At 35.0% G+C, this 67,133-nt stretch overlaps 6 protein-coding genes across 7 annotated transcripts; 2 read left to right on the forward strand and 4 right to left on the reverse strand.

Annotated features, from left to right (window-relative positions):
* Positions 1 to 784: 784 nt before the first annotated feature.
* Positions 785 to 7,418, forward strand: LOC129896060 (protein ENHANCER OF LHP1 1). Its single transcript, XM_055971877.1, has 12 exons — positions 785 to 1,187; positions 2,966 to 4,074; positions 4,393 to 4,569; positions 4,678 to 4,791; positions 5,198 to 5,302; positions 5,514 to 5,648; positions 5,731 to 5,786; positions 5,863 to 5,965; positions 6,040 to 6,156; positions 6,243 to 6,369; positions 6,480 to 6,610; positions 6,699 to 7,418. The coding sequence occupies exons 1-12, from the start codon at positions 911 to 913 to the stop codon at positions 7,215 to 7,217; spliced, it is 2,970 nt and encodes a 989-aa protein (XP_055827852.1). The 5' UTR covers positions 785 to 910; the 3' UTR covers positions 7,218 to 7,418.
* A 593-nt stretch (positions 7,419 to 8,011) lies between these two features.
* Positions 8,012 to 13,656, forward strand: LOC129895435 (uncharacterized). The gene is made up of 2 exons (XM_055971156.1): positions 8,012 to 9,488; positions 13,156 to 13,656. The coding sequence occupies exon 1, from the start codon at positions 8,068 to 8,070 to the stop codon at positions 9,484 to 9,486; it is 1,419 nt and encodes a 472-aa protein (XP_055827131.1). The 5' UTR covers positions 8,012 to 8,067; the 3' UTR covers positions 9,487 to 9,488; positions 13,156 to 13,656.
* Positions 13,657 to 14,101: 445 nt separating this feature from the next.
* Positions 14,102 to 18,093, reverse strand: LOC129895027 (uncharacterized). Of its 2 annotated transcripts, none has more exons than XM_055970657.1 (5): positions 17,903 to 18,093; positions 17,753 to 17,814; positions 15,787 to 15,887; positions 14,652 to 14,706; positions 14,102 to 14,553 (listed from the first exon to the last, which is right to left on the reverse strand). In XM_055970657.1, exons 1-5 carry the CDS (start codon positions 17,981 to 17,983, stop codon positions 14,412 to 14,414), a joined length of 441 nt encoding a protein of 146 aa, XP_055826632.1. In that variant the 5' UTR covers positions 17,984 to 18,093; the 3' UTR covers positions 14,102 to 14,411. The 2 variants fall into 2 exon arrangements, with proteins under 2 accessions (XP_055826632.1, XP_055826631.1); XM_055970656.1 differs by having other exon boundaries at positions 17,753 to 17,817; positions 17,903 to 18,089.
* Positions 18,094 to 18,829: 736 nt separating this feature from the next.
* LOC129895545 (pentatricopeptide repeat-containing protein At1g18485) lies at positions 18,830 to 22,897 on the reverse strand. The gene has a single exon (XM_055971270.1). The coding sequence runs from the start codon at positions 22,684 to 22,686 to the stop codon at positions 20,017 to 20,019; it is 2,670 nt and encodes an 889-aa protein (XP_055827245.1). The 5' UTR covers positions 22,687 to 22,897; the 3' UTR covers positions 18,830 to 20,016.
* Positions 22,898 to 26,861: 3,964 nt separating this feature from the next.
* On the reverse strand, positions 26,862 to 38,339 carry LOC129894186 (serine protease SPPA, chloroplastic). Its single transcript, XM_055969746.1, has 13 exons — positions 37,751 to 38,339; positions 36,677 to 36,860; positions 35,356 to 35,493; positions 34,806 to 34,976; positions 34,626 to 34,729; positions 33,233 to 33,300; positions 32,610 to 32,776; positions 31,740 to 31,809; positions 31,165 to 31,319; positions 28,953 to 29,058; positions 28,505 to 28,592; positions 28,272 to 28,415; positions 26,862 to 27,171 (listed from the first exon to the last, which is right to left on the reverse strand). The coding sequence occupies exons 1-13, from the start codon at positions 38,228 to 38,230 to the stop codon at positions 26,941 to 26,943; spliced, it is 2,106 nt and encodes a 701-aa protein (XP_055825721.1). The 5' UTR covers positions 38,231 to 38,339; the 3' UTR covers positions 26,862 to 26,940.
* A 17,575-nt stretch (positions 38,340 to 55,914) lies between these two features.
* LOC129896241 (protein SOB FIVE-LIKE 3-like) lies at positions 55,915 to 56,816 on the reverse strand. The gene has a single exon (XM_055972098.1). It carries the CDS (start codon positions 56,401 to 56,403, stop codon positions 55,954 to 55,956), a length of 450 nt encoding a protein of 149 aa, XP_055828073.1. The 5' UTR covers positions 56,404 to 56,816; the 3' UTR covers positions 55,915 to 55,953.
* Between the last annotated feature and the right edge of the window lie 10,317 nt (positions 56,817 to 67,133).

The raw sequence follows: 67,133 nt of genomic DNA on the forward strand, positions 1-67,133 counted from the left end.
TAGGTCGTGTTATAACACCTTCGACTTTCTCCTCTGCTTTTTGAGGTGATTGTTGAACTATAAATTTTGACTTTGCAATTTGAGATTTCGATTTTGCATGTAAAGTATCCATAATTAATGGATCGTTGAGATGCTTGGATCTAATCTCTTTATACCCTTCACCAGAAGAATCAGACTCTGATGAAACAAGAATTTTTTTATTTTGATTTAATTATGTGAGACCAACACTAAATGATAGATATGATTCCATATGTATCAGTGAATAGAAGATTAAAATCAACAAAAACATACAGTTGAAATCAATGGAAAATCGAAGGAGATGGAATTGAAGTGAGATTCTAGAGAAGGAAGAAATTGAATTACCTTATTTGGAAATTTGAATTTCAGAAAAATATGAATTGAAATTCAAAAAGAAACCGCTGTATATGGGGCTTCAAATTAGGCGTGAATTTAGGATAGTTGGGCAGAAGGAATGGGATGTATCAGTGAGTTGGAGAGAGAATTAAAAAAAGAGGGATTTTTGAGATTTTTATAAATGGTAGGGAATAATAGTAAATATAGTAATATAAGGTGTATAGTTAGGTAATTTTCGAATATGCGTGCACTTCAGCCCAGAAAATAACTGGCCCGGCAATTTATATAGCCCAATCTTGGTAGGCCCAGTTTTCGCTAAACCGGGTTATTGACTTATGAGAGGGCTTGGCCTAGTAACTTCTTGTCGGGTCGGTATCAGGTCAATAAAATGGCGCAAAAATCAAATAGATTTCCAAATTTGTCCTGCTTTCCCGCTCTCTCTAACGCAATTCACAAATCCATTTCCCGCCAGATCCAAAGCTTTTTACATTTATCCAAAACCCTAACACTCGAGATCAGAAGTAAAGTGAAAGAGAGCAACAAACTTTAATCGACAATGAAGATCCGATCCATTAAGCTCAGAGAAGCTCACAAGAGCAGCAGTGGTGTTGGGTCATTCTGCTCGGTTTTATGGGATCAGCAGGGCGAGCACATTGTCACTGCTTCTTCTTCTGATTCTTCAATTTGCATTCACGATTCTATTTTGCCAGCAAATCCCCCTAAAGTTGTTCGACAGCACAGAGATGGCGTCACCGTTTTGGCTCTCAGCCCTAATTTCACATGTCTGGCTTCCGGATCTATTGACCATTCCGTCAAACTCTACAAATTTCCTGGTATTTTCTCACTTTTTCCTCTCATCTCAAGTAGGTTATGAGTTATTTCATTTTAGAAACAAGGAGTTCGTTTTATTTCATTTAAGTTTTTGCTTGTCGTGTTCCTGTCGGAGGCAAAATGATTAGTGAATCTTTAAATTGACTGATTAAAGCATTGTAGCACATTAGCTGAAGACCGAAAAAGGCTATTTATCTGAATTATTTGTTAACTTAGAGTTAACTATTGAACGATGTGCATAATATTTCTGTTAATTGTTGTATTCTGTTACTTTTTTCATATCATATATAAAACTGAATTTTCTGTTGTTTTTTATGCTTCTATTTCCAAAACAAGTTGTTTTGGACAAATGATAAACTATAGTAATAGCCTAAGTTGTTTTGTTTGAACATCCAGTTTTTTTTTGGGATCTGCCACTATCCAAACTTTTCAGAATATTGATTTACTACCACTGAAATATTAGTACTAGTAATTGTCCTAAAGTCATTCTGACAGTACTATTGTCCCATAGTCATTCTTACTAAAACATTGTCAATCTTTCTGTGAATAAGTTGGTCCCTTCATCCAAATCTTCTGTGATCACTGGTTCATGAAACCACTAACCATGCAATAGTGTATGTGACACTTGTGTTCCTGTAGTATGGATATAATATAGTTAAGACACCCTTTCATGAGCTACATGTGAGTTGGGACTTGGGATCACATTATTTGTTAGTTGGTCAACATCAGGCTGGTCAACAGGGTTAGTTTGAGGAGCTGACTGTTATTTTGCTTGCTCTGTTGTTTTATTTTCCAACATTTGCAGCTGCTTAGTATGAAAGTATTTTTAACATAGTATGACTTGAGCCGAGTGTCTTTTAGAAATGGCCTCTCTACCTCCTGGGAAGGTCTTCATACACTCTACCAGACCCCACTTAGGGGGATTTTACTGGGTATGTTGTTGTATAATATGAAGAGAAATTAAAGGTGCATTTGGTCTTAATTCATTAGGCACATACAAAGATTGTCCTTTTAAACTTTTTTTTTCTTGACCTCAATTTTAAGAGCTGAATACTCAAATGAACTCTGCTAATTCCTGAATTAAGTTCTGTGAGATTATTAGGCTCCTAGCAACCTTACATGTACTGCTTGAGGTAAAGAGATTGTCCCCATATCCTGCTCCACATTGCCCCTTCTTAAAAGAAGAAAGATGAAGAGAAAGAAAGGAAAATAGTAGAAATATAGCTCAACCTTTTAATATCTTCATGATCATCTTGATCTCGTTTTGCTTTCTGAAGTCTTTTCCTTGATTTGGTTCTTTACTGCCTCTGTGTATCTAACTTCTCGAAACATCATTGCTAGTTAATTAAAAGAACATGATCTGGAGATATAGTTCTTTCTATGCCTTAACAATTATTAACACCATGTTATTTTATATTGTAAACTTAAAATTGGCATGGAGTTTAAGATGTAGATTTGACTTATTTATCATACTAGTGTCAGTGCAAGAAAAACAAAAAAGTAATGGTTGAAAACTTAGTTTGATTGGGAACACATCACATCAAGGTTTAAAAGTTAAATGAATTTGAGTTCTTGGAAGTTTTGAAATTAGAAAAAATATGAAATGATATCAAATAGTCAATATGTCTCGAAACGGGAACACTCATACAGATTGAAATGGAGGCATATACATGATTAGTTATGCCAAATTTGGAATATTTGATTTTCTATTCCAGCTGCTCATCAGTTTGCTGATTGTGATCGTCATTTGGTTTGTTTGTTGTCCTGATTCTTGCATCAGCTGGGGAGTTCGAGACAAACATTACTAGATTTACATTGCCTATACGGGCACTTGCTTTCAATAGATCTGGAACTATGCTGGCAGCTGCTGGTGATGATGAAGGCATCAAACTTATAAATACCATTGATGGCTCGATTGCAAGAGTTCTTAAAGGACATAGAGGATCCATCACTGGCATAGCTTTTGATCCCAAAAGTGAATACCTGGCTTCAGTTGATTCAATAGGGACTGTTATGATCTGGGAACTCCAGTCTGGGAGCACAATTCACGTCTTAAAAGGAATAGCTCCTGTCATTGGTTCTGATTTTTCTTCTACGAATATAGTTAGCTGGAGTCCTGATGGGGAGCTATTAGCTGTTCCTGGCTTGAAAAATGATGTGGTGATGTACGACAGAGACACTGCAGAAAAACTGTTTTCTCTTAGAGGTGATCATGTACAACCCATTTGCTTTTTGTCTTGGTCACCAAATGGAAAGTACATGGCTACTTCTGAACTAGATAGACAGGTTTTGATATGGGATGTTGATAAGAAACAAGATATTGATCGGCAGAAATTTGATAACAGGATAACTTGTATGGCGTGGAAACCAATTGGCAATGCATTGGCAGTAATTGACATCATGGGAAAGTATGGTGTTTGGGAATCAGCTGTACCTTCTTCAATGAGATCTCCCACAGAAGATATTCCTGGTTTAAGTTCTAAAAATGGTCATGGTCTTATTTTCTATGACGAAGAGGAAGAAAACCCAAGTGTGTCTGGTAGTTTAAGTGATCTTGGAGAAGATAGTCACGATGAATCTGAACCATTCAGCAGAAAAAGACTATGCAAACAGCATAGTTATACTGATGATTGGGAAGAAGACACTAATGAAGAGTTGGAGTTACTTCCAAAAGTTGAACCTCGTAAAAAGGCTCCTCATGGTAACAGGGATGGTTTAGATAATAAAAGAAATAAGCTCAAGGATGTGCCAATTTCTGCAGGGCCAAAAATGCAAGAAGCTATTCAGCCAAGCGCAACTCCACAGCTGCCTGGCAAAAGGCGTTTTCTATGTTACAGCATGCTTGGCAGTATAACCACGATTGAGCTTGAAGGATACTCTCACATAGAGGTATTGTGGCTTGTTTTTGTTTTGTGTGTCTGTCTGTATTTCTATTCTAAAACTCTACCCTCATTAGTTATTTTTGTTCTTATTATACAAAAAAATTGAACTTTGTGCTTTTTTCCACTATCATCTTCAACCCCAAGTGATTGTCTTTTGACTTGTTCATGGCTAGAATCTGTGATTATCAATTTGTCAACAAAACTATCAAGGGGAAAACAGCTAGTAGTATTTGGTGCATGCAATGTTGAGAGGACAATTTATCCAATGTTTTACCATAGATCTATATATGAATTAACTTCAGCTTTCATGATAACTTCAATGCAGATTGATTTTCATGACACAAGCAGTGGTCCCCGAGTCCCTGCAATGACTGATTATTTTGGTTTCACAATGGCTTCATTAAATGAAAATGGAAGTGTATTTGCAAATCCATGCAAGGGTGAAAAGAATATGAGTACACTCATGTATCGACCTTTTGGTACCTGGGCAAATAACAGTGAGGTTAGTGATTTACTGTCATTCCATGTGTATGCCAAAATGTTTTAGAAATCTAGTGTTATGAAACTTATTACTTCGGTGGCTAACTCTGATTTCCTTATGCAACATCAGTGGTCAATGCGATTCGAAGAGGAAGAAGTAAGAGCAGTTGCACTAGGAACTGGCTGGGTAGCTGCCATTACTAGTTGCAATTTTCTTCGCATCTTCACAGAGGGTGGCCTGCAGGTATATATTCAGATATTGTTTCCTTATGTTTTTTAAGTTGGTTCCATTTGTGTCAATAATAATCTCCCATTGATTCAAATTAACTGTTTTGTTTGATTTCATGCAATTTTAAGAAAATAACACTTGTTTGTAATAGTTAATGGAGGTGCAGCTTGAATTTGTATAACTTCTTGACAATTGTTTCCAGTTTGTATAATGGATTGGTTTTTGATTTATTTATACTTTTTGATTATTGATTATTTATATAAGTTGTGAAAATGGTCATTGTTTTAGAATTACCTGAAATAGACTTATGACAATCATCTTGATATAGATGGAGTATTTCAAATTTCATAACCAATCTTTTGATTATTCTGGAAATGATAACTGAGACAGTTCTTTTTCTTTATTTGGATTGAAATACAAGAGGCATATTCTTTCCCTTGATGGACCAGTGGTCACCGCAGCAGGCTTTAAGGATGAACTTGCTGTTGTCACACATGCATCTCCCCCTCTTCCCTCGAACGAACAGGTATAGTTCATTATCATGTTATGTCAATATCTTTTGTTTCACGTTATATCAACAAGGCTATACAGTAGCTGTTTCTCTTCACTTTCACCAAACTTGGATTTTCTAGTTGAACTTAATATATGCAAGTATTATTTGGACTGATCTATTGATGACGATTGGAGAAGAGATGGTCTGGTCTATTGATAATAGAACTATTTGAAATCCCATACAGATTCTTGAATTTAGAATCTTCAATATTCGTACTGGAACACAACCTCGCCGAGGAAGACTTCCATTGACTCCTGGTTCCTGTTTGTCATGGTTTGGTTTTAGTGAAGAAGGACATCTCAGTTCTTTTGACTCAAAGGTGAGAAAAGCATTTAATTCTGAGACCATTGTTTTTTCTTAAGATTGCTTAATCGAAGTATGTTGCTTAACTGCAAGCGTAGGGTGTGCTAAGGGTCTTTTCTAATCAATATGGTGGCAGTTGGCTTCCCCTTTTCAGGTATAATAACCTCTCTATTTGTCCACTAACTGCATTGATGTACAGATCTTGTTCATTTACAAATTAGAAATTTCAGTGCCAGCAAATTAAAGAAGTCAGAAGAAAACTATTGGGTGGTTGGGTTAAACACAAGAAAGTTGTTCTGTGTCATTTGCAAATCTCCTGATTCCTTTCCAGAGGTATGATGCTTTGTTGCTGTGTTTTCTTGCATATATACAACAACACCTTTCTAATCCTCTGGTTTTATTTTCAGGCCACTCCTAAACCTATTCTCTCACTGTTGGATCTTTCATTCCCTCTTGCTTCATCTGACCTTGGAGCAGAAATTCTGGAGAATGAATTTATAATGAATAACATGCATCTCCACCGGGTATGTGTATATTAAGATTTCCTTACAGCTTCCAGAAAAATCAGGGGAAATTCATGTTGATATGCTGTTTGCTGGATTACATTCAGATTCAGAGCACAATTGAAGAAATGGAAGCTGCTGGTGAGGACACCAGTTTGCTTGATGACGAGGCTTTTAATACTGAAGCTGCTCTTGATCGATGCATCCTGAGGCTCATTGCGTCCTGCTGCAATGGTCAGTTTTCTGCAAAGTTGGATGCGGCAAGTTTAGAATACTTCAGTTTCCTACTTTTCCATTCTGTTTTCTTAAATTCTGATATCGGCTTCGTTCCCCTCTCTAATCAGGAGATAAGCTAGTGAGAGCTACTGAACTCGTAAAACTCCTGGCTTTGGAAAAATCAGTCAAAGGTGCTATAAAGCTTGTTACAGCACTGAAACTGCCAAATTTGGCAGAGCGCTTTAATGCCATATTGGAGGTAGGGATCATGACCTCCATGGAAGCATGTGAGTGTCATATATTTGTTACTTCACATTTCTTATTCATGTTGCATTGTATTTCTACAGGAAAGAATGAATAAAGAAATAACTGGCGGCACAATTCCTGCATCTACTGAGTTAAAAGGTGATACCACCTTTAATGCCCATGCTGCATTAACCAAGTCCCATGTTATGGTTGAAAGCAGCAAAAGATTGGAATCACATGATTCTCCGTCCCTAAATATGTTAGCTCCTTCTCATACGAAAAAACGGTCTCTGGAGGAGCCAATCAAGGATGTAAACGTACAGTCAGAAACTGCTAAAGCCAGAAAATTGGAAATGGCAAGGGAGTTCAAAAGTGCATTTGATATGAAGAATGCTAAGAAAGTGAAGGATGAAAAGGATAAGGCTGATGAAGTGAAAAATGCAAGAAAGGCGGATGAAGTGAAAAATGCAAATGAACTAGAAGATGTACAAGATAAGAAGGGGGAAGCCAATAAGGTAACAGCACAACGCCCCTCTAATCCATTTGCTAAGTCATCGAACAACAAGCAAAATACATCCTTGTTTGATTCCCTAAAGAAAAAGGTGAAAGTTGACAGATGATGCCTTTGTGACTGAAATGACTGATCTAATTGCTTGTTATAGAGAAAATATTTTGTATAATATTAGGTTTGTGGTAGTTCTTGTATCTATTTAAGCAAATAATGTGGAAACAATTGACAAGACTTGAGAGCTGAATCTGATAATCCTCAATTGTGCGGAAATGAGTATTCACTTCTTTGTTTTATTCATGCGTTGAAGTCAGATGTATTGCACCTTAAAAAGATCAAATGGTGTGGATATTATTTCTCGGATATTTGGTGATACTATGTCCTTCATAGTTCTTACTAATTAAAAAAAAACGGGGCCTTAAAAATATGTAGGCCTAAGGCCATTTCATCATTGAGCTGGCACTAATTTAATAAATGGATTGTCTTTTGAGAGGGCATTTTTTTTATTTTTTATGATTTAACAATTCTCGCATATGTATTTTTTTTTGGATTTTTGATAAAATAATTATATAATTTTTTACATGAATTAATGCAAATATCAATTTATACTGCTAAGTGCTAACTGAAATGATATGTTAATTACTCCCTATATTCCAAAATAATTATTATATTTTATTTTTGAAGATTTAAATTATATTTCTTCCGTCCATTTTTACTTGTCAACTATATTATTTTAGGATGTTCAACAATATTTGTCGAATTTGAAAAATTAAGAAATAATTTACCATTTTGTGTTTATTTTATTCTTGCTATTTAATGCTATTCATTTTTTAATATTTAAATGGCTAATAATTAATAGAGTGACTATAAGCATTTTTCCTACACCATTTAACCAAACACTCCAATTTTCAAACAGAGTGGAAATGGACGGAGATTTTGAGGTTTTAATAGAGTAATTTCACATGCCAAGAAAATCAACTTCTTACGACACACCTACCAGAAAACCATCAATACAAAAAAACCAAAAGCCAAAAAACGCACTTCTTCACGCATACACAAAAAAACGCATTTCCTCCGCTTCAGCAATGGCTCAGGTCTCCATCTCGCTGCTTAATTTCCTCAACGACGGCGAAGATGACGTTATCGAACATCAAAACGTCGTCGTAGAGGACCTCGACTCTTCTCCTTACTGGCCTCTCAGTTTCGGTGACTTCGATTTGTACGCTCCTCCAGATCTCTCCGATTTCCCTCGCCGTCCCCAAATCTCTTCGTCTTCTCGTCGGAGGGCCGGTTTTGGCTTAAGAGACGACGTTTCAGAAACTGATTCGATTGTCACCGTCATGGACCGCGAGAACCAAGTAAACTTTGTTATGGACATGTTTCAGCAACGGGTTGAGCAATCTCAATCTTCGACCCGTGTGGTTTCGGGCCCTGATTTGCTCCATGCGGAGCCCGAATTGGAGGCCGATTTCGGTGTGATTGAAGGGAATGACTTTATGGGCTTGAGTAGCTTAGATATAGATTTTGGGCTAGGGTTAGGTTTTCGTGGGGACACTGATAATTCTGGATTCCATGTTGAAGATTGTGATGGCCCTGAGCAGTTTGTTAATGGGTTGAGGGTTGTGGATATTGAATCTGACTCGGATTCTGATGAGAACTGCGTTTTAGGCAGATTATTCAATGTGGATGAAGCTGATGGGGACGATGAAGACGAGAATATTCGTGACAATGAGAGTGATGACCCAAGTCTTCGCCTGTGTTGGGGTTCCTTCCAGTTGGAGGATCATAGGGATGTGAATGAGGACTTTGAGTGGGAAGAAATTGATGGAAGAGTTGATGAGAGAGAGATTCTGAGCATGTTCTTAGATGATGATGAGATATCTGAATCTGCTGGCCCAGAGGATAGAGCAAGAGAATTGGAAAATTTGGACTGGGAGTTTCTGTTAAATGTTCAGAATTTGGAACCTGACCCAGAAATTAGAAATGGCGAGTTCGATATGGGTCGTCATATGGATCAAGACGATTACAATTACACTACTGAGTATGAGCTATTGTTCGGACAGTTTGCCGAGAGCGAGATTGGTTTTGTTGGAAGACCACCAGCTTCCAAGACTGTTGTTAGAGACCTTCCAACTGTGGCTGTGAGTAAAGATGATTTGGAAAAGAACAATGCTACTTGTGCTATCTGCAAGGATGAGATGAATTTGGGAGAAAAGGCTAGACATTTACCATGCGCTCATAGGTATCATGATGACTGTATTCTGCCTTGGCTTGGGATTAGGAATACCTGTCCAGTTTGTCGATATGAGTTGCCCACTGATGATCCTGGCTATGAGAGAAGGAGAAGGGTCCAGACTCAAAGAGTTGGTCAACTTGATTAAAGGTATATTTTTTGTATTTATGTAGATGGCTTGACAACAATCTACCCCTTGAGCACTGCGTCTGCTCTTTGTTGATCTGCTGTTGGAAGTACTTGTTGGTTTCTTTGAATTAGGATTGTTAATATACTAGATGATTTTGATGTCAGTACTATGTGGATGTCTAATTGCCTCGACTGTATGTTTAGAACTTTATATATGAAGCAAGTTCAGAGAATGAATGAATTGTCTATTTAATTTGATTTTTCGTTGTATGTTTACTTTTACACCTTATAGATTGTAATACGCTCATACATAATAAGTCTCATTGATATTCATCAATCAGTCTCTGTAGCCCTTATGTTTTAACCATGTAAAAGTAATTTCACTAGTGACCAGATAATCACCCCATTTTGACAGAAGTGTGTTAGATGAGCACTTCACGTTGACATAGCAAATTGTGTTTATACTTACATTGAGCTCATGAAAAGCTTTATTTATGATTTCTCTTTTAAAAAATTCACTATTCCTTCTCTAAAATTTCTGGTGAGACGCGAAAAGAAAAATAAAACAAAACACTGGAAAGAGATAGGCTAGCGCTATCAGATGAATCCCGGCTGGTTTTCCCGGTTAGACTCTTTTCTGGTGATGCTGAAGGTGATAGTTCACTGTCATGGAATAAAAGGGGAAAGGAGATAAAGTGCAAAGGGAGGGTATTTTTTGCTTCCCGGAGAATTTTTGGTCCATATCTGTCAGGGTAACAGCCCTCACATACAAATTAGCCATCGAAATGACCCCAATGGATCGAATTCAATACTTTCTATTTCACCGCCTATTTGACGTGTACATAATGATGCAATCTGGAAATGGAAACAAAATCCTAAATCTAAGAACAACAATAAAAGATAGATATTTGACATAATAATGGAACTAATTGAAAACTAAAGGCTCTTTGATAGCCAAAACCCTCAATTAAGGAATCCAAAACAAGCACCTAATCTATTGGATACCTTCAAGAAGAAGAATTCCTCAAGCAAGCAATCTCTCTAGATGACCTCAAGAGAAATAATTCCCAGGCAAGTGATTTCATCAACATTGTTTACCAACAAAATCCATAGCCCCATTCTCTCAAGAGTCTCACTCATAAAATCAAAATCATCTTCCCAAAATAATCCAAGTATAAATGAATTATACTTACCTATTTATAACCTAAGCTAGTTAATACATCAATGCCCAAAAGTTGCATTCCAGAAATGCAAAAGTAGCCCAAGATTGCACTGCTAGTTGACTTATGGTGGACTTACGGACCGTATGTGTCATTCACTGTCCGTAGGTGGCTCCATTGCATCAAGACAGAAGCTGGCAATGTCCAATCTCTCAATATACGGTTCAAAGTACAGGCCTTATGTTGGTTATGCTCTAGCCATATGTGATTTATGGTCAACATACGGTTCATAAGTTGCAATTACAGACCATATGTGGAGTCTGCTCCATTCTTCTCCGTGCTCCAAGCATTCTTTTTAAGTGGAGCCTTGTACTTCCATTTTAGCTTCTTCTTGGGTTTCAAGCCTTTATCCCAAGCTGCCTCCAAGCCTTTTTTTAGAAAGCAAATTTTGGGCCGCTTTTATTAATTTATAACAAAATAACACAAACAAAAAACCATGTCCGACCCAGGCCAAAAGTGGCCAGTCCAATACAAATGTATAGCAAAACTTAAAAGAATGTAGACAAAACAAACAAATATCTGGAATCCTCCAAGCCTCTGAAGTAGTGACTTGATGAAAAGTCCTTGAACTCCTTATTTCGGCTTTGTGTGCAAGGTCTTGATGAAGCTCGGCTTGCATCAATAAATAAGCAAAAACCAATGAAAAGACGAAACCTTTCTATATCTGCGTGGATCTACTCTTGTATTCTTGAAATTAGCTCTTCTATCCTTGAAGTTCGCTCTTTCACTATCTTTTCACATCCAAAAGCTTAGATTCTGCTTGAGCTTTTTCTGACTGCAATTTTTCTGCTCACTGAGTCGCCCCATGTTCCTTCTTGCTATATGAAGTTGGCTCGTTCTTGGATATGGCTTTTGATATAGTATTTTAGTTAAGCATGCAAGATTAAGGTTAGTTTACCGAGAAAGGCTCAAATGATGCAAATTTATTCTTCATAATTTTGACATGATTTGGGGGATCATTTTAAGGCTTCTGTGCTGGTGAAGAAAGGAGTGGGCTGCTGAAGAGTTGGGGGGGGGGGGGGGGAGTGACGAAGAAGAAGAAGAAAGGGGGTTTGGTGGTGGTGGTGTTGGGGGGGGGGTAATTGTTTTGTTTGTATGTTTTTTCCTTCTTGATGATTTCATTATGAGCATCAAGTAGATGCAGAAATAAAGATTTACATGGACAAAGCAAAACAACTGAAATAAACACCTATGTCAGTTCTGGTAACTAAAAACTAGGCTAGACTAGTGAATTGACAAAATCCAAAAAGTGGTCAGTGCTTGACCACAGGTGTAACTTGAGCCAGCAAAAAAGTTGGGTTAAACATTGTGCTTTTAAGGATTGATACGGAGTTGAGATTCCATCAAAACATCTCCTATTTCTCTCTGACCAGATGCACCAAGGACCATCCGCCAGATGCTCTTTGATGGCCTTGTCAACTTTGAAAGAGTTCCAATTCCTATAAGCCTCTTTGGTGTGGATGGGGATTATTAAAAAGTGAAAAAAACATGTTCCATATCTCTGAGGCTGCTGTACAATCCAGTAAGCGGTGATTGACCCTTTCCCCATTAGACTTACACATATGTAACATCTGTTTCCCAATTGTATTTTCCTTTTTCTGAGGTCCTGGGTCAAGCATGCTTCATGTAGAGCTGTCCAGGTGAAACAGATGACTTTAGTAGGTAGTTTTGTTCTTCAAGTTAGCTTCCATGGCCCAGACGGTGGGATAGAATGTATTTTGTTCCTTGTCACATCATCAGCAAGTAATTTTCATGCGTCTGATTTTGATGACCCATGTGTTTAAGACACATTTTTGTCGATTTGAAGTGGGCTATCTAGGTATTGGCCATGTTCTTTCTTTTTACAGATGTTTAAGATGAGATATTCTTGCTTGTTTTGCATCATGGATTCTCAATTGTCACTCAAGAGTGGAATAGTCGGAAATTGAGGATCCAGGAGTCATTTGCAGTGAGAATCTTTGCTTAAAATTGAGCATAAGTAAAACAGCACTCACTTTTGGAAGACAACCAAATTGGGTACTTGTTAGGAAATTTGGATTTTGCCAAATATTTGTGAAGTCTTAACACTTCTCATCATATATGCAAAATATGTCGGTCCATGCAGAAACAGATCTTTAAGAGCTGCTGCAGTTAAGTGTGTTAGACCTGAGAGCATGTATGAGCAGGCTTGTGAATATGTCATGATAGTTTCTGATCTGAGCATTTCATAATGAGGCTGTGGATGGCTAAATAAGAATAAGTCTTGCACTAGTTCAATTTCTGCATGTATTTTTGCTGTGTTTCTATTTAAAGCCGTGTTTGTATTTTGTAGATATCAAGATATCGTGTCAATTTCATTGATACAGTTCCATGTTCTATGCTTTTATGACCACATTACTATTTACTGCAAATGGATCATCTTTTGAATGTGATCTGAAGATTGTATGTCCTCATTGGCGCATTGAATTTAACTCATATTCCCTTTTCAGGACATTGTAGGTTTGGTTCATCATGTATAGTTTCAGTTGCTTCACAACTTGGCAGAACAAAACCAGAGTTCTCGCTGGGACTGTGACTGCTTGCAATTAGCGCACACACCTCCCCCCAAATGCCATCAGGTTGTGTATGGCCAACAGGATGATGGGCTAGTTGATCAAGGTTGGAGAGAAGCTTTATTGAAATTTGTTTGGATAACTTAACTTTTGTTCTGGAGACAATGATTCCGTAATCCCATCACTGTTATCAAAACAATTAGGATATCTCCATTTGTTTATATTCGTAAGAGGATGAATTTATTAAACTACAGATCATGGGGAAGTTTTAAATGGAGCTTGCTAGTTGTTGGCTAAAACGTGGACAAGTGCAGAATTTGTCTCGTCCAGCCAGATGTATTATTTTAAGTTTGCCAACTTGTAAATTATTGTTCTTGAATTTGTAGTTTGATATTGAAAATTAATAATATTGCTTGGTTCTTTTGGAAAAATACGAAGTTGAACCAAAATGTTCATTTCCCTTTATTTCCTACGTATGTGCGCTTAATTAACAAATTGAGGTTCGACTGGCAATATTCACTGCCTTCTTAGTTCTTACACAATCAAACTACTTGCTGAAGCAATATAGATATCTGCTGGCCGCCGGTGTAACATAATCTGTGTTCTAGTTTAAATGAAACACTTTTCCTTTTTAGTCTGTTCTAAAAAAAAAGTTCGGATACTACATCACATTATTCAAGCCAGAACAATTAGGCACCTGAGAGTGTGTTCGGAGGAAAATATTTCTCATGCTTAATAACATAATCCGAAGAGGAAGAAAGTACACAAACATTACTCCTATCTTTGTAAGATAGAGATGTTGTTTCCAATAGATTCTCAACTCAAAAAAAGTGTAGACTAAACAAGATAGAAAGGAAAATAACAACAAAATAAACCGAGCAAATGAAGCAACAAGTTATAGTGAGAATTGAAGAATAAGATACTACGATACAAAATAATACAACTAAACAAAGAGAAGATGAGAAGAAGGGATTGACCCCTTGCCAACCCACATAAAAGTCTGACAATACTTTGCTTTCATACTACCCTTCTACCTTAATCCTTTACCTCTATACCTTCCTATACATGGTCATGCCCTCAATAAGCTGAAGACTTAAATTGACTTTAGGATAATCTTTTTTGCTAGATTATCATTAAAACAAGTCCAGGAGATTTCTACTGAGCAAGAGGACGCTATCGAATGAAAGAAATTTTCAAGATTGGGATCCTTTTTGGGAAGGTTGCTGCCCATTAGCACTCTGAGTCTGGGATGAAGTTTCCACTGTAGAGGCTGAGTCGCTACCGCTATCATCATTAAAATTAGCGGGATCTGCATATGACTGGTACCCAGGAAACCTGGCAAAAAAAGGAGCTGTTGAGGCAACAATACACCACATAACATTTCAATTAACATGCTGTATATATCCTTTATATGGTAAAAAGAACTTACGTACCTGCTTACTTTTACTTGCTCTCCATTTATACCCATTTTTACATCAAAGATGTTTCCTACAAACAGTTGTCATTGAAGTTGATTTATGTCAAATAAATAATCATGTTGCTACTTCGGGGAAGGAAAACTATTCAATGGTTTCAACAGAAACAATTCGTTGCAATTAATGCCAACTGCAATTGTCCCTTCGTGTACACATCCGATGAATATATAAGGCCAACTGAATTGACCTAAGAAATTCATGGGGATGCAATTGTAACCCCAACACTATATGACATAGTAATAACCTTTTCCTGATGCACGCCAAGTGACAATACCCTCTTATAACTCAAATGATGTAGCACATTCACGACTCATGCCTATAGGAAAAAGGTTATCCAGACATGCCTGTTCTGAGTTCACAATAACACATTTATACTTTATAGAGGCCATATATAGGTTAGAGTTAGCTAAACAAAATGAAGAGATTGAATCAGTAATAATTAAGGGGGAGCTATTACTTAATTGTGAAAGCTGATTTTCTCTAAGAAAGATACTACCTCAATTAAACTGCTTATAACTGGTTATTCAAATATGCCTACTTTTACTCTTCTACTCTTACTTTCTTGTTGATTGTGCACACTGTCTGGTCTTGTGTTCCAGTAACTTGTAGCTTTGCTATGCTAAATAGCAGATGATAGGGAATGGCACAACTAAAGTAATCAAAGATGTCCTGGTACACCACTAGACTCTTCCAATGATTTCGCTTTACATTTTATGAGAAAAGAAAAAAAGCCTGAGATTGTTAAAAGCCCTTAAATATTATTTAGAATTAGTTTACACTAGTTGTTTCTCAAGGTCAAATGCATCAAAGGAGTCAAGGACTTAAAAGTTAAGCACTGAAACTAACGCGAGAATCTCCATATCACTTAAACTTAAAGTGATCCTTAAATTAGGCAAGGGATGGTGGGGGAACCATTAAACAAATATATCTCCAAAACATGTGAATGTTCAAAGGAGTATCCTTCAAGTAAATGCAATTCCACAATATACAAAATAATCATAAAATCCACATACAACAAGAAGAAAAAAACAACCATTGTGGTTTAATACTCAGTAAAATTGACCTTATTATAGTGCTTTCTCGGACAATTTACCTCCAAAAATAGTCTTGTCTGAAAAGTACTTGGACATTAAATATCTCCTCGCCTCAGCTTCATACCTCTTGAACTTCTCAACCTGCTCATTCTCCATATGACTACATCACAGCATGAAAACAGATAGAGAGTTAGGACCTCCATCGAGTTCCAATTACATTTTATATAGATAGAAGTCTTGAGCAGAACTTAAAACAAATAGTCTTGCTTTTGTTTTTTTCCCTTTTTAAGTACTGTAGACTTAAGTTCTTCTTGTTTCCTTTATCGGCACTATAGACTTAAGATTAACCATCACGGACAACCAATAACATTCGATAAAAACATACCAAAAAAACCCTTAGATGTGCTACCAGCATCATGAAAAGATGTAATGTTTTTATTATTAAAAGGACGTCCAGCTAGGGATGGCCTAACACGAAAACTTAGATAATCTTTCTCCATATACAGAGAGACTATGAACTAGGAGATAGAAAAGCATTTTGTATCAATGTAATTCACAAGCAGACTTATGTAACAATCTGTGCTAGCTAGTAGCCCAAACCATGTGCTGATTTCCCTCATTGCTCATACTAATAGTTTACGTAAAGTTTTTAATCAGAAGAAGACTTAAAGCCATATAAAGCAATCAACAGTTCCATAAAAGATCTCATGTGGGAGGGATTTCACAGTCTTCTCCTATCAAAGCTTTTATTTCCTTGACCTGCCTAATCCACAATATCCTCAAGCACTTGAATCTATACTTTTGGTTAAGCATGTTGAGACCCTCAATGTGAGACCTGAGTTCCTCTATTGGCCAAGACACCTTGTTAGGTATTATTTGACTTTGAGAAAGCTTTAGCATAACTTTTCAAGTAGTAGAAAGCCTAAAGCCTGATGAACATTTCAAATATGTTATACATATTTAACGTAAGATAATGCCCACTAATGGACCACAACCGAGAGGAAAGAACTTAGATAGGATTAATGCGACTATATAGCTACCTCTATATTACTATACTACTACCGAACCAGTAAGCCCAGTAAATCTAGACTTGTGGAAATAATAATGCATAGTTCATTCATATTTCGATCATAAAACACAGAGAGTATCTTTGTGCTTACTAATTTAGCTAAAATGGATAATTCAAGAGATTCTATAATAAGCGTGCACTTAACACATGCAGTGACAGGAAGCTGTTGCTATTTCAGTTAAAGTACTAATATACTGTCATTAAATATTGAGCATGTATTTTGAGGATTTGCCTATAAATTGTAGTTTTGAACACCGAATTCACTTTGCACATAGGACATTAACTTGGGAGCAGATAGCAGAGTAGCCAACAGATTTTGCTTTTCAATTACTACCTTACTAGAGTATCAATTAAGCATCTTACTCTTTCAAATCTGGCTGTCACACATGATGCCAGATACTCTCTGGGTTATCTTCACAAGAATACCAACATAACTTCAGTTGGGCTCCAAAGGAATCAAATTTATCAAACACCTTCCATAATAGCTATCATTATCGGAACTCTGTTATGATACATTCCCTTTATTATCATATCTACCGGCTGAATCTTAACAGTCATCTCTGTATCTTCCCATCATTTATGTTAGAAGGGCAATGTCAATAGGTGATAAGTAACTCACAAAAGAATGCCAGATGACTATCATCCATGAGTATATTTTATTTCCTATTTTACAACAACAAGATACCCCATGTAACCCCACAAGTGGGGTTTAGGAAGGGTTGTGTGCACCCAGCGTGAAGGCAGAGATACCATTAAATAATTCTTTACGAGTCTATTCCTCCTTATATGAATGAATTAACAACAAGAAATTTCTTAAATGCTGCCAATTGCATTTAGGAACATGAAAAAACACCAATCAATCATACAGTAAATTTAAAAATCAAAGCGAAGGCCGAACAGACAAATAAAATAAAATCAGAAAGCAGCTATACGATAAAGCGTAGATATACACTTACTCAAGAGGATCTTCGATTACTTCCTCCTTCTTCACATCTTTAAGAAGCGTGAGGGTTGGAACCTCCTAGAGAGAAAGGGAGCACTCCTGAATTAACCGATAAAAAAGAGGGAAAATGAATGAGCAGTTAAGTTAGATAGGCGAGAGGAACCTGATGTTGTTGAGGCGGCGGAGATTGAGGAGCGGAGGATATGGGGGAGTTTGATACAGAATTTGCCGTTGAAGAGTCCATTTTCCAGTGAAAGCTTGATTGCCAATTTTCAAATGTCCCTTTTTAGTTTATTCATCAATTTGATTAATTTTAAAATTATATTAATTTATATATTTTTTAAAAGATTATATAAAAAATACTATAAAATAGAATTTTTTTAATATCAATATAATGAAAAAATATATCTTAAAATATTAATTAAAATTCATATCATTTAACTTTAAAAAAACAATGACAACTAAAAAAAAATGAAGTATACACGTATATTACCCTAATTTTTTAACATAATAGGAAGGGAACTTTGCGTTCTTGAATTCAGAAAACGTGAAATAATACCAAGTGCCCGCTCAACAGTTACCAAATAACAAATTAGCAAGACGACGGAATGAATCCACCGTTTTTTTTCTTCTTCATATATGGTGTATTATTGAATTTAAGGATCTAGTTAAGTAAAAGAATTCATAATACAAACTCAGACAAATACAAGAATTCATTAGACTATTTTTCCATAAAAAGATGTCAAAATGATATCATATACTTAGATAATTCAACTCTAGTAAAATAATAAATACATTGCATGTTTTTTAATAGCATTCGATTATTTATCTGAATACCTTGACCACATTCCAAAAAGTATTAACATTTAGTAATCTTTTATTAGCTATACTATTTTGGTAACAAGGTAACTATTACCATCAACAAAAACAAAACAAAGAGGAAGTTTTATAAATAACTATAGTCATAATTTGCCTAATTACGATTTGTAGTTATATTTGTTAGCTCATCCTCAATTGCATCAACACATACAACTTTTTTTAGATACATTGTATCTATTCGCTCAACCTAATTGTGGCAACACATATAATATTTGTTGAATACACTCATCGCGGCAACTGGTTGTGACTTTTGGATACAAGAATACAAATTGATTGTTGATAAAAGAGAAGGAACACAAACAAATTGAAACAGATTAACTTCTAGTTGTTTGGTATGGTCGAAGAAGAGTAAAAGTAATAATACTTCCTTATTTACGTCAAGTTCTAGAAAAGATCGAAAAGCTGAGGTGGGAGAAGTATCCAACTCCCCCTTTGATAAACAATGAAAACAACTCCCTTATCCCCCCATATTTAATTCCACTTTCTATTTACACCTAACAAGACAAAGTTTGACATATGAACAACAAAATACTAAGAAGCACCAACCAAGGGGACAACATCATAATTCCAGAGGACAACATTGCTGTGGTAAAGGTCATAATGCCAGAGGAATCTCTTTTTTTTTTGTCGAAATAATGCCAGAAGAATAACTACGGCAAAGCATAGAGGGAGATAGGTGAAAAAACCCGAATATTGCACATGGGGAAAGTCTAGTAGCCAAAAGCATCACTAGCTTAAGCTCTGACCCGAGAAGCCTAAATACTCTAGGTAGTAGTATCGAGGTTGAATAAGATTACCATGGAATTCTTGGCTCTTGGAGTATCAACCTTGTCGTTCTCATCTTTTTTTGAGAACTGAAATTACATACTGAACTTTTGTTTTAGAACATCTTCTGCCACATTGCTCTTCAAATGATTCTTTGAAAACTTGAACATATTCGCTGGAGGAGTCATTCTTGAAATCAAGCACCCATTGCTAACAAGGAATAAGAGGCACTCTCTCTCTCAAATCGACTCGTACAGGTATCCAAAGGGCTTGGATAAGAGGCACTCTCCCTCTCAAATCGACTCATAGAGGTATCCAGAGGAACCATCTTCAAAAGTGTGAGAGAGTGCCTCTTATTCTAATCCTTGTGATAATCTCCCTAACAATCATTGCGTGCACTAACTTGAAGCATATTACGGTAATTTGTGAAGTGCTTTCCTAGAGGAAAGATTTTGAGTCATCAACAAGAAGAACGTGAGTCAAGTCACAAGTGATTCTAAACAGTTTCTTGTAGCTAGCTGCCTCAATTTTATTCTTTGTTCCTCTCCGTTCAAATGCTGAAGCACCAAATCATCTCGGGTACTAACCAATTCACTTGTTTCCTTTTGGTCATATCAATCTTCACTAGAGCTCTTACGGCTTGGAAAGCATATTGCCAACAGCAAAGTTATAGCTTTTTCCTCCTATTTCAATCTGACTGCAACCAATTTCTTTTTGCAAGCCTAATTCCTTCATCTTTTGCCTCAATTGTCTAACAGAATCCCAGTCCCCATATCTGGCAAAAAAATTGGATACTAGAACATAAATTTCTGCTCTTTTTGGCTCTAATTCCAGTAACTTCTTAGAACATTTCTTCCCAAGATTTAACTGGGCGTGAACTATACAGGAATTGAGCAACGAACACCAAATTTGAGTATCTGGCTGCATAGGCATCTCAGCCATGAGATTTAAGGCATCATCAAACTGTCCAGCACGAGCCAGCATGTCAATCACGCATGCATAATGCTCCAATTCTGGTTTTAGACCATGCAAGATCTGCATCTCTCTAACATATTGTTGACCTTCTTCAATGAGCCCGGCATGGTTACACGCCATTAAAATAGAGACATATGTCAAGCTGGCAGGGTTGAAGCCCAATTTTTGCATTTCCTGAAATAGCTCGATGGCCTCCATTCCAAGTCCATGAACTGCATATCCAGTAATCATAGCTGTCCATGATGCAATATCTTTGAGCAGAATATGATCAAAAACATACTTGGACATTCCTATGAATCCAGATTTTGCATACATGTCTATGATTGAGCAATGGACAAAACTATCCTCTATAAGGTTAATTTTTAATGCAAAGCAATGAACTTCTTTCCCCAGCCTGATAGCAGACAATGTTGAACAAGCCCCTAATACACTTGTAACAGAAATTTCATCAGGTTGGTATCTATGAGATACCATATCACGAAACAGACAAAAGGCTTTATTTGGTACTGCATTCTGCAAATAACCAGCTATCATCACGTTCCAGGATACCACATTTTTATCTTCTATCCTGTCAAACAGACATTGTGCCATATCTGGTTTTCCACAATTCATATAAAATGAGATTAGGGAGACCCGTGTAGACATATCTGTTTCTAGACCATTTCTAAGCACTAAACTGTGAATTAGTGTACCACAATGTAGCAGTTTTAAGTGGGAACAAGCAAGCAGAAGGCTACCAATAGTAAACCAGTCAGGAAGCAGGCCAGAATCCATCATTTCAGAGGAGAGAGTCAAAGCCTTGGATGGATCCTCATTCTGAGCACAGCCACTTATCAGTGCATTCCAAGAGCTTACTGTCTTATTCGCCACTCCATAAAATACAAGCTCAGCATATTTGTGCAATCCACACTTTGCATAGGCAGCTATAAAAGCATTTGTTAACAACTGATGGAATTCAAGACCATTTCTAAGCGAGTAACCGTGCAATTCTTTCACTATCAACTGCTCTGACTCCTCAAGGCACACGGGCAAAACATTCAATAGGGTGACCTCATTCGCCTTCACATACTCACTGGTACTTTGCATCCTTCTTGTAAGATGAAATGTTCCTCTAACATCTCCTCCACCTGAATAACCCCTGATAATCGAGTTCCAAGAAACTACATTTTTGCTCTCATATTTCTCAAACAGAATCTGTGCATCAGCAAAGTACCCAACTTTGCAATACATATCCACTAGTGAATTATTCACTGTTAACGCATTAGCCAATCCTAGCTTTACAGCTAAACCATGAATAATCTTCCCGAATTCCACTTCCTCTTCAGCTGCACATATTGGCAGCATAATAACCATAGTAGTTGTGTCTGGAACGAGAGCCTCATCCCCTGTAAATATATTCCTGAAAAGATCAAAACTTTGTTCAATATATCCATTTGCTGAGAACCCAGAAATCATTGAGTTCCACGAAACCAAATTCCTCTCAGGCATATGCTTAAACACTTTTATAGCTTCCTCAACAAGACCAAACTTCCCATACATGAAAATTAACGCATTGCTTACAAAGACATCGCTAACCAAACCCATCTTTGATGCCATCCCATGAATAGCTTCCCCCAAACCCACATCAAGAACCCCTCCACAAGCTTTAATAACACAAGGAAAGGTAAAATTGTCTGGCCTTTCCTGGGTTGAAGTCATCAGCTCAATAAACAAACAAATAACATCAAACCAACGCTCATTCTTTGTGTACCCACTCATAAGAACATTCCATTGGTACAGTTTTTTGCTTCGTAATTGATGGAAAACAGAGCAAGAATCGGAAGGATACCCGCACATCGAGTACATTGTGATGAGCCGCGTACAGAGTATATCGTCATCTTTTAATCGGGTCGACTTAGTAACCATTTCATGGACTTTACGACCCGTTTGAATGTCCTTTTGTTTACCACAGGCCTGTAAGAGGACGCCTAAGGCCTCGGATTTTTCAGACGAGTGGTAAAGGGCGTTGTCGAGGTATTCTTGAAATGTACGGAAAACTTCCGACGAACTTTTGGATTCGCACAGTTGCGTAATCTTTTCGGATAGTGTTAATGGTTTCTTGATCTGATTCTTCAAAGTGGGTCTTACAGTTATAGAATCTTCCTCAGGTGTTGGGGTGCAAACTGAACCTGCCGATTTTGGAACGGAGGTAGTCGCAAACGAGCCTAATTTGTTGGGTTTTGGACTAAATTTGACGGTTTGAAGTTGGGGCTGGTGGCGGAAGTTGTATATCGGCGCCGGCGCCTGAGACGGAGCCGGAACCGTGGGGAAGCTCGCCAGCTTGAACATCAAACATACATAGCAAGGCTACCCACGGGTACCAGCGGCGAAGAATATATGGTGGCCTTCGCATCCCTTATCCAATTCGAATTTAATTTTGCAAACGTCAATCCCAAAGTGAGATAGTGTGTCATTATAATGCCATTTTTATTTAAACACATAATAAAAAAAATCTTAATCAAAACTATAGTATTCAACAGATTTTTTCGAGGAGAGTGTTATTTTCTTTCCATCAGTTTTCATATTGAATCGAAAGTTTTTAACCAAGGTGAAGTTTTTCACTTTTTTCTTTTTGGAAAGGGTTCATAGCCGTGGCTATTGAAAAATATAATCTCGTGCGCGTCACCTTCACATCTTACTTATTGAATTTTATTAGATATTTTATTATTGATATTATTGCCATTCTTATGCATACTAATTATATTGAAGTCAACCAATATTAAAAAAAACTCTACGCTTCAAATTAAATTGTGCTTGTTGAACCATAAAAGAATATTCCACCGAGAGGCCAATCAACTTGGACTGAATTTTTTTTAGTTATAATATATATAAATACAAAAAAGGAACTTTTAATTTTAAGAAGTTTACATACATGATAAAAGTGGTAGCCGAAAAGCAAAGATGATAAATGAACTTTTAAAACGCGAGGGAGAGCACCTTCGGGTGTGGTTGAGTTGGTTTGAGGGAGACTTCCAAAGTGGACGTCGCGGTTTCGAACCCTCCTACTGCCTTCTTTAGCTCGTCGCATGAAGTTTACCTAATGCATTTTACATCTCCCATGTGGTTTACGAGCGATTGCATAGTGAGGGATTTACCCAGCGTGCTCACCCGAAGGGCAGAGGCTGCGAATTTTCCTCGAGTTTTAAAAAAAACAAGCGAGGGAGATAATATTTGCTGACATGTTAATTAAATGTTAGAAATAACTTATGAGAACGATAAATAACACTATTAATTGAGGTGTCATTGAGTAGAGCGCATTAGGAACGGTTGCAGATAGCAATAGCAAACAAGGAGAAGAGATAGACGCCCCAAGAACAACCTTTGAGAAATAGAGAGAAGGGCATTGTCATGACAAGGTAGAATGCCGTAGTCGCAAATAAAATACCTGCCCGCTCCAGGAATTCGGATTCAGCCGGGTAATTGCACTTTATAAATCTTCCCACGAAGAGTAACGCGAAAGCAAGTAAAATAGCAAATGACAACAATTGGAAACACAAAGGAAGCGAATTTCCAGTTTGTAGAGAGTACAGAGCTACCTCAACCCCTGATGTTAAACAGAATGCCATGACAAGCGTAGACCAATCGAAATTATTGGTTCCAGCAACTTCAACTACAGGGCTACTCTCTTCCACTTCCAGGAGCTCTGCTGTTGTGTCACCGTGTTAGCGGATTCAAGGGATAAACCTACAGTACTAGGTGAGTTGGGTGACATTACTGTAGTATTACTTGGGAGCTCCATTATATATGTTCCGTGCCTTGAAAGAGGAAAATTGGCGAGCCGCGTGTTATTTATACAGATTACAGTCAGCACTGAGCAGCAAAAGACAAGTCTGTTTTGGCTTTTCCAACTTTTCCCGTGAAAAGCCGGCTAACAAAACTCCAAAAATGATGCAGTGGCAATCATCGATATATAGAACATAATTTATTACCCGCTTAGCTGCTGCAGGACAAACTACTAGTGATAGAAACAATGGCTTCACTTCCCTATCAAATATTCCGAATGTAGGTGATTGCTTAAAGTAAATAGTAATACAGTAAATGTCAGCATAGTTAACAACGTCATCATCTCAACATGGTCTACCTCCTTTTTAAAAAAAATGAAGATGATGAATCTTTTTCTCGAAGGATTAGAAAAAAATGGGTCAAGATCTCCCGCGGGATTGATTTGGAAGATCCAAAACCAAAAGTAGTAGCAGTTACTACCAAAAACATAGTGGACACAGTCACTCAATTTATTGTTAACTATGGAGTAAATAAGTAGTCACCTCATCTGTCACACGAAACAACTTTCGATTAAACAAATTTCCAGTTTGAAAATGTGGTTTTCACCAGTTTTCACGTGAATATTTTTCTACTCACCAAAATTTCAAACCGTTTTTCAAGTTAAATGCATTTCCAAATACAATTCAATTCCTATTTTTTAGTTTTTTTTCCCTTTCAAATATCATTTTTTTTTTTATGTCCAATGCCCTAGTATAGAGAAGCTTAAAACGTAGTGACAAATGAAACTGAAATCTGGAATCCTAGCGAGATATTCCAAATGGATATCTGCAGCTTGTCTTCTTGTGCGAAATGTTTAGCTCGCAAGCTAACGAACTGTGACATAAGGCCTGGTTTTCAATTCTTCTTATTCTTCTCTTAGGTTTGGTTTAGTGGTCAGTAGTACCGCAATCTAAACTGCTATGCACCCTCCACCAGTCTAGGGTTATCGCAAGCAATAACTCAGATTCACTAGTCTCATTCTACAAATTAAGAAGAAACTCATTAATAATCATCTTTTTGCCCTTTCAACCTTAAGAAGAGATGACTACTAAATGAAAACCCACACCCACTTCCTCTTTTTATATTGAGATAATAATGTCTTGACCGACCAACCAACCGACTCCTACTTCATACTAGTATAGTACCAATTAACTCTACTCGGCAAATCTCAGTGGACGAGAGAAGGGATCAAATAAATTGTACTCCAATTAAACCAAAAACTCTCTTACCGTCTAAGAAAGTGAATTTAACAAGGATAAAATAAGTTGTTGTACTTCCAATTCAACCAAATACTATCTCTCATCTTATGTCTCTCCTTCCCCACGATTCACAAAATCCTAATTCACACAAAAAAAAGTTGCAGAGAAACGGCATTGTAAAGTCAAGGATCCGGATTGAAGTCACAACGTGATATAGCACATTAACCCTGTGACTTCCGGATCTGGTGTGCTCTTTGCTTCATAAGCATGCAGTAATATTAGGTGGAGAAAGCAACCACAATTGATTACCCATATTCTTCTACGAAATAAACTGATGAAGCTATAACTAGATACCTGCCTAAATATCAAACTACCTCTCCTATATTGTTCCTCTGATAACCATATACCATGACCAAAGAACACACTAAAGTTATTTTCACATTGCTCCTCGAAAGCAGTAGACTACTGCTGAAAACATATAACGTGTTTAGTCACAGGAAAGAGAGTGAGCATGCCCCTAGGTAGTGGTTGCGGATTCTTTTTTTTTTTGGTTCATTATGAAGCGGGAAGTGGGAGAATGGTTCTCTTTCGTCTTATGATAGCTTTCTAGTTTCAATTAATTCATAAAGCTGTGCTAGAGTTGGTACTCAACTTGTTACATCATAAAACCGAGTTTTACCACCTACAAGGGTTGTCGTGGAGTTGTAAGTGAATTTCATCCTGAGTAAGGAGTCACCTTTTATTTTATTAAAGAGCATTTTATCCCCCAATGTGGGACTTCCGATCGCAAATTTGAATTTTGTCGAGCCCCATGAGGGTACCAAGACCCCCCAAAAATAAGACCGAGCTCTACCTGTATGGCTGTATGCACAAAGCTTGAGCCTTGAAGTAACAACAGTTCTTCTACTGCATTTACCAAAAGAAAGGAGTTGGAGAAAGAGATCATGAGAATGTTCCACTTCTAAACTGTAAATCTGTATTTTATAAATGGCCGTTGGCACCACGGATATGTATGTTCAGACAGAATGAATCATACGGAAGTGCAAAGTAGAATTGTTTCAAAGTTACAGTAGTTATATATAACAGATGTCAAGATACCGATTTGTGTGGTATCTCCATACCCTTGTTGAGATAAGCAATTTGAAACCCAGAAACCCGTCATCCTGAATTCAAATCATCAAGAGCTCATATATACCAACCTGCAACCACTGTAATTTAATTTAATGAATCAAATAATTTTTACAAGTATTGGTAGTACCAAATATATTTTTAGCACTATCAACTTTAAGTAATCTCTTTGAGGAAATTTAATCTATTTTTTACCACCTATCCATTTGTTTCACTTACTCACCAACCCAAGCCTTAAAACTAAAACATATCGAAAGTTCTATACTGAATACAAGGATAACAGGTTAGTACCTGATTTTTTGCTTTTGTGAGTTGGAAGCGGAACACCAATGTCCTTAAGTAAACAAACAGAATTCTGCATCCGCAACAAAATGTAAGATCCTTGTATGAACGTTTTGCTTGAGCAAGTAATAAAATGAGATATTTCTGATACAACAGCATACAGCCTTCGACTTTAGAAGGAACTGAGGCAATCTTTTATCAACATAAACAGGGGATTGGTGTAAGCAGCTCCTCCTAGTTTCTCAAGCATGACCCCATCCATACGAGCTTGGATCCCATCAGATGATGCCACATCATTTAGCAACTCTTTTAACATTCTATCTGCTCCGGCTAAAGAGCTTCCTATGCCACTTAAAACTTCCGGTAGGGACGCGGATGGCCTTGACAGCTCAACAACAGAAACCTGCAGTTTTAACAACTTATTAGGAAGACCGAGAGATTTATCTCCAATACAAACCCCTTCAAAAATATAGAGAAAGAGATGAACATACAAACAAAAAAAGGAGGAATTAACTCGATATATGGTTTCAACGGTATTTTTGCTCATCAAATCAAACTTTATCGCCTCTGACTACTTTTTCAGTAACCAATAATAGAAAGCTGCTACCAAGGTTTGTTAGGTATTATTTCCACTAAACTAGTTGGGCATCAAACATCATCATGCATTTCTTTTTTCTGAATAAAAGACCCTAGGATGAGTACCATAATGGTTCACATCTGACTATGAAAACAAAAACTATTGTTTAGATTTTTATTTTGATAAAGGTAACATTTTGTATATCAATCATCAGCTTAAAGCTGGTATCCAAAAATTTACAACATTTCCTACATCCACAGGTTGTGTCTATCAAAAGCAAAAGATAAAGGAAAAAAAAAACTGTTGTTTACAATAATAACATACCCAGTGAAATCCACAACTATTGTTTAGATTTCCAAAATATATCTCTATCCTTAACCCATTACAATTTTGACAACATTTAAAGATGGCCTAGAGTGTACAAGAACAAAGCTAAATCTGCTGCTTGACCGCAGCACATATTGAAGTATCTTGCAGTAAAGTCATGAGTGGTCCACTCTCAACTTCCTTTTTTTTTTTAATTTTTTATAATTTCTAAAAAAGGAAGTAGAGAGCAGACTATTCCTAGGATGTAATTTTCTCAGGCATTCTCCTTTGACTACATATCTCACTTCATTATATCTCAAAAGTTGTGGCAACTTCCTCATCTTTCTATTTTTTTAATTGATGACAGATGCAACTGAGATTATCTAGAACCTGGTTTTGGCAGGAAATTCACCAGCTCTCTCTTGGAAGATCAAGAGATTCAGATCATGAGGTTCCCAAGGAGTTCCAAAATTTCACTAGAATAACAATTGACAAAGATCCAATGCATAAACTGATATACAGACTTGACAATCATGCTTCAGCCTGCACAGCACTACAATCTATGTGCTCATACTGAAATGGCTGTTTTAACAGCAAAAATAGATTTACTTATGACGCACCTGTCTATCCTGAGGTATATTGGCCTTCTGTTTTGCAATTGCTACAGCACGAGAGAGACCACCGACAGCATCAACTAGACCTCGTGAAAGAGCATCCTTTCCAGTCCAGACTCTCCCTTGTGCAACCTCCTCCATTTTATCCAACTAAAATGCAGTGCTTGGTATTTTCAATCAACTGATAAATAAAGTAACGACTGTTTTATCCTAAGCTGTTTTCTTTACCATTACCATACCGTCATTGATCTTGAAAGGGCAGCCTTGTCTCGGAATTGGGTATATGCATGCTGTGCAGATTTGGCAAACAGTTCTGCTTCCTCAGGCCTACAGATGAAGTTCTATCTGAGAAAATACTAAATCAAAAGACGAGCTAAAATCCAATATTTGGATTTTCATTTGTAGGCAATTAAAACAGCTAAGTTCAAAAGCCACAAAGCGAGAACCAAGTGGATGCAATAGTAGAACTGGAAGTACTGATTTTGGTGTTAGGCATAAGTACAGAAGTTATGCTAGTCTCTAAGATCAAAATTCAGCTTGTTATACAGACCCCAAAAGCAGTAAGAACCGAAGGATGTAACATGAAATTCATGACTTAAGGTTATGTTCTTATAATGGGGTTCAAGCCTTCAAGGTGTAAAGGACCATCCAACATGTATAACCCCAAGGAAGACGAAAAAAGTTCACCTGAATGATCGCTGTTCAGCCACAGTAAGCTCTGCATATCTTCCCCTTGATATTGTCTCCTTATTGAAGCCAATTTTTTCATATAAATTTCCCAAGTTGAATTTTCCTGTCAAAAACATGTAATTTTAAAATATTGAATCTGATCAAAAAGTCTGCCTGGGCATATGTGTGAAATAGCATAGCTAGCTGATAAAGTCAATTCCACAATGTGAACTGTGAAGAACCCGTACAAGTAAATTTTGTGAATATTAAGGACCCAAATAACTAAATGTAAGGGGCATGCAGCGGCAGAATGGCAGACTTCCAGGCACTGCAGATAGCAAGGAAAAAACCCAGACGAACCAACGAAATGGAAAAACTGCAACCATAAAGGATTGACACTCGTATTAAAGCAAATACATGGAGCGACTTAAAGATGGAGTAAACCAGAAGAGTTGCCTCTCCCACAAACCAAAATCTTAGAGGGTTAATCAAGATACACATCAACTCAATCCAATCTCCCTATATGCAGGAAGACAGACAGGCATACACTCACTCACTCATACACACACACACCAAAGAGAGTTGTCATCCCAATTTTACTTATATCAGTCCAAGCTCTTCTGATCCAGAAGTGTGAAGACAAATATGGTTCAGAAAAAAATCTGAGAATGACATGTTTAGATGAAATTCCGGTGTTATAAAAGATGGGAAGTGGGTGGGTGAATTTCAGTGTTGGGAGTAGGGAAGGGGAGGGCCTAGTGAAGAGATACAAGCAAGGGCTCAACCTCTGAGCTACCTTTTTCTAATTATATAACCTACCTGTAAGATACAGTTAGTCCTCCGTCTTAAATTGTTAGTCATGTTTTTTAATTTTTTGAAAAGACATGTTATTTTGTGAAACGAATCTTCAATTCCCACATCAGGCTAATTACATGGACAAAGCATTAATATAGCCTCTTTCCGAATGATTATATAATTCTATAGTTACCTCCAAATACCTTCTCCAATTCCAGAGCTTGGCACAAATTCGGTTATTCCATTCAATATAGAACTATCTCGTTACACTTCAATATATTTTGAGCTGGTACTAAATAGATCTAAATATGGTATAAATTGAGAAGGGTGACTATTGGTAAAATTAAAAGAATCTTGCACCTCACAATACAGTTCCATGGCATAACCTGAAGTGCGTAAAAATAAATACCAGTACAATCAGCCTTACGAAGAGCACCAAATCTGATACAAGAACATACAGTTGAAGCATGTGTTCTGAAATTTTTGTAGTTGGGACTGATACCTTAATGAATGGCACTCAAAAAAGAGAACATTTTGATTTATCCTCAGGTGAAGATAGTATAGGATTTTGGAATCAGACAAGATCCATTTATGCAAGGAATCATAGACCACATTATGCATTCCAGTAAAGCAAGCACAAAGTCTTCAAAAAAGTTATATCACACAAGGATTTACTTGCCATTCAAGATACAAATGTTTTTTCCTCAATATCTTCCTTTAAAAGAAATGAAATTGCGGATAGTTCAACTGGGTCTAACATGAGTAGAAACCTTCGTCAATTTGGAGATAATAAACAAATTTGTATCAATTAATTACCAATCCACGCTTCTGCACCTTATAAAATGTATCCTCAGCCCACACACAAGTGAAACATTTAACTTTTTACATTTTTTTCTTTTGCTAACACAAAAGTTTATCCCAAAACCCACAGGCAAACTAAAAGCAATCCGACCAACTAATGATGAATAATCAACAAAAATCAAATTGTGAGGCCAAAAAGTTACGGACAATGAAAGCAGCATCAATTACACAGAAACCAATTGAGTTCTACAATTTTTCTTCTAAAACAACTAGGATTAATGGAGTTCCTGAAGAGCACAGGTCATTCCTGAAGAGCAAGGTGACACTTTCCTGTGGTTGAGAGCTGTTTCAACTGGATGGTAAATTTAACCTACATTTCAGTTCCTGAATTATGTTTGGGTCAAGATATGCAAATGTATCTCTTGATCAGGTACAAACTTTAGGGAGCCGATAACACTTGTGCAGAAATTATCTTGCTAATGCAAAAATACAAGAACTACAGCACAGTACAACACACATATGAAGCCTAAGGTGCTCTGGAAAATGATTCCAGGTCTGACATTAGCACCTTAATTGTGTACCAATCAATCACAGTTTACAGAAGACAAAAATTTGTTGTAGTATCTAGATTTACCTGTCACCACACCTATTGAGCCTGTCAATGTAAGGTTCTCTGCCACAATAGCTTGTGCAGCCATTGCCATATAATATCCTCCACTGGCTGCCACATCAGCCATAGATGCTATAACAGGTTTAGATTCTGCCAGCAGTCTGATTTCTCTCCACATTCTGTAGAGAAAAGCATCCTAATAAAAGAAATAGAATTTGGTTCGAAAAATAAATAATGTTGGTCTGAGTCTACACTACAGAAACTTTTACATGTGGAAAATAGATTGACTGCTTTGAAGACAGGAAAAGAACAATATCACATTCCTATTTCACAAGCTGATTTAGCTAAAGTATTGTGGAAGCACACAAAACAGGAGATTAAATGAAAATAAGAATTGAGATTTCCATTGTACAAGACAATCAACTAAAACAATTAGGATTTTATGATTTACTTTACCTAAAACGTAGTTAGGACTCTATATCTGAAAAAAGAGATGTAAATGCAAAGATCATAGAAGTTACGGAGAGAAAATTCAGACAGCCAAGCGACTTCTTACATAGTGCATAAAAAGGAAAGATCCATAACATAACAGGACTTACAAATCAGAAGCAAGAGCATCACCTCCAGGACTATCAATTCGAAGGACGACAGCTTTAAACCTTTTCGACTCTGCACAGCATAGACACACACATGAAAAACAAAATAAAGAAGAAAAATTGACAACCAAAAGGAAAAAGCCTAAATAAGCACTGAGACCACCTAAACCAATTAAAAGCTTTTTTCTCCATTCAATTTTAGAATCAACACACGGAAGCATCCAAATATGCTGCAATATGAGAGTTCACCAATGGATAGTCCCTCCTTTCAAAAAGGATAGAGAAGGAATGAGATGAATATGGAAACCTTGCACCCTAATTTCTCCAATGAAACAGCACATGCACGAGTCTTATTGAATTGTTCATTAACTCCCACTAGTTACCTGAAAAATTTACATACTGTTCTTCTAACATAACTTATTAGCTAATAGCCACTTCATGCATTAGACAGCAAAAATAAACCTGCAACTACCAATTACAAAGCTGGCCTTCCCATCTCTAAGTTTTACTATTAGTCTGAAAAAGAAGAAAAATTGAATATGAAGTGTAGCACTTTGTTTATTCAATCAAATCTCTAGCAACATAACAGCGACACAGTCTTCACAAGAGTCTTTCTCCTTCATACTAAGCAAAAACCTTTCAACAATACAAGTCTTTCCATAACCTGAGTTGGAAAGATACCAAAGAGAACTAAGTAAATAACAAAGTTTCCAGAACTGCACAGAGCAGATAATGCCTTGTGTCTGTGAAGTGTCTTTCTGAGACTAAAAAACTTGGTATTCACGATTTATGGCTAATCAAGATTTATAATGACCAACTGTTTTCACATATTTTGACCACTTGATGAAGTACACATATAAGGACACTTCATACCTCGTACACTACGAATTTTCTCAATCAACTTCTCTGCTATTATTCCTGAACTAGGTGAACTAAATGGACTGCGTGTGCGACTAATACTCCCGGAGGCTCGAATGACAGCTATCTGGTCTTTATAACCTGTTAGCCCGAGAGTCCATCTCCTAACTTTTGAATACTTCCTGTGTCAGAATATAATAATCACAAAATGTTAAAAGATCCAAAAGGAAAATAGTCCATAACAGCTGAAACAAAGAATATGTGGAGAGAAGATACTAAAATACACGACAATTGATGGTTGGCAAAATCTCAAAATCGAACTGATACAAGTTATTACACTATTACACTTTCCTTTAGCCGCCTGGGATATTTTGTAGAATTACATAAAACAATTTTTTCTTAGTCTTGATACTCTCTTAAAATTCCAGGGCCGTAAATTAGTCCAAGCATAAGAGTGAAGTGCAAGGTCAAATTCCAAAATAATGCATCTTCGTTTGGTCCCAGATATCTCTTAAGATCAACAATTATCTGCTCATGGAAAGCAATGTACAAAATGATTGTACAAAACTATTGGTGCAAAATAAAAAAACAAACCCTGAGAAAAATTATCCAGGTGACTTGAAATTCTAAAAGAGAACCTGTAATCAACTTCAGGGAGATTTTTATCCTTCGGAATTTCCAAACGCTCTTTCAACATTGACATCACCTGAGGAGTTGCAAAAATCAGTGATCCTTCGATTAACCATGGGGGAAAAGATGTTAAGTTCTTATGCGCATGTCAAGTTCACAAAACAATTTAAACATTTTTATGCGGAAGTGATTAAATCCAGTTCGCCGGATACAAATTAAGCAGAATATATAAGCTTACTTTAAGAAAATCCAGGGATTAACAATGCATGCCAATCTTGTTTTCTAGGCAAAGATGCTAGTATACAACTTAGTTGCTCTCCATATAATCACTTATAGATCTGCAATAAGGATGTCTGACAAATACTGACTGTCTAATAATTAAAAGGATCTTTTAACTTCAGATGATTTCCAAGATTTCATCCATAAGCTAAAATTAAGATAAGAGAAAAGGTGAAAAACATTGGATACTAAGGGTATCTCATCATAAGGTTGTAAAAGAGTGCATAGATTATGATAGCCTGTGCAGCTATCATTTTCTTGTATATAAAGTTCACCACTCATTAAAGTTCGCTAAATCCCACGCTTTCATCATTCCTAGTAACAGTTCAGGAGACCTACTTTGGCAGGGTCCCAATTCGCACATTGATTTTTTGAACTTTTAAACTAAATTTGCAACAACTGGGAACTAGATAAAACCTATTATATACTTCCTCCATTCCAATTTATATGGCACATTTGACTAGGCTCGGAGTTTAAGAAATTAAATAAGAATTTTGAAATTTGTGGTCCAAAACAAATCTTAGATACTTGTGTGGTTGTAGATCATCTATAAAGTTAATAAATTGTTTCTAAATATAAAAAAAAATGTGACATTCGTTTTGCAACAAACTAAAAAAGAAAGGGTGTCACATAATTTGGGACAGAGGGAGTACAACTTTTATAAACAAAAAATTCGAAAAATATATCCAAAAATTGTGGTCAAAGAAAAAGATGTTTGACTACACAACAAAAATAATACTGTCATATAAAGTGGATCTCAACATTCCATGAACAAAAGAATAATATCATACATACAAAAGCACAATTCTTCATTTAATTTCTAATTAAGAGAGAGGTAAAATCGTCCTAGAACCTAAACCAGAATGGTCACATGAAATGGCACATACTAGTAGATGTCTACATCCTTTTACTTTATGATTTCTTAAGAATTGATTTTCCCTGAAAAAGAAGTAAATCCATTACCAATCCTAATTTATTTGAAAAGCAACCCTCCTTCCCCAGCCCATCCCCAAACCCAAAAAAAAAAGGAAAAGAATTCAGCTAATAAATCAGTTGAACTTTCAAATAATAAAAGAACTGTTTCTCAAGTAATGCCTCAAGATACCTAGCAACTTACTATACCTCATCATCGTACTTTATGTCTGTTATCCAGCTTTCTTCCTTTAGCCTTTCAACTTGGTAAACTCCATCATTAACGAACTGTTCAATGTCTTCTTTTTTCTTCCCTGAGTAAGAAAATCAGATCATGAAAATTCCCACTGAACTTTAAATCTCCAGTATGAAGTTCAAATCTGAAGTCACCTTTAGTAAGAGCAACTCTTTCGAGCCAATTTCCATATATATTATCAAGTAATGCATTTAACATCTCCCGATTTTCATCAGATATACTTTTACGCATTAATTGATCTCCAGCACTCTTATATTTACCAACTCTTTGCACTTGTGGCTCAATTCCAACTTTCTCAAAGACACCTGCAGAGCAATAAATTTGCTGCAGTTAAGGGGTTATCATAAGCAATTTGAGATCACATATACTCTGTAACTAGCTATATATAAATAAGAAGCATTGTTCAACAATTCAGGCTGCATTCACGCATACTCCGAAACCCCAGTAACACTGGCTAGCAAATTCCAGCAACTTCGAATTTAAATAGGTTTTGCTTTTTGCACTTTCACATAAATTGATGAAAAAATAACAATTATTGCAATGCTGACCAACTCAATATTCCAAAGAGGTAACCATCAATCCATACATCCAAAGATCTAACAGAATTTAGCACATCTAAGAAATTAAGAGGAACTTATCTCTCCAAGATTTTTTTTGTTCCAGCTGGGGAGCTAAAGAACTAACCTCCCAAAAATGATGCTTGAACTGTTAAACCATACAACGCAAAGTAAGCACTTGGAGGGGCATAAAGCTCTTGACAAGCACAGCCAATGTAGTACTCCTTTTCACCGCAAGCAGGTGCATAGCCAACAATGAACTTACCTGAAAAATGACAAAGATTAACGTTCTTCTTTACTTTTCTTTTTCCTAATTCTAGATTTTAAAGCAAAATGGATATCATATGGCACTCCTTAAACATAAAATGCTTAATTAATCCAAGTAACTTTCAGTCTATACAACATATACTCATTTGAAATTTAGATTTGTTATGTGATTAGTTACCTCAGATGCAACTGCAGAGAAAAATAATACAACATGATGATCAATATACAGAGATAGCCTTATAATCCCAAGACATGATAAGGTAGTGACATTGATCATTTTGTTTAAGCATTTTATAATGGAAAGGTAGGGGAGATTATTTTTTTTAAGCATTGCTTGTAATCAGTCAAGCATTGATTAATAGTTTCTCCTCGTGTCTTTAAAGTTAAGGTTTCTCATAAGATAGTTTTTAGTCTAATATTCATCTCAACTGAGACATTGCATTATTCCAGTTTCATAACATAGGAAGCACTGAAATAGGCACATACTCCAAGATGCTGGACATACTTGAAGACTTATCACATATGAGATGTATAGAATGGGCCAAAATTTTGTCATTCATATGCATTGAAGAATTGGGACTAGTTGGCACAGGGATAAGATGGGTATCAGGACTAGTAGACACATGGTTAGTTTTCCATTCAATCGTAGAGAAGATGGGAAAGGGTGTGATTTTGTTGTTCCTCAAAGAAATGAGCCAAGACAAAAAGGAGTACTAGACCTAGAGTCTAGTATGTTGATCTTACATAGTTCTGACAGCGTCCAGATAAAACAACTCTCAAGGACATAAAAATTCCTTTCACCTCTCAAATTAGTTCATGACAGCTTTTGGCATTGATCTCAAATACTCACTTATCTTATTTAAATGTCTTCGTCGAAGAGGGCTAAGAATATCATCTCCCCTCCAGTCCCTCAACCTAAAAGTTCCTAAAGTACAAAAGGGCTTATATATACGGATACTTTCATCTATTCATTATGTCCTTGTTTTTATAAATCCTTCTTGGATCAAAATATTTTTCTTCCCTGGTTCAAATTCAACCCTTACAAGCTTTAAGCAGACAGACATAACCAAATGTCATCCTTTTCCTCTTTCCTAAGTATGTTATATTTATAATCAAGTGACAAGCACATGAACCTTTTTTGAATTTCATCATTTCATAAAAGTATAAAGACGAATTCTTGCCTGATTTCCTGAAATCCAGTATATGCCTCCGAATTTCTTCAACTTTGCCCCAGCCACAACCTAAAGGTTCAATGTGGAGATACACACCAGAGATTCGAGGATCATAAGTGGCCTTCATAAGGTTCTCACAAATTTGAGGTAGGGATAATCCTGAAGAGAAACGGCTCTGTAACTGATCAGATATCTGAGAGGACACAAAACAGTACAAGAGTTTCAACTACTTCAACTAAACAGAGAAGAAATATCCAAATAAGAATTAGCAGAATAAAAAGTATTATGTGCCAATAAATGTGTAACTTTCCCATTCTTTGTCTCTCTATTTAGCTACACTTAGTAATTTGATCATAATTTTACCCTTTTAATGATCAGATGCAAAGCCAGCGGACAGGGAATGAGCAGAAGAAGATTTGGAAGACCATCCTTCTTTGCATTATGTAGACTGCTTGGTTGGAGAGGAACCATAGATGTTTCAACGGAAACAAGGAAAGCATTGTATTAATTAACAATAGATGCATTCAGAACTTAAGATTTTGGTTTAATGCTGATTTTTCTCTTCCTTACAGATATAATAGGATCCCTGCCCAGCTTTTCTGCATTTTGTATCTGCACCGTACTAATTTATAACTATGCTTCAAGCCTTCAACAATAACATACCCAGCATATCTAGGGAGTGTAGGGTGTATGCAAACCTTATCCCTAACTTATGTAGGTAGAGAGGTACCGAAGGAAAGAAATAAAACATGTTTAGTATTATGCTTCATTACTAAAATTACCTTACCAAAAATACTGATCAGAAGCACCAGAATTAAAGTTAATGACACTCCTCGTTCTAAAGCACCTATATACTTGCATATTGCAAATTCAATTGTATAAAAACTACTACAACTCATTATTAACTCCGTGATACGTTGGGCAAAGTTTGTCCCAAGCACGATTTATACTTCTATTCATAAATTTCCCTACACTATTTTTATAGCACATAGGATATCGCAGAATTCGACATTGTTTATACGATTACTTGAAATTCTTATGTATATTAAGATATCAAATAGCTCTCAAGGAATTAGAACTGACCTGGCCGCGCAATTTCATGGTGAGAACACTTCCCTTGCGGACTCGCTCCCAAGGAAAGGCAAAGAGCATTCTGAACTTCACAACGAAGCTCTTCCAAGTACCGTACTCCTCAAATTCAAATTCTCCGGTCGGATAGTGGTCATCCTTGGTAGAACTTTTCGCAGTATCATCGCCGTTAATTTCAGCAACAGGCTCATCCTTAGTCTCATCTTTGGAAGATGATGATACGTCGTCGTTATTAGTGTCGAATGCTGAAACGGAGAAATTTCGATGAGTATTGCAAGGATTATCAATAGAGCGAAGGGTGAGGAAAGGAGTAGTGTAGAGGGAAAAGAAAAGAGGATTAGAGTGAAGAGAAAAAGGGGAAACAGTGGGAGAAGGGTGAATTGGAGAAGAAGAAGAAGAATGCTTGGAGAGAGTGGAAGTGACTCTGCGTAAGTGAATGGGGGTGAGACGAGGTGTGGATAAAAGCTTCGCCATTCTCTCTCTATTTTCCTACGCATTCGGACTCCGTCGGGCAGAATTTCAAATGGAGAAATCAGACTTCAAAAAATAATGCCCGAGTCTTGGAACGCGGTTCCATAAGCGCCACGTCGTCTTCAACTTTACTACACACCTTTTATTTCTTTCGGTATCATATGGACTTTGGAGTAATAAAGTGTTTGAGGAGGAACCACCGGGATGGTAATGGAGCGGTAAATATTTTTTTATTTTTAATTGAGAGGTTTTGGATTTGAATTTCTTTGAATATGAAATTATTTTTGTTAGGGAACGTTTTATTTCTCAATGTGAGATTTTTCGATACGAATTTGAATTTAATCGAATTTTAATGTGGATACCGAACACCGGTGAAAAACTAAAAAAAAAAAAGTGTTTGAGGTAGACGCTGGAGTTCTTAAAATCTTTGCATAAGGGAGTTTGCAGATTTTTTTTAAAAGAAAATATCTCAGAAACGTAAACAAATCAAAAACTATGTTTAAGTTTGAAAGTTAAAAGTTTGAGGTTGGTTTGAAGTTAAATATTTTTTTTAAATCCCATCATATATGAAGAATATCAAAAAATTTATAATTTTTATAATCTTAACAAATGAGTAAATTATAGTTCATAAATAAAATAAAAAAATAATCTAAGACGCCACACACAAATCGTATATCTCCATATTTCTACTTATTTATTTTTTATAAATAAATATTTACAATTACTCCACATGTTATTATAAATTTTTAAATATACATAATTTTACACATATTTATTGTTCTAATACAACAATAATAATAACAGCCTATTCTTTAATTATAGAATGATCCTATGTATTTACAACCACGAAATTCATGATTACCAACGATCCACGTTTGCTTCCACAAAGGGAATGATGAATGCGTTCCATCTAAAGATTTCACCCATACAAGAGTATTGTGGAAAAAGATAAAGTTAATTTTTGAAATACCATAGATTTTTCTAGGATAGTTTCTAGAATAGTGTAGGATAGTATCTAGAATAGTTATTTTGAAGAAATCTAGGATGTCTGCTAAAAGATAAATTTATTAGAATTTTCTTGTAGATGAATTTAGAAGAATTTCTAGGACCATTCATAAATAAGTATAAATAGGAGATAGTCTTATACATTTGCACTTAACCTAAAAACAAATCAAAAATAAAAGTAATTCAAAGAGTCTTCTTTTCCAACCAAATTCTTTTTTCAAAATTTTCCTTCTTCTTTCTAGCTTCCTCTTCTTTAGTTGAATCTTTTGATCTTAGACTAACAAAAGGTCTCTCAATTATACTTTTCTTCTACTATTCTCTTCAAGTACAACTTGTATAACTCCAACAAGACAACACTTAATTATAAGGAAAGGTAACATATTAAAGTTCTTTCTGGTCATTTCCCCAATAATACTTTTTCTTTCAATTTCATCCCTTCCTCCCTGCAGTTACAAAGTGCTTGATTGGGATTGGATTAAAGGGAAAGGGAGGCTGTAAGTAAGAAACTACCCTCAGCTTCAAAAATAAATTCCTCCAATATATTTTAACAGAAAAACAAGGCATTTTGTGATATATGTGATTGAATGATTTAGCTCCAAACGTACAATAGTAAAATGTAGAACGTACAACGATTTCTGGTATAAAAAGGACTAAACCTTTTCAAAAAAATCTCTCAGCTATAAGGGGTAAGAAGATATGCAAGTAATTGCAATTGATGTGTTTTTCTAGATATATATGGCAACTAAAATACAATGCAAGGACGAAAATGCGAGGTGTATGATAGAAAAAATGAAAAAAGGCATAAAATATCCCTTAACTATGCGAATTGATACAAAATTACCCTTCATCTAAAATCCTTCTTCACCATCAATGTTCATCTCCTCTCTTCTTCACCATCAATGCTCATCTCTTTTTTTCTTAAAAATGTCTAACTCTTCTTCTGTTTCTTCTCCTCAACAATTTGGTCGGTGAATGAGGTTTTTGGTCGGAAATTTAGTGCTTCTGATCTTGTTCTTGCTGGGTTGGAATCGGAAACGAAGATTTTGGGTTATCATGCTAATAATATAACAGCTTCGATTATGGGTGGTTTTGTGTTGGTAAGAAATTATGATCCATTGGAATTGATTCCATTGAAGTTTCCATATGAAAAAGAATTGTTCTTTGTACTTGTGAATTCGGAATTCGAAGCTCCAACGAAGAAGATGAGGGCAATATTTCCATCGAAGGTGACAATGTCGCATCATATATTGAATTGTAGTCAGACTGGGGCGTTGGTGGTTGCGATATTGCAGGGGATTCCCCCTCCGATTGATGGTAAAGAAGGATTTTACGGGTAGGGCTTTTGGGTGGAATGGGTGGGTATGGGTTTTGGATTTTAAAATTAGTTTAATTAAATATTAGGATAGCCAATAGGATAGTGACACATTATTAATGAAATTATTAATTATTTTTAATATTTAGACTGTTAGAGATAAGGGTAAAACAGAGCCTAAAGATTAACTTGAGGGGCATTTTAGGCCCAATAGGTAGATGAAGGGTAATTTTGTACCAATTTACATAGTTGAGAGGTATTTTAGGCCCTTTTCCGTAGAAAAAATCAAAAGCTTTTCTAGCTGTCTAAAATGATTGCAATAGATTCAAATAAAGCTCTTGAGAATTCCTTATGTTGCGACCGTTTGAAGCTAATAAACTTAATTAAGAAAAAGGAACAAAGGAAAAGATAATTGAAAAGACAAGTCCTGAAAGGATGAAATGGATCCGTTGTTGCGGAAGTCAAATATATAGAAAATGATGAAATCACAATTGCTATATCTAAAGGTAACTAATAAAGAGTAAATGAGACAATAATAAAAAGAACACCAGAAACTTATGAGGTACGACAAAAGTTTAATTTTTTTGCTTAATCCTAGGACACAACCAATCAATATTTATTTCACTCCAAAAAAATACAAGTGAAATACTACAAGAAAGAGAGAAGATCAAATGCCTCGAAGATGAGAAGGCAAGTGAGAGGTGTGTTACAAATAAACCAAGAGCTACCTATTTATAGAAATGAAATCTTCCTCTTGATGTTATCCATGACATCACTATCTATGGGCTAAAATGTCAAGGATTATCTTGTGAAATCATTTAATGGTTTACCAATATTTCGATTAGAAATTTTCTACCTTGACTTTTTATATCAAAGAAGAATTATCTTTCTACCAAATCTTTACATTAATTCATTTAGAATCTTATCAAGTTTAACAAATCTCCACATTGATAAGATTCTCCATTTTCAACTTTCTCTCAACAAATTTTGATTGTATCTTTAACCTCAATCTTCAATGTTCAATAATGTTGATCAAGTTTGACCGCAGTCACCACTTTCGTCAGCATATCGGTAGGTTTATCTGTAGTTTGAATTTTCTGCACTATGATTTCACCTTGTTCTATGATGTCTCGTACAAAATGATATTGGACATTAATGTGTTTCGCCCTTGCATGATAAACTTGGTTCTCTGCTAAATGAATAACACTTTGACTATCACAAAATATTGTGATGTCTTTTTGTTCAATACCAAGCTCTCTAAGCAACTTTTGAAGCCAAATTGTTTTCTTCGCAGCCTCTGTAATTCCATGTACTCCATCTAAGTGGTAGACAAAGCAACTGTTGACTGCAAAGTAGACTTCCAACTAACTGGTGCATTTGCAATAGTGAAAACATAACCAGTAGTTCATCTTCGTTTGTCCACGTCACCTGCATAATCTAAGTCACAATATACAACAAGATATTGACTATCTTCCTGCTCGAAAACTAGACCAACATCTACAATAATATGAATATACCTTAGAATTCATTTTACAGCTTGCCAATGTTTCTTTTCGGGATTATGCATATACCTGCTGACAACTCCCATAATATGTGAAATATCTGGTCTTGTGCAAACTATTGCATACATCAAGCTATCAAAATCGCATGTGATACTCTTGACATATATTCTTGTTCAGCTTCAGTTCTTGGCGACATAACATTACTAAGCTTAAAGTGAGGAGCAAGCAGAGTGCTAACCGACTTCATTTTGTCATTTATACCAAAGCAATTTAGTACCCTCTTCAAGTATTCCTTTTGAGATAAAAAGAGTTTCTTTGAATGTCTATCTCTTTTAATCTCCGTGCAAAGAATTTTCTTTGCCTCATCCAAATCCTTCATCTCAAACTCCTTTCTTAGTTGAGTTTTCAGCTTCTCAATTTCCTTTTGACTTTTAGAAGCTATCAACATATCATCAACATACATGAGAAGATATATAAATGATCCATCTTCAAGCTTGCACAAATACACTCAATGATCATATTTGTTTCTTCTGTATTTTTGCTGCAACATAAACTTGTCAAATCATATGTACCATTGCCTAGATGATTGTTTTAATCCATATAATGATTTTTTAATTTTTCACACCATATTTTTTTTTCCATCAACTTTGAATCATTCTGGCTGAGTCATGTAGATTTCGTCTTCCAAGTCTTCATGTAAAAATGCAATTTTTATATCCAACTGAATTAGTTTCAAATTCAACTGTGCTACCAAAGCCAACAAAACTCTTTTGGAGGAGTATTTCATGACTAGAGAAAATACCTCATTATAATCAATTCTCTCTTTTTGAGCATATCATTTGGCCACCAATCTTGCTTTGTATCGAACATCTTTTTGGTTAGGAAATCCTTCTTTCTTTGCATATACCCATTTGCACCCAATTGCTTTCTTGCCCTTTTAGGAGATTGGCCAATTTTCATGTGTGATTATGATAAAGGGACTACATTTCACCATTCATGGCTATCCTTCATTTATCTTCTTTTGGACTATGGACTGCGTCTTTGTAAGTGGTAGGAATGCCCTTAGTTGTAATTGAGTCTAGACAAGCCACTATATCTATGAGTTGAGCAGGTTTTTTTTATTATTTTTTGACTTGCTAGTTGCTATTGATTCAAGCTGTGGTTGAGGTTCATGAGATGAGTCTCCCCCTCGACTGGCTTTTCTTCTAAAGGAAAATCTTCTGTTGTTTCCTCCTTTTCTCTTTGTGTTGGAAAAATTATTTTTCCCTCAAAATTCACTTGCTTTGAAGCACCATCAGTTTGTTTGACATCTTTAATCGTTACCTTATTTATCAAGGCAGATTCATCAAAGCTAACATCCCTGCTGAAAATAATTTTTCTTGTTTTTGGACTCCATAAACGGTATCCCTAGACTCCAGAAGTAATTCCCAAAAATAGAGCTTTCTTTGCTCTTGAATCCAATTTTGACTCTTTTACATGATAATATGCAATTGAGCCAAATACATATAAGAATCATAATCTTCAGTAGGTTTTCTATACTATTTTTCTAATAGTGTCTTGCCACCAATATCAGCAGATGGTAGACGATTAATAAGGTGTCATGCATATGTTATTGCCTCAGCCCAAAATTATTTGCCCAAGCTAGCATTGGACAACATACACAAAACTTTCTCCAGTAAAATTTGATTTATGCGTTCTACCCTCCATTCTATTGTGGTGTATTTCTGACGGTGAAATGTCTGATGATGCTATTATCTTCACAATATTTTTGGAAAAGATCATTTTATACTCTATACCATTATTTGTAGGAAGACACTTGATCTTTCTTCCACTTTGAGTCTTTATAATCTCCTTTCATTTGAGAAAAATTCCCAAAATTTCATCTTTAGTTTTCATCGATATACCCACAACCTTCGGGAAAAACTGTCAACAAAAGTTACAAAATAGTGTTTCCCACCTAATGAAGGTGTTTCGTAAGCACCCCAAACATCAGAGTAAACATAATCCAAAGTATCTTTGGTATTATGGATAGCTGTTCCAAATTTAATCCTTGCCTGTTTTTTCTTGATACAATGCTCACAAAACTCCAAGTTGCAAGTTTTTAATCCTTCAGTAATCCTTGATTTGATAAAGTTTTCAAGGATTTTTCTCCAGCATGTCCTAAGTGCATATGCCATAGCCTGGTCATTTCTGCCTCCCTGTCGTCACTGGATGTTATTGCCGTTGTTCCAATAATTGTACTATCTTAATAGTTGTACATGTTATTGGTTCTTCGAATTGCCTTCATGAACACAAATGCACTGGAGAATATTCTTATTATCCCATTATTTGCAACAATTTTGAACCCATTCGACTCTAGGGCTTCTACAAAAATGAGATTTTTCTTCAAATTCGATACGTATCGAACATCTATTAATGTTCTGCTCAATCCATCATGATTTATTAATCGGATTGAACTAACACCATATGCGGTAAGAGAATTATTATTTGCGGTGTGAATAACTGTAACACCCCAATTTTTTTTCCATTAAGATTTGAACCATTCTTCATGTACGTATAAGATCGAACTCGAAGGCTTCAATTTGTATATATGATCTATGATTGATTCATAAGTATTTAAAATATTATATGTGATTTAGGGTCATAAGGAATCCCAAAAAAATCAAGCCAAGTCCAAAGAATTCCTTTCGGCTAAGTTTCCGAATGAGTTAGTATAAGGGTCAACTTCAAACGACCATATCTCCTAAAATATAACGAACTGGGTGTCCCATAACCTATCAAATTAAAGGTCTTTGAGTCTTATTTCCAATGCCACCAAGATTGTATTTTTCCGAGTTTAGAGTCAAAAGTTATGCTTGATCGAACAGAGAAGACCTGCAGCGAATTTTGGCCGATTTTCCAGATTTTGTAGGGATATTTTGGTAAAATTACCTAATATCTATATACATAACTGGACGCGTTTTGGATCATAATTTAAGTCTTTTTTCCTCTCCAAACAACCCAAATCTTTATCCCCTTCTCTCTCAAATTATCTCCAATAAAATCCTCTCAAACTCAAGAATTCAAGTTTCCCTTTGAAGACCTAACATCAAGGTTTCTTCAAAATCTACACTAAGGTATGTAAGGCTACTAAAAACATGGATTAAATTCACCATGTGCCCTACATCTTATTTGAGATTGAATTTTCATAAGAATTGGGTTTTCTTGATAGATTTATGTCCTAATGAGTTCATGCATCTATTAACTTGATTTTGTTATGTTGATATTGATAAATTGAGAAATTGATAAATGTTTCATGTTTGATATGAGTTGATTGATATGAGTTGTTATACATATTTTGTTATGTCTAAGAGTTGATTGATATGAGTTGTTATACATATTTTGTTATGTCTAAGAGTTGATTGATATGAGTTGTTATACATATTTTGTTATGTCTAAGAGTTGATTGATATGAGTTGTTATACATATTTTGGTATGTCTAAGAGTTGATTGATATGAGTTGTTAAACATATTTTGTTATATTAACAATAGATAATTAACTTGCAGTAACTTGAAATCCGTTGGTACTTTACAGTTTAATTCAACTACCAAATGATGGAACATAGAAAGAACACTAAAATGTTGGTTAGGATGTTTTCATTAGTTTAACACCTTCACAGATCCAAATTGCTAGAAATAAGATGAGAACAATATTTGATTAACCTTTTAGTTAGCATGAATCCAATTTCTATGAGTTGATGCCTCAATGGAATTCCATTAGCATCATGAAATTAAATTATATTTAAGAAAAAGTTATATTCCTATTAGTATATTCATATAATACTTCCACTTTGATATATTCTAATAATATAGAAAAAGCTAACTTTATCATTTATTTCCTAATTTTACGTGAAGTGTTTGGTTTGGTTTGGGACAACTTGGATAGTTATTAAATAATAATGTTTGACAAAAGAACACTATGGAAAGACATTCTTTCTAGTCAAAGGTAATGACACAAAGTAAAGTAAGCAATATTCTTGAGATTGCCTTTAAAATATATATATATATATATATATATATATATATATATATATATATATATATATATATATATATATATAAGATTGGTGTTGATTGGATAATATGATTGGTCAAAAGGCTTGATTTGGAATAGAATTGATGAATTGACAGAGGTCCAAACGAGACTGGTCGATATGATTAGATTGAATTGATTGGATAGAGTTTTATGAGCATTGAGTCTTGGGAGGAGTATCGAGCACCGAATTGGGTAAGAGTAAGTAATAACTCGAATTCAATAACTACGTCGCCAAACGTATGAAAGAATTGGACCGTTAAAGTCGGATGTTTTCCAAATTACTGTCCTGATATAAGAGGACTTGATTGGTTATGAATTTATGATTTGTTGATTCGTTCGTACCCTGGCAAGGTATGAACGGACGTGGCAACAACGTCGGCTTGTTGTACTATCACTTGCTCATAAGTGATGGTTGTCGGATAAGAGAAACTCCCATATAGGTCTTGATAGTACTCTGAGTCGGATTGGAATGGATTGGGCTGGATTGTATGTGATTGGTCCTGTCTAAATTATATTTTGTTTAGACTCAGAACATCTTGATTGAGTTGGACCTTCTTCTGAGTTGAGATTCTGAGTTGATTTGATCCCACCTTGATGTATGTTTCATTCGGCCATTTTACATACTCGTACATTCCACGTACTGACGCCATTTGGCCTGCATCGTTTCATGATGCAGAGACAGGTACTAGAGATCATCAACAGGCGCATCGTTGAAGATCTATTCACTTCCAGCTAGTTGGTGAGTCCTCCTTGTTTTCGGAGGATACCGCAATTATCTTTTCAGTTTTGAGTTAGTTTTTCTTTATTTTGATTTGTGGTAGCCATGAATTTATCATTGGCACCTCTTATATTGTTGATAGAGGCTTCATAGACTAGAGTGTGGATGATGTTGAATTGTTTCGTTGTGACTAGTTTTATTTTTTTCTAGTTGTTGAATGGAGATGTGGTTGGCCTTTGGCTTTATTATGAATAGTATTCTTATAATTTGAGTCTTCCGCTAATAGAGTGTAACTGAATAAAAGTGTGATTGGACCAAGTGGTTCACTTGAAGGCCAGAAATGGTTTTCGAGTGCCGGCACGTCTAGGGTACCCTCCCGGGGCGTGACAATAACTCCACATTCTTCTTCTTATAAATCAACAAACCAGTCCCGATTAGGACACATATGATAGTTACATGCTGAGTCCATCAACCATACATCAGATGATTTGGATGGATCCGTTGTAACCAACGAGGAATCAGAGTCATCACAATCGACTACATTTGAATTCATGACGGTCTTTCCATTGTTTGATTTGACCTTACTTTTCAACTTTGGACAATCTTTCTTCGATTGCCCCTTTTCTTGACAAAAGGCACATTCATCTTTGTTGGGTCTTGGATCTTGACTTGAATCCTCCTTTCTTTGTTCCCGTTTGATTTTGAGAACGACCTCTCACGAATAATGCTTCTGCTTCTCCATCTTTTTATTTTTCTTTCTTTCTTTGTCCATAACTATACAAGGCAGAATAAACTTCTTTGAGAGATAGTTCATCATTCCCATGAAGTACAGTAGTTTCAAGATGCTCGAACTCATTCGGAAGTGAACTTAACAACATTAATTCCATATTTCCATCAATAAAAGTTACATCCATATTTTGCAAATCTATTGCCAACTTATTAAAGCTGGTGATATGATCATTTATTGTGCTACCGAGGATATATGTGAAGCATAACAGTCTCTTTTTCATGTAAAGTTTATTTTAACTGTTTTTCTTCAAGAATTTCTTCTACAGTGCATTCCACAATTTACTTGCAGAAGTTTCCTTTGTGTATGTATACTTTTGTTCTCTTGCAAGAGTTAAAAAATTCAACTGCAAATTTCGCATTTGACACAATTCTAGTCATAAGTGAAGATGTCAACGATGACGTATTATTGACATTCGATGTGGACTCATCATTTTTGCTACAAATACTATTTATTAGTTAACAATGTAAAAGATCAAAGTAAATCTTTTCTGATGTGGAAGTTAAGACTGTGTTGCAATCACAGAATATATTCAGATAATACTTTGGCTATGATACCAATTATTGCGGAAGTCAAATATATAGAGAGTGATGAAATCACAACTGCTATATCTAAAGGTTGCTAATAAAGAGTAAATGAGACAACAATAAAAAAACACCAAAAATTTATGAGGTTCGACAAAAGTTTAATTTCTTTTGCTCAATCCTCGGACACAACTAATCAATATTTATTTCACTCCAAAAGAATACAAGTGAAATACTACAAGTAAGAAAGAAGATCAAATGTCTTAGAAGATAAGAAGACAAGTGAGAGATGTGTTACAAATAAATCAAGAGCTACCTATTTATAGGAATGAAATCTTCCTCTTGATGTTATCCATGACATCACTATCTGTGGGCTAAAATGTCAAGGATTATCTTATGAAACCATTTAATGGTTTACCAATATTTCAATTAGAAATTTTCTGCCTTGACTTTTTATACTAAAGAAGAATTATCTTTCTACCAAATCTTCAAATTAATTCATCTAGAATCTTGTCAATCCGCTACATGATTCAAGCTTGACACTGAAATCCTTTAACAGTTTCAAATATCCAGTAATTCTTTTATTTTTATTATTTTCAAAGAGCCAAGTTGAGTTAGTTTCAACGACATATTCAGCATCAATTCAGGCTCGTGAGAGGTTCAGTCGTGAGCGGCACCAAATTTATTTAGAAAGACGCCTTCTAGTTGTCTATAATTAGGGCAAATGAAACCCAGAGACAGGTAATGTGAGGAGATTATTTGTGAATAAAGCTTGTGGAATCCATTAGACATAAGAGAGTTCCCAATAGTCTGGCTCAAGAAGATATAAAGAGAGAGAAGCAGATTAAAAACATGAACCATAATACGCAAAACAAAACCTTTTTTTCAGTCTCAACTTTCTGTAAAATATAGCCTATATCCTGAGCGATTTTAACATGAGTTCTTCTGGAGCGTATTTATTTGCTCGACTCTTGGAAACATTGAAACACTGTATAACTAGTCAGGTCATCAAAAATGAGGAAGAAATTATCTCAACCAACATATATCATGAATATTCGTATCTTACACCAATCTACGCACTCGATCAATAATTTCTGTTTTAACCGTCTTGAAGTAGAAGATAATTTCTATTTTATGGACTCACATATTAATATATTTCTACAAAGATATGCTATCATTTCATTAGCATTTTCTTATAATCATGATGGAAACTTGTAAGAAAAGATACATTTCATGAAAAAATATTCTAATAATAGGTACCTTTTATGAAAATGTATTTTAAGAAAATGTATCTTCCATGAAAAGACATTCTAATTAAAAGTATCTTTCATAAAAAGACATTCTAATTAAAAGTACCTTTCATAAAAAGACATTCTAATTAAAAGTACATTTCAACATGAAAAAGCATCTCTAAAGCTATAAATAAACATGGTCCCTAATTAAATCAGAAGATACATTCTTTTCTTTTTCTCTCTATCTCAGATAAAAAATAGCACAAAGAATTATGTTCAAGGTTTAGAAAATCAAATCCTTCAATCAAGTTATTGCCATTGATAAAGATTAGTATTCCCTTTTCATTTTTTATCTTTGTCTAATAATTTAATTGTGATCTTGGGTGAATTCTATGAAGTATTCCAAGAACTCATCTGGATTTTGAAATGCTACTTTATCCTTGATCAGTTTCTGTAAAGAAAATAACGACTATCATACATATATCTTATCTATAAAATGATCAGTAAGAAAAGGGGATAAGATAACACCAAAGAAAAATAAAGAACATTCAAGGATCCCTTCCAATTGACTAATTGCAAAACACAATTAACGGGGTCTTAATACTGATTTATTTATTTTACAAATTTTATCAAACAACTTGTGTGATAAAAAATGTGTAACGTTTATAAAATAGAAGAACAATACCACTAGCTACCATGAAATTTTCAAAAATGAAAGGCATAATACTTCGGGAACTTTTAGACTTGACATCTTTTATCCAATTCATACTTAAATTATCTCCTAATTATCCTCATATATGTAGCCAGTTTGGCAGCTTTCACCCCCTAAACGATCTCAACTCGAAAATGTATGATGCACTAGTTATCGCGTGAATATTTTTAGTCCCCTTCATATCATTATCTCTATAATAATAAAATATTTTTTTAGCATTTTGAGTCTATTAATTCTTTCGGATAATTTTTCCAGGCCAAATTTGTAAACAAATCATGGAACAAATAGTTTTACCTAAAGAAAAAAACAAGTCGAGGTAAAATATGTGTAGTATATATTAAAAACAACTAAGAAGAAAAACATGTACAATATGGAACAAATAAACCATTGTATATAATTATGTGATCACTCTAGCTACTCGGAAGAAGCTTTATTAATTTTTCATCAACCTCACACGCATAAAAGAGAGTTTACTCACTCTCTTTGCCATGTATAAGCATGGGAAAAGCTAGGTAAGACTAAGAGGGTTTCACTTGACCCCTTATATACATGATTAAAATTATTTCTAATGTTTAAATAATAGATGCTTTTTTTTGTGATTTTAGTGAAGATTGTGGTTCCACCTGCATATAAGTGTCTACGACTAGGGCTAAAGCTATAAAAATGCCAAAGTTAATTAGGACAAAAATAGTTCATATGTGTACCTAATAAACAATAGGTCCCGAGATATTATGCCCAAAAAAAAAAAACAAGACTAACAACAAATTAAATTAAGGTTTGAAAGAGATATTGACACAATTAATGCAGATGAGGTCGCTAGCTTCCAACTCCGTTTGGGAAGAAGCATTTCACCGTTGGAACGGGTCCAGGGGGTGGGCACAGTAGACACACAAGGGATGTTGTTAGGCATAGGTGAAGTCATTCTCAAGAGGGAACATAAGCCCCTAAAACCCAAACGGGGTTTCACAATCTCTGTCCCCTGCTACTCCCCCCCCCCCCTCCCCACTAGCTAACTCTGAGCCAACTATGAATATTAATAATGTAATCGATGAGAAAAAGAGACCAAAAAAAAGCCAGCCAGCATCATGATATGATATATACATATGAACAAAGTAATCTACTCACATGCAAGTACCTTTGGGCCTTTGATTTTTCCTAGTTATGTTTTTAATTTGTCCAATACAATTAAGATGTGTCCCAATGACATGGAGTGTTGCGGTCACTGCCATGCGGCAGGCCAGATCAGGTTCTTCTGAGTTCGCATTTATTAATAAGTACTCTTCGCTAGCTGCTGCTATTTTACCTGCATTAGTGCGCAACTCCTCTTCTCCGCTGGTTTGATTGTTACTGCTCCTGCCTTCAATTATATTCTCTTCTTCGTCGTTTCTCAATTCATTACTATACGTCACACACACACCAACACTATATTACAAAGTACTACCAACTAAAATTTGATTATATATTAAATCTCCTAGCTACTTTTGACTACATTTTTTTATATAATAATGCACTGCTTGACAATGATTTCTGTTTGTTACTTTCCCTTTATCATCATGTATCAGAAACAATCTCTCTACCTCTAAGATAGATATGAGCGGAGCTATAAGGTGCTGGATTCGAACTTTATTCCTCGAAAAAATTACATCATACATGTACAGTCAAAATCTTTTATGTATATATATAGTAAATATTGAGCCCGATCTTGAATTATTTGTATATTTAGTTTTTTATATTTTGAATCCTCTTAGTGAAAAGCTTGGTTCCACCACTGATAGTCTGCAGGGGTAAGGTTTGCGTAGATGCTCCATTTTGTAGGATTACACCAAATAGGTTGTTGTTGCTTACCTTTGAGATAATTATGTACTTTTTATTCCTACTTTGAGAACTCGTGAATATTTATACATATTAAATAATTTTTAAAAAAATTAATACAGAATTTAAATTGAAAGTAATCAGTACATTTACTCTACTTCCGTCTCTGGGCCGTCTGTATGGTTAAGGAGGTCATGTGGATGCAGCTCATCTGAACCAACACTTTAAAGTAGATCATATGAATCCATAATTTTAAAAATAGAACGAAGTTAATGCTAAAAGTTTCAAAAGTTGAACTAATAAAGTTTAAACAATGGATATGTCTCTACTAATTACCAATATTTAGGGGTGTCAAATATGGATGAATTAAACTAAATTTGAACAGGTCAAATTTGATTGAGTTAATATATGAGTGTGTCAATATAACCCCCACAAATTATTTGGGTTGAATAAGTTGAGTCAAGATGGGTTAAACTAATGAGTCATATTACTCATCCAAATATCTCTTACCAAGTTGTTTAATAATTACCAAACAAAATTAATGATTGTTTTTATTATGGCTTCATAAATAGTAAACGGAAGAAAAATAACTTTTTTGTCCAATATTTCAGGAACCTATTTAGTGTTTGTTTGACTTAACTTATCTAAAAATAGTTTATAAGTCAAAAATATAAGTTAGGTATCCCAACCTTTTTTTGGCCCCAACTTATTTCTTTTTTTTGCGCTGCTTTTAGATTATAAATTATTTTAAATAAGTTAATCCAAACAGATCAGGCTACATATTTAGTCAAAATCAACCAATTTTAGATGGTAAAAAATTGGCACGCCAAGTTGAGTTCTTGATAAATGGATAAATTATATTTTCATAAGATAATTTTATTACTCCTACCTAAATACGAGGATGGGAAGCTAGAAAGATTTTCCGTTTATTCACACATGTTAATATATACATTGATACTTCAATAGTTAAAAAACAAAAGCAATTTAACTGATTATAATTTATAGCATATATGTTCTTACTCTACTTTACAAAATTATTATGTTAATTAAGCTTACTGTAAAGAGTTACCTAATTTGCTCATCAAAGATTGTGTGTATAGACTATAGTATTAAGTTTAATTTATTTACTCATTCTAGATGATTTAAACTAATGATTTAATTCTTATAACATGTGAGAGGAAGTATATTGGCAGCTTAATTAATTGATTTACATACATATATAATCATCGTGACACGTATGCATAAAGATTAGGTAAGGTTCCTTTGGGATTTTAATTTATAAAAGAGTGTGTAAAAGAAGATACTAAAATTAATAAACCCAACAGCTCTACATCTACATACAATGTATAAACACAAACCAAAAGTACGTAGCAGCAGATAGAAACATGATGTTTGGAAAACAATGAAGTTACGTTAATTGTTCCTTCTTTTAATTTGGCCATACACGTTATCCAGTCTGTTGACAGGTTGGGGGTCCGTTTTCGAATCGTTTTGCAACGTTCAATTTAAAAGCTCTCTTCCACATTTAATTTTCAAATCAGATCATGCAGGATGTTCCATCGTACCCCCTGCTAAACCTCATGTGTAATCCTTCACGTGGGGTCGTAGTCGAGGAAATGAGATTTCTTACCCATTTATAATTTAAATAGAAGAAAATAGTCTTTTTAGATTTTTTTTGATGTAAAAATGAATTTTTTTTATAAATAATATATAACTTAAAAAATAAATTTGTAAAGAGCTATAAAATTAAATCTCCCGCTAAATCCCATGTGTAATCCTCTGCACCAGGGGTTGATCACAGTCTCACTCTTTCAACTTCCCAACACTTCTTCTTATTGGGTGTGTTTGGTAATGAGGAAAATATTTTTCAATTTTGATTATGTTTGATAGTCAAAATGTTTTAAAAAATATTTTTTTACAGAAAATAATTTTCTTAAAAATATTTTTTTTAATAAAAGTAGGAAAAATAAGTTTAATAAATGATATTTTAAATTCATTATTTACTCTCCGCTTAACCAACGCTCCCAACCCTCAACCCTTGAACCCCCTCCCCCGAACCGCACTCCCCTCCCAAAATATTTAATATGTATATATTTTGAGCCGAAAGCAATGATTCAATTGAATCTATAGAACCCAGCCTAATACGCTTCGCACTTGCGCCTATGCATGCATGAGCTATACGGTGAACTACTTCTCTATTCATGTTTAGATCATATATGCTTGGTATATTCTAATTCCTATGTTTCATTTTGTTTGACACTTTTTTTATTAATTTATTTTTAAAATGACAAATTTTATTATCTTCTCAATGAGAAGTTTTATAACCAAATAAACATCATGACATGTTTAAAAAATTTTAAAATCATATAACTCAAAAAAGAAGGTTCTTTCTTAAATTTCATCGTCGAGTCAAAACAAAGTGGAACGGACTAATATATTATCTTGTTTATAAAAAAAAAAATCATACATTTTTTTTTGCTTCCAACTAAACAAGAATAGTTACACAATATGTGGCCATGTGGCCTGTGGGTATATTGCATTTTCATTGACTTGCTCCTCTTTTTATTTTGCATGCGCAGTGACTAGAATTTCATGTTATCTCATATACTTTAGTTTAGGGGAAAGACCTTTTGCAGATCTTGTCTCTGTTGGACTGCTAAAAGTTTTCGATATATATTGTCAAGTTACCCATCGACAAGTAAACGTGCCAACCAAATAAGGAAGAAGGACCCGCTTCATTATATTGATGGTAGAGGTGAAAAATTAGTCCAAAAAAAATATGATTCGCCTAATTAAAATTAGGAAGAAGAGAGTGCCACTTAAAATGTCATTCCGCTTCATTACAGGTTGATGGTAGGGCTGAAAATTAATCCAAAAAAATATAATTCGCCTAATTAGTTTAAATTTGGGCGGATTAATACTTACCTATTTATTTTGCTCAGCCCATTTTGACCTGCAAAATTTAGCTCATCTATTGGATTTATCTGAGCTGAATATCTTGTCCAAGTTGGCTAAAATAAAATCTTATCAAAATATTTATAATATAATTTTTTTTAACAATTTTGTCTTTTTTGGTCATTAAATAGAAAATTATAAATAAAAAATTAAAATTTGATAAGAGTTGAGCAGATTGAGCTATGACCCATTATTTAGCCCATTTTAATTCAATTTATCTCAATTCAAAAAAAATTGGACGGATTAATGACCTATTCAAATTCACATCAACCCATCTATTATTTGACACTCTACTACTCTAGTAGGATTTGTCATCACAAATTCCAAATGATGGTAGAACATGAGCTAACCACAGTACCGTAGGTGACCATCGAACCAATAATTTTTGTTTAAATTGTGTAAATATATTGAAAATTTTACTTAAATATGTGTGCATATTAAATTTAGATATCAGTTATTAGAAGGGGTGAATCTATGAGGGGGCAAGGGTATTTATGAGAACTTCATTGGTAAAAAATTATACGGTATATATAAGGTACTTTTTTTAAAAAAATAATTTAGTGTATATATATATATATATATTTTGAATCAGCCAAACACAAGATTAAAGATTGATTTAATGGCTTAGAGAATTCAAAATTCACTCTGAGGTTTCTTCGTCAATAATGATAGATGATGAACAAGTCAAGCAAGGGATATTTCCCATAAAACCCTAATTTATCAAAATTCAAATCTCAAGCACTATATTTTTAATTTTCGTACCTGCTCAATGGAAATTCTGAATACAAGAAACTACCAATACCGTGTCTAAATCTTGATACACATCATTTCTTGGCATTGAAAAGCGTTTAACTATCTAGGAATGACATGATTCAAAGAGAGTTATGAATGAAGGATATATAATATTAATGCATTTCCTATCTGCCAACTGATCAAACTATCCATGAACAACCAAAAGGGAACAAAAAAATTGATTCATTTCTAATGGCAAAACATCCTTAACATTGCATTAATTACTAACAAAAGAGATACAAATTAAGTACAGTAATATAACCAAAGAGATGATATATAATATAGTAGTTGTAGTAAGTTTTATTTTCCTTTGCCCTTCCAAATACTTTTCTTTACCTTTTCACTACTAGATGGAACTTTAGCTCCTTTTGCTGAAAAAACAGAGTACCCTCCTTTATCTTGATTCTTAACACTAGCTTTCTTCATGCTGACTTTGTTGTTGGAACCACTTTTTCCATTACCTTTTTCCTTTGGAATTGTACTCTTATTCTCATTTCTAACAATATGATGACTTGGTCCAGAAGATGCATCAGAAGCCATAGAATCATCAGTATCATCATCATCATTATCATTATTAATTATATTCTTGCGACGACCTCGTCCTACATTCTCATCATCATCATCAAAATCACCTTCGTAATTCATCTCATCGTCTTCGTCATTCGAAGGTGAGCCAATGTACATTGTCCATCCAGATTCACTGCTGTGACACTCTTCCCCCTCATTAAAAATATGGGACTTAGGGTCCATTGAATAGTTTTTTTAAAAGAAAAAAAAAAACAGACTGCCTTAGAAAGAAGTAAAAAGACAGAAAAAAGAAGTTGAGTTTATTGGTACATGTTAAAAAGGCAAAGAAAGCTGAATCAAAACACCTGTATAGAACAAACATGCCCCCATCTTATACTAGTATTTATTTATTTTTGCATTAAATTTCACCACTAGGATATGTACATCGCCATTATTTACATGTACAGAGGGACAGGTAGAAGGTGTCAAAGATGATAGAGAAAAGACCTGTTTTTTTTTACAATAACAAAAGGCACAATAAACGACCCTTCAAAGGACTTAGTTTATTTTTCGAAAAAAAGATGTACATATATCTTTACTTCTCTGATTTCTGAACGTGGACTCATTAAATAAGAAGCTCTGCTTTGAATGCAAAAATGCAGGGAAGAGAAAGAAGTTGCACAGCCTATATGCTACTCTGAAGAAAAGAAAATATATAAACTAAACTTTTTTATTTTATTTTATTTTATTTTGTTGTTGTTAATGAGGCTAGAAAAAAGGACCTCTCTATCAGTCTCACTACTTATTTCTATGTCATGTCAAATAAAAACAAGAGGTTGAGAGTAAATAAATTATGCAGCTTTTCTTCTGCTAGAAAAAATTTAAGAGAAGCCAACTGGAGTTGTTTTGTAGTAAGTTCTGTGACTTTAGAAGGAGACATAGCTTTTATTTTATATTTTTACTAATGGTTTTTCCACTTATTTTTCTGACTAGTACATATACAATTATACTATATGATTCATTTGTTATTCCATAATTTTTGCTTTTTTTTAATCATCTAATATTCAAAATTCACTGATCAAACTAATTGAAATCCATGCTTCTTACCATGTTTTTCTTTATTTTATTTTCAAGACTCTAATCTAAGAAATAGTCAACTATGGAGGAATTACATCCATTTTACACGCCCCTTAGTGGTACAATCTTTCACCCATGATCAGTAATTGCGCAGCTAAAATCTTTTAGCTGCACAATTATTATATATGACTACTCTCTGTCACACCATTTGAATTTTGAGAATCAAACTTGTTTAGTTTGATCGTGAATTTAAATATGGAATTTTAAGTTTTAAGAAATAAAATTTATATATTTGAAAATTAGTTAGTATTATAAGCCACAATAATTTACAATTCAATATATTTAAACAACATATGAAAAATTATAGTCAAAGAAAAATTTGTTTGAATCTCAAAATCCTAAAAGTGTCACATAAATTGGGAGGGAAGAAGTATTTTCTTCATTTCATTTTATTTGACACTATTTCTTACTAGTTCATTCGGAGAAGAACAACACATTTCTACATTTGAAAACATCTGACTATATTTTTTGCAATTTGCCTTTAATGAGAGATTTTTTTATCGTCACACAAATATTATGATATATTTAAAATCACGAGTTTCATTCTTTTCACTTAAATTCTGCGGAATCAAATTATGTCACATTAGTTGAAGAGGGGGGGGGGGGTGTAATAACTTATTCTTTTCAAATGGTGATCTGGAATGTCGTTAGATCTAGAATTTAGGATAGTATTAATTATGAAAGTATTTGTAAGCATTCATGTTAGTTTCTATAGGTTTATTAAAGCCAAAGGAGTCATTTTTTCCTAAGGGAAGGTGTAAATAAGAGTATTAATTAACCAGTTGAGGATATATTGAAATGGGGTATGGTTTGCCTCTTAATGACTTTTTAGTTGTTCCTCACATTGTAATCCTAAGGCATGGCTTATTATAAGGAAATGCTAGACAGGCATGGCCCATCTATTATTCTTGCTATTTGTCCTTTTGGAAGATCATATCTTGTATGGCACTTGTCTTGGGCTCCATGTGATGTTCTTTTCCAAATTCTTTTTGACAATAGGACAAATATCCCAAGGCTGGAAAGATCCAATCTAATTAAACACCTTAGTTCCCTCCCCCTCCCTTCTTTTTGCCTTTGCATTTAAATGTTGCGCAGTTTGTCATGCAGAGTCGAAATTTTCACTAAGAGATTAATATATAAAAAAAAATTAAGAAGATTTAATATTTATTATACTTATATAAAAAATAATTTTAATTTTATATATAGAGTATATAATTTTTCAGCGAAACAAATTTAAATGAACCTCTAGCTCATCTTATAGGGGGAGAGTGCCAAAGTATAATTTTGAACAATAAGATAATGTTTTGTATGTATTCAAGTCAAACTTAGATATGACAAATCTTTGTCGTTCACATTACAAAGATTGTAAATTTCTTTAAACATATAAAATTCCTTAATTTGCAGAAATGCAAGGTAAGGGTGCGTACAATAGACTCTTGTAGTCGGACCCTTCTTCGGACTCTGCGCATAGTGAACCTTTAGTGCACCGGGCTGTCTTTTATATAAAATTCCTTAATTTACTCTTCTTCATGTTGTTATCCTAATTGTACTTTATTTACTGTCCTGATTTTAGGTTCGACCACCCTGAAAAGTGCTGAAAAGTGTTTCAATAACACCTTCCTGCTAGTTTCTTGAACTCTTTAATGCATTCATTGAACATGTGCATAGTTGTAAAGTCCACTAAAATCTTGGTATATTTAAAAATAAAATAAAATAAAATAAAAAACAATAACTGTACACCTAATTACCTTATTCCCTCACAGGAATAAACATGTTAAAAGGAGGGGAAAAAAGCATTGAGGGTGCAGTCAGGGGCTGAGTTAGAGGGTCAATTTTTTTTTATTATGTACATAAAATAGAAAATGAACCTCTTAGCGAAAATCCTACCTCTATCACTAGGTGCGGCGGGATGGTTTGGACAGAATTCAGAGACTTGGTAATAGAGAACTTTATGGTAGGAAGTATTTTACGGTTTATACCTTAGTGAGCCTATCCAGCAATTAGTCGGGGCCCAGTGAATTTCGGGTATGTCAAACCAAAAAGGAGGAGCAACTGGTGGACTAGACTTTCTGTGCAGCACTTGGAGAATAAGTAAGAGGCTTTGCTATATACAAAGGCTTATTGTCATTTCCAGCAAAAACAACCACAATTTTAGGCTCAGGATTTAGGAAATTTATTTGATGTCTTTTCTTAACTTCCTCATCAGTCTCAACCAAATGCTCTGTTGAAGCAGAATTTTGGCCACAGAAAATGAGATAAATTAATGCAAAAGCAATTGTAGCGACAGTGATTGCAAGGCCAAAATAAATGTATGGAATTGGTGAGTTCCATTGCCAAAATTCAGCTGAAGTGCCTGTTGAATTCATTCTTGTTTTCCCACTCTGTATCTTAGTTGTATGTTTTTTTAAAGTATGTTTGCTTCTGTTCTGCATGAAATCAGCTAAGTGACTGGCTTTTTATAGACACCTGATGATTAACTAATTGTGGATATTGCACATACTTGGATGATATGATTCTATCTGATATATATATTCCCCCAATCTCACTCAAGATTTTACTTGGCCCATCGAACATTTAAGTTTATAATTATTAATATCAAGTTGAAAAATACTTCTTTTGGAAATATGAAAGGGCAGATATGTTATTGGGAAGTTACATTTGCGGCTCAAATGATCTGTTATCAACCTTCAAACTAGTTTGTCATTCTCAAATTAATGGTAAATGGTGTGTTTGGTACAGACGAAAATGTTTTTCAATTTTTCTATCTTTGGTTGATTAAAATATTTTGAAAAATATTTTATTTAGGAAGACAACAAGAACAACATGCCGAGTGTAGTCCCACAAAGTGAGGTATGGAGAAAGTAGAGTGTATGTAGACCTTACCCTCCACAAGTATGCATTTAAACTTATATAAAATTGAACAAGTAGACACACATGTCCTACGTGGCACAATACACGTAGGACATAAAATTATCATGTAGGACGAATGTGTCTATTTGTTCAAGTTTTGGATATTAAAGTACTTACTTGTGCATTAGTAAAGTTAGAGGTCATAGTTGTCAGTTAAAGCTAAGTTAAGAGTCATATTTATGTAGTATGCCTTCTTAAAAATCAGAAAAATGATTTTCATAGTAGTAGGAAAAATAAGTTTAACATTCCAAACACATTGTATCGTTACAATTAGGGCTGTACAGGACAAATCGATAAACTGCACCAAACCGACAAACCGAACCAAACCGGAAAAAAAACCCGACTAGTGGTTTGGTTTGACTTGGTTTGGTGTTTGAAAAAAAAACCCGACCATTATAGGATTGGTTTGGTTTTAACTAAAAAAAGTCAAACCGAATCCAAACCGATCCGATTATAGATATACTACTTTTAAATTATGTTATACATAAAAATATTTATTAAAATGTAATTTATAAATACTTTTTAAAATTTTTTCATAATTTTTATTTTCTTTCTTACATTTAGATTTGGACTTGAGTAGCCCATCTAAATAATATACAAAAAAAACTTATCTTATAAAGTTATATTATAAAGTTAAAACTTCAAACTTGTGCCTCCATCTTATCTGTTGATATTTTGTACTAGAACTCTTTTTAAGAAGCACTGCTCTGTGCTTTTTATTAGATACTATGAGAAACCCGAAAAATCCGAAAAAATCCAAAAAACCCGAGAAACCCGAAAAACCCGAAAAAAACCGAAAAACCCGAGAAAAATTGATATCGAAAAACCCGACTTTTATTGGTTTGGTTTGGTTTATAGATTTAATAACCCGACACAAATGGTTTGGTTTGGTTTGTAAAAAATCCGAACCAACCCGATCCATGTACACCCCTAGTTACAATTACAAAATGCCCCCAACCCGGCTACCTCCCACCTCCATTATGCTTCCTTCAAATCAGTTGCCCCTCGATCGTTCCTTTGTTCAACATCCGTCATGTTAAATATAAAGGATTTTAGAAAGAATACGAGCTTTGTTTCAAGGTTTGCAAGTGTCAAACTCTTTTATCTTTGCCAAAATGCTATGAACTCAAGACAGAGAAAAAATTCTTATGGTTTGTTTGAACTTGTCACCCCACAACCATAGTATTTTTTTGGACTACATACAAATTTTCTTTAGATAATATTTTTTTAATTTACTTATCAAACATTACAATATTTTTTGTTTGTGCCAAACACACCCGGAATTAACGGATTATGTTCCGATTCTCTATATAGCAATAGGGAAAAAGAAGCATCACCTAAAAAGGAAGAAAAGATTCCATTATAGGGAAACAAAGGATGAATCTTGTATGATTTTGGTTAGGCCTCTGGTCATTAACATTTAAATTATGGTGCCTAATATTCTCAAGCCCTTTAATTTATTCTCTTTATTGCATAATCTTTATCAAATACTGTACTTATGTTGTTGTCCTTCATACTTTTGTCGAACTTATCCATTAGAATGTGTAATTAAATTCCAATTTAACTGTATGCGCACAAATAAGGAATAGAATCCCTGCAATTTAAATAATATCAATAAAGCAAAGTGAATAGACTTTGCTCTGAAAAAAAGAGTAAAGGAGCTAGATGGATAACAGAATCTGCAAATAATTAACACCTTACTTTCACATTAATTATGTACCAGTAATATTAATCCAGTATTGATCAGATTAGAATTATAAACAACAATAAGAATCAAAGAAAAATGATTGATGACAAGTGATTTTAGTGCCAATGGAGAAATCTTAGCACCTTAATTTGTTGGCTACTTGAACTTCACCTTGTTGGTGAAAGTTCGAGTCCCCCATCTAGTAACAGTTGTTTTATTATCTAGGAAAAAAGTACTAGCATGGATGGGAAAAACTTATGCTTAACCGTTGGAATACTAATTCAAAATTTGAGAACTATAATAACAATAACAATGCCTTAATTCCAAACTAGTTAGGATTGAATAATATATGAATCTTCATAATACATGTCGCTACATATTCGGTATTGTCATTATTTGACTAGATTTACGCTAACTGTACCTTCCTCCTTTATCCCGTTTGGGACCAATTAACTAAGATCTAAACATTAATCAACCATCAATGATGATGAGGTGAAGAAACAGGCATTGCTATGCAGGTAGGATTTCGGTCCTTGGGCATGATGACAAGCCTACTATGATCATGTTGATCACCAACTGGTGCAATTGATGGTTGTTCAATCTTTTCTGATGAAAATCAAAGAATGCTTGGCAAAGCCAATGCAGTTGGTAATGATAATTCTGAATCTGGTCAGGCTGGCTATTTGAATGAAACTATGGTATTTTTCAATAGTGGTAAAGGGAATATGAATATGAATCATCCAAGATCTAGCTCATATTCAGGGAACATGAATATGACTAGATCAGGTACACATTCATCTAGATCTACTCAGAAATCCTACAATAGTAACTTGTATTGTGATTACTGCAACTGGAAGGGTCATATTAGGGCCATCTGCTATAGATTGCATGGTTATCCTATTGATTGGAAAAGAAAGAAAAGGATTGGCCCTGGCTCTATTACTGTAGCTTATTTTGCAGGGGTTAATGTTAGTCATGAACAAAACATGAATGCTCAGAATCAATCATCTTACCACACACAAGGATCTACTAGTAGCAGTAGGACTCAACATAGATCTTCCAAGCAAGGAGTTGGTAATAGCGATTATGATATATCTCATGCTCTTATGACTAACATGCAGCCTTAGCAGTATCAACAATATCTACAGCTACAACCTCTTCATTTCTCTCTGCAATAATACAATCAGATCTTACAGATGCTAGATCAAGAGAATGAGAAGAATGGTCAGAATATGAGAGCAATTTGAATTTCCCTAATCTCACTGATGCTGATAAAAGGATAGTAGATACTGAAGCTGCCAAGCATATGGTTAGCAAACTGAATATGTTAACACATTACAGTAACATGCATGATTCTTTAGGAGGAAAAGTTCATATACCTACTAGTTCTCTTGCTCATTTAAGTCACATAGGTCCATTTCAGATTCTAGGAGGGCTTGAGATAACTAATGTGTTACATATTCCTGAGTTTAAGTATAATCTGTTGTCTGTATCAAAGCTAACAATAGATTTGAACTGATGTGCTCTCTTTTATCTTAATTTTTACCTCTTTCAGGACCTCTTCAATGGAAAATTGAGGGGGATTGGCAGACTGGAGAATGACCTCTATGTTTTCAATGTTGATTGTCAGTTAAAGTCACAAGGAGCTCCACTGAATTCTCATAATCTCAAGCTAATGTTGTTACGTCTGTTACTTTACCTCCTAAGTCTCATTCTACAATAAAATCTGTTAGTACAAACTTGTCTCTATGGCACAAAAGGCTAGGTTATGTACTTGTATGCACTCTTAAAAAGCTTAGCTATTTCAAAGTAGTTCTTACTCATGCTGATGTTCTGTGTACTGTTTGTCCATTAGCAAAACAATCTACAAAAGTTTTTTCCTTGAGTAACACATCTACCACTGCTTGTTTTTAAATTTTACATGCTGATGCTTGGGTCCATATAGAGTCTCCATCCATGATGGTAAGAGATACTTTCTCACTTTGGTTGATTATTATTCAAGATATTCATAGCTACTTTTGTTGAACTCCAAATCAGAAGTCATTGTAGCTCTTAGGACCTTCTTTGCTATGATTGCCAATGTTTTTTCAGCAACTATGAAGGTATTGAGAACTGATAATGGTTGTGAATTCTTTAACTCACAAGTCAATGTCTTGATTCAGTCATTAGGTATAATTCATCAAAGCTCTTGTACTTAAACTGCCCAACAAAATAGAGTAGTAGAAAGAAAACATTGGCATATTCTGGATGTAGCCAGGTCCTTAAGGTTTCAGGATGGATTACCACTGAAGTTTTGGGGTGAATGTGTTGCTACTAGTGTGTATCTGATTAACAGACTTCCATCTAGTGTCCTCAAAGGCATAACTCCTTATGAGTTGTTGTATCATGTTCCTCCTCTCCTTGATCATCTAAAGGTGTTTGGTTGTCTTGTCTTTGCTACTGAGGTAAGGAAGGTTGATAAGTTTGCCTCCAAAGCTATCTTTCTTGACTACTCTAATGTGCAAAAGGGGTATAAACTCTTTGCCCTATCCACCGAGGATTTTTTAGTAAGCAGAGATGTGCTCTTTAAAGAAGAGGTATTTCCTTGTAAGGATATGAGTTCTTCCTGCCCTCCTTTCTTTCCTGTCTTGCAGTTTCTAGATGATGATCCCTCTCCAGCAGTAGTCCTATCTAATCTTATTAATACACTTATTTTTTCTACTTCTCCTACTTCACATGCAGTTGCATCTCCTGTTATTAGCTAGTCCTCTCTTCTTTCTGATTCTCACATCAATCCCCAGTCTCTACTCATGTTCCTATATCACTAGGAGATCTTCTAGACCTATCAAGCCTCCTATTTGGTTGCATGATTTTCACACCTCTAAAGCTAGTTTTTCTTATCCAGTTTCCAATCATGTGAGCTATGCTAATCTCTCTGCTTTCTATGGACATTCTCTGGCTGCTTATTCCAATACTTCAGAATCTATGTCTTTTGTTGAAGCTGATGTTCATCCTAAGTGGGTTGATGCTATGAAATCAGAAATTAAAGCCTTAGAAGATAATCATATTTGGAGTATTATTAAGCTACCTCATGGAAAGCACCCCATTGGCTGTAAATGGGTATTTAAGGTGAAGTATTTAGTTTCAGGTGTTATTGAAAGGTATAAAGCCAGACTTTTTGCCAAAGGTTTCAGTCAGAAGGAAGGCTTGGATTACTCAGAAACTTTCTCACTTGTGGCTAAGATGGTTATTGTGAGGTCTGTAGCTACTGCTGCTGCCAAACACTAGCCTGTATTCCAAATGGATGTGTACAATGCTTTTCAACAAGGTGATCTTCCTGAAGATGTGTATATGGTCATTCCACTTGGCTTTTGCAGACAAAGGAAATCTGGTAAAGTCTACAAACTACATAAATCCCTTTATGGACTCAAGCAAGCACCAAGACAGTGGAATCTAAAGTTAACTAAAGCTTTAATACAACTAGGCTTTGTTCAAAGTCACTATGACTACTCCCTTTTTACTAAGCAGGTTGACAAGGAGCTTGTAGTGGTTCTGGTTTATGTAGATGATCTTTTAGTTACAGACAGCTGCAACACTCTAATTATACATACCAGAAATAATCTACAACTCAAGTTTAAAATGAAGGACTTGGGTGAGATAAAGTTTTTTCTTAGTATTGAGTTTGCCAGGTCCAAGGAGGGGTATGTCACGAGTCAGCGCAAGTATGCTTTAGAACTAATATTTGAGATGGGAATAAGTGGTGCAAAACCAGTTCAGACACCACTAGATCCTAATGTAAAGCTGACATCTATTGAATACGGCTCATATGTACAAGGGACAAATAATGCAATCACAGACAAGCCTTTAGCTGATGTAGGAATTTACCAACGATTAATGGGGAGACTATTATACTTAACTATGACCAAAGTAGACATATCTTTTGCAGCGCAAGTTTTGAGCCAATATATGCATGCTCCCAAAGAATCTCACATGGAATCAACTATCAGAGTAGTTAAATACATCAAAACAGCTCCTGGTCTAGGCTTTTTCATGTCATCACAAAGCTCATAATCACTTACTACATATTGTGACTCTGATTGGGGTACTTGTGTGCAAACAAAAAGGTTTGTTACTGAATATCTAGTAAAGTTTGGAGATTCACTCATTTCCTAGAAATCAAAGAAACAAGAAATAGTAGCCAGAAGCTCAGCTGAGGCTGAGTTTAGGAGTATGACATCAACAACTGTAGAAATCACTTGGCTCATTGGCTTGTACAAGGAGCTAGGAGTAAGTATTAAACAGTTAGTAGATATATCCTGTGATAGCAAGGCTGCCATTTAAATTGCATCCAATCCTATCTTTCATGAGAGAACAAAATATTTTGATATTGACTGCTACTTTGTTAGAGAAAAGCTGATACAGGGTATGATCAAGACTCATCATGTATCCACAAAGGATTAATTAGCAGATTTGCTTACAAAAGGACTATGGAAAGCTTCACATCTACATCTAATGTCCAAGCTGGGACTGAAAGACACATTTCAGCCATCAGTTTGAGGAAGGGTGTTGAGCAATAAGAAGTTAGTTAGAGGGGTTGTTATGTTAGCTCCTAGTTTGTTAGGAAAGTTGTTACAAAGTTAGTTATAGATTACTCTAGTTAAGTTAAATTAACTAATATAGATGGTTAAGTCATTGGATACTTAGAACACACTATATGTAGTGTGATCAGCGATAAATGTAAGAGTTAACCATTATGATTTCAATATAATTCTGAGTTGCTGCTTCTGCGGCTTCTTCTTCTTTCTTCTACCATGGCTATCACCATTATTGTAGCTTAACAGCAACCATCGATAATATGGGCCGTTGTGGAATTTGATACAGAGCTAGGAGTACCTTCTTCGTTATAGTAGTCCATAGGCTGTTCAAATTGTTTGTTGAATTGCTGTTAAAATGTAGTAACCAAGGAATCTGAAACTTCTAATTTCGTAGCTGATTAAAAAATGTCAAAACAATGTCTTATTTGCTAAGAAGAAAAAATGGGATTCTTTGAAGGGGATGGAATTATTTGGCAGTGTCAAATCATGTGGGGAAGAGAAGCAAAAACAGGGAACTCTAAGAGCCCTTTTTGGCCGTTTGTGCTTCTTAGATGAATTTTTGATGGTATTATTTCTTTCCTTGCTTGTGCTACTTACTCTTTGATATCCTGTTTATAAATACGATAAAGAAATAAATTAGCAAATATAAAAATTGTGGTTGAGAA

This window comes from Solanum dulcamara, chromosome 7, assembly GCF_947179165.1.
Source record: "Solanum dulcamara chromosome 7, daSolDulc1.2, whole genome shotgun sequence".
Classification (NCBI taxonomy): Eukaryota; Viridiplantae; Streptophyta; class Magnoliopsida; order Solanales; family Solanaceae; genus Solanum; species Solanum dulcamara.

Excerpts from the sequence above, each read along its gene's own strand:
- LOC129896060 (XM_055971877.1), top strand. The coding sequence starts at position 911 with ATGAAGATCCGATCCATTAAGCTCAGAGAAGCTCACAAGAGCAGCAGT. Across the intron at positions 4,792-5,197 it reads TCACAGAGGGTGGCCTGCAG|AGGCATATTCTTTCCCTTGA; the intron begins GTATATATTCAG and ends TTGAAATACAAG. Across the intron at positions 6,157-6,242 it reads ATAACATGCATCTCCACCGG|ATTCAGAGCACAATTGAAGA; the intron begins GTATGTGTATAT and ends GATTACATTCAG.
- LOC129895435 (XM_055971156.1), top strand. The coding sequence starts at position 8,068 with ATGCCAAGAAAATCAACTTCTTACGACACACCTACCAGAAAACCATCA.
- LOC129895027 (XM_055970656.1), bottom strand. The coding sequence starts at position 17,983 with ATGGACTCTTCAACGGCAAATTCTGTATCAAACTCCCCCATATCCTCC. Across the intron at positions 17,818-17,902 it reads CGCCGCCTCAACAACATCAG|GAGGTTCCAACCCTCACGCT; the intron begins GTTCCTCTCGCC and ends CTTTCTCTCTAG. Across the intron at positions 14,707-15,786 it reads AGACAAGACTATTTTTGGAG|GAAACATCTTTGATGTAAAA; the intron begins GTAAATTGTCCG and ends AACTGTTTGTAG.
- LOC129895545 (XM_055971270.1), bottom strand. The coding sequence starts at position 22,686 with ATGTTCAAGCTGGCGAGCTTCCCCACGGTTCCGGCTCCGTCTCAGGCG.
- LOC129894186 (XM_055969746.1), bottom strand. The coding sequence starts at position 38,230 with ATGGCGAAGCTTTTATCCACACCTCGTCTCACCCCCATTCACTTACGC. Across the intron at positions 31,320-31,739 it reads GATGCTCTTGCTTCTGATTT|AATGTGGAGAGAAATCAGAC; the intron begins GTAAGTCCTGTT and ends TTTTCTCTACAG. Across the intron at positions 29,059-31,164 it reads CTCAATAGGTGTGGTGACAG|GAAAATTCAACTTGGGAAAT; the intron begins GTAAATCTAGAT and ends TGTTTTTGACAG.
- LOC129896241 (XM_055972098.1), bottom strand. The coding sequence starts at position 56,403 with ATGGACCCTAAGTCCCATATTTTTAATGAGGGGGAAGAGTGTCACAGC.